We start from the raw sequence: 67,597 nt of genomic DNA on the forward strand, positions 1-67,597 counted from the left end.
GGGTGGCTAAGTCCAAAGAGTGTCTGCCTTTGGTTCAGGTCATGATCTCAGGGTCCTGGAATCAAGCCCCATGTCAGACTCAGCAGGGAGTCTGCTTCTCCCTCTCCCTCTCCCTCTCCCTCTGTGTTCTCTCTCTTTCTCTCAAATAAATAAATTTTTAAAAAGAAAGAAATCCTGGGACGCCTGGGTGGCTCAGTGGGTTAAAAAGAAAGAAATCCTGTCCACAGCAGGTCTCCACAGGCTCCAAAATGGAGGAAAGAAATCTTTATAAGGTTTTCCTTTTTAAACATATTAAAAGCACATTTGAGGAAATGTTTATATCTATTAAATTGTAGTACTGGTTGTGTTTTTGTCCTCTGTACTTTTCTGTGGAGTTAGAAATAATTCATGATTTTTTTTTTTTTTTTTTTTTTTAAGAGAAAGAGAGAATGAGTCTTAAGCAAGTTCTATGCCCAGTGCGGAGCCCATCTCGGGGGTCAATCTCACAACCTCCAGATCATGACCTGAGCCGAAATTACAAATCTAACACTTAACCAGCTGAACTACCCAGGCACCCCTCATGACAAATTTTTAAAATAAAAATTAGAGGGGCGCCTAGGTGGCTCAGTCCTTAAGTGTCTGCCTTTGGCTCAGGTCATTTTCTGGAGTCCTGGAATCAAGAGTGCTGCATTGAGCACCTCACATCTGGCTCCCTGATCAGTGGGGAATCTGCTTCTCCTTCTGTCCATCCCCCTGCTCATGCTGTCTCTCACTTTCAAATAAATAAATAAAATCTTTTTTTAAAATAAAATCTTTTTTTAAAAAAGATTTTATTTATTTATTTGAGGGAGAGGCAGAGAGCAGGAGCAGGGAGGAGGAGAAGCAGGCTCCCCATCGAACAGGGAGCCCAATGTGGGGCTCCATTCCAGGACCCAGGGATCATGACCTGAGCCAAAGGCAGATGCTTAACCAACTGAGCCACCCAGGCACTCCAATAAATAAAATCATTAAAAAATAAAAATGAGAAATGAGGAAGGAGAGATGAGAAAAGTATGAAACTCTTACTATGGAAATTACTTCACCTAGTAAAAAACACATCTCGAAGTCTGATGTTTGAATCAATTTCAAGATTTGTGAAGCATTAATCATATGAGTCATTTTAAAAAAAAGGTCTAGTGTGAAAATTAAGTCAAAATTGTACCAGTGTAAATGCATCCACGGTGAAGATTCTTTAAGGTGAAACTCAGTGAAGCTATTTGTTTGGTTATTTATTTATTTATGATTTTATTTATTTATTTGACAGACAGAGGTCATAGGCAGAGAGAAAGAGAAGCAGGCTCCCTGCGGAGCAGAGAGCCGGATGCAGGGCTCCATCTCAGGACCCTGGGATCATGACCTGAGCTAAAGGCAGAGGCTTTAACCCACTCAGCCACCCAGGCACCCCTAAATAAATAAAATATTTTTAAAAATGTCTATTTAGATCTTATGCCTATTTTATTTTATTTTATTTCATTTTATTTTATTTTATTTATGAGAGAGAGAGCATGCATGCATTTGCATGCCGGGGGTGGGAAGTAGGCAGAAAAAATAAATTTTTCTTTTTTTTTCTTAAGGTTTTTATTTATTCATTTGAGACAGAGAGAGCATGAGCAGGGGAGAGGGAAAAGCAAGCTCCGTGCTGAGGCAGGAGCCGTATGTGGGGCTCATTCCAAGGACCCTGGGATCATGGCCTGAGCATGAGGGAGACGCTTAATCATCTGAGCCACCCAGGCGCCCCAGCAAAGAGAATCTTTTTTTTTTTTTTCTTTTTTAGCAGAGAGAATCTTAAGCAGGCTCCATGCCCAGCAGAGAGCCTGATGTGGTGCTTCATCTCATGACCCTGAGTGACATCATGTCCTGAGCCGAAATCAAGATATAGATGCTTAACCAACTGAGCCACCCAGGTGTCCCAATCTTATGCCCATTTTAAAGTTTATTTTTTAGTAATCTCTATACCCAATGTGGGGCTCAAACTCACAATTCCAAGATGGAGAGTCACATGCTTTTCTGACCAAGTCACGAGGTGCCCTATTAAAATATTTTTAATTTGTTAGTACTTAGTTGCCTTTTTATTCTATATTTTGCTCATTTACATATTTTTCTATCACTCTTACAAGGTTTGTCTAGCTTATTAAGACTTTCAAACAGCTAATTTTTTTTTTGAAGTAGGTTCCATGCCCAGCCTGGGGTTGAACTCCCAGCCCTGAGATCAAGAGTCACATGCTCTACCAACTGAGCCAGCCAGGCACCCCTCCAAACAACTAAATTTTCTAAATTCTTTTTTAAATTTCTTTTTCACAGATTTCTGCCTTTTTCCTCCCTCTCTTATTTTGTTGAATCTCAACTTTGTAGCTCTTTCCCAAATTATTGGACAATGTATCAGGAATGTTTTCAGCTGCAGGTTAAAGAAAACATGAATAAAGATGGCTGAAACAAATAGGTGGGTTTTTGTTTTGCTTTGTTTTGTTTTGTATTTACACATGGAGCCTTGGTGGAGGTGGTTGCTGACTTTGATTCAACTGCTCACTCTCCAAGAACCCTCGGGCTCTTCTCTCCTACTTGGCTGCCCTGAGTGTGTTGGATTTTTGATCTCATGACTATCTACCTACCTCGTGATCACAAGGCAGCTGTCAGAACTCCAAAGGGAATATCCACATCCAAGGCAATAAAAAAGAGGATGATATGTTACCAGCAAACCATTGTCAATGTCATTTCATTCCCTCCTATTAGAAAAGAACATATCCTCCCCCTCTCTCTCTGACTGCCTCTCTGCCTACTTGTGTTCTGTCTGTAAATAAATAAATAAAATCTTAAAAAAAATAATAAAATAAAAGGAAACAACATATCCTGCCCAGAAGCCCCTAGAACATTCCTGCTTATATCTCATTGGCCAGAACCGTGTCACATGGCCCGCTCTCATTGCATGGGAATCTAAGAAAGCGAGTTATTTAGTTCTTCCAGGCCCTAATGGAGACATGAGTAAGGAGGCTGGGAATAGCTGTTGGGTTAGCCACCAACAGTGTGTGTGTGTCATAAACAACCGGGCTGGTTTGTTTTCAATCTTCCTTGTTTTCTTTATCATTTCCCAATGCCTTTGGGGTGAATCCTCACCCTGATGTTGTTGCTCATTGTCTTATTTGGGCTGTGACCATTCTGCTCTTCAGTCCATGTATGGATTTCAACTATTAAAACTTTCATAATTGGTATTTCCAACCAATTCTTCCTGTTTATTCCTGCCTTATATTAACAATGTCCTCTCTTTTTTTTTTTTTTAAAGACTTTATTTATTTATTTGACAGAGAGAGACCACAAGTAGGCAGAGAGACAGGCAGAGAGAGAGAGAAAGGAGGAAGCAGTCTCCCTGCAGAGCAGAGAGTCCAATGCTCAACTCGGTCCCAGGGCCCTGAGATCATGACCTGAGCCGAAGGCAGAGGCTTAACCCACTGAGCCACCCAGGCGCACCGTCCTCCCTTATTTTTTGAGGATATTTATGATGCTTACTTTAAACTCAGGTCCAGTAAGTCGGCCTCATTGAATATTAGTTTCTCAGTTTGCTTTTCTTTTCTTGCAAATGTGATCCCCTTTGAGTTCATATTACTTTGGGGATGTCAGCGAACTTGGCAGGAAAGGGTTAAAGTCCAGACCCTAAGATATGGAGAAGGAGGTAGAGAAGTAATGTTTAAGGTTACCTGGTTTAGCCCTACCTAGCCAGGATGGAATACTGGTCGGTGCTGCTGGCTTCCTACCTCCTGCATAGCAGTGGGGCATATGACTATCCACTCAGGGCCATGGGGAGTGGGGGTGGGGAAGGGAGGGGCAGGGCAGTGCGGAGCACAACTGAAAAATCTCCCTCAGCCTCACCCCCACCTCAGGCACCTGATCTTCTTCTCTCCTGGCTGCCATCACAGTCCCCACATCTGGCCTCAACCAGCCTCCTCATAGATTTCTCCATTTTTTACTTTAGTTTCTCAGATACTCAATGCCTTCTCACTCCTATTTTTCCTCCTCCTCCTTCTTCTTTGCTGCTGTTAAGCAGAAAATTTCAAGCAAACAAGAGTGCAAGAATGCCATTTCTAGGGCACCCTGGGTGGCTCAGTCGGTTAAGCATCTGCCTTCAGCTCAGGTCATGATCCTGGAGTCCTGGGATCGAATCCCACATTGGGCTCCCTGCTTCATGGGGAGTCTGCTCTCCCTCTGCCCCTCACTCCACTCATGTGCTCTCTCCTCTCTCGCTCTCAAATAAATAAAATTTGAAAAAGAAAAGGATGCCATTTCCATTACCCAGCACGCATGATCATCAATTCATGGTCACCATTATTTCCTACATCCCTACCCCACACTGCCGGCCCGCTGAATTATCGGATTTTTTTTAACAGATTTTATTTATTAATTTGAGAGAAGGAGTGCTAGAGAGAGCGCGAGCAGGAGGGAGGGGTAGAGAGAGAGGGAGAAGAAGACCCCCCCTCCAGGAGGGAGCCTCCTATAGGAGGACTTGATCCCAGGACCCTGGGATCATGACGTGAGCCAAAAGCAGATGCTTAACAACTGAGTCACCTAGGCGCCCCTACTCCCAATTTTTTTAAAACCACAACCCAATCAAGATTCATGATTTGTGGGGTGCCTGGGTGGCTCAATGGGTTAAACCCTCTGCCTTCCGCTCAGGTCATGGTCCCAAGGTGCCACATCAGGCTCTCTGCTCAGCAGGGAGCCTGCTTCCTCCTCTCTCTGCCTGCCTCTCTGCCTACTTGTGATCTCTCTCTCTGTCAAATAAATAAAATCTTTTAAAAAAGTTTAAAAAAAGATGGGGCGCCTGGGTGGCTCAGTGGGTTAAGCCGCTGCCTTCAACTCGGGTCATGATCCCGGGTCCTGGGTTCAAGCCCCACGTCGGGCTTTCTGCTCGGCAGGGAGCCTGCTTCCTCCTCTCTCTCTGCCTGCCTCTCTGCCTACTTGTGATTTCTCTCTGTCAAATAAATAAATAAAATTAAAGAAAAAAATTTAAAAAAAGATCCATGATTTGTGTTTGGTTATTGTTTGTATTATCTTCTTTTTTCTTTTTTGTATTATCTTTTAATCTAGAACAGTCTTTATACTTTTTTCTTGGTAGGAACTTTTTGAAGAGAACAGGCTAAATATCTTGTAAAGTGTCCTGCATTCTAAATTTGCCTCATTATCCCTCCTGGTGTTATTCAATTCGTTCCTCCATCCCTTCCATTTCCTGGAAGCAGGAAGTCAAGTCTAGGGGCTAGACTGGATTTAGATTATACATTTTTGGCATTGTTATCTCTTGGATGTTGCTGTGCAGTTCATATTATAGCCTATCAGGAGACACATAATGTCAGGTCGCCCATAACTGGTGATGCTAAGTTTGATCACTTGGTTGCAGAAGGGACTGCCGCATCATCCATATAAAGGTATGCTTTCCCTTTGTAAACTGTCAGCGCAAATTACTTATGGAGCAATACTCTGGCATCCTGCAAACATCCTGTACTCAGTAACCTTTCACCTACCACCCACTAAATCATTTATTTCATTGGGAGTTGTAGTATAGTTCCAGAGGTTTTCTTTTTTAATTTCAATGCCTTTATTTAAAAAGTTTTTGTTATTTTTGTCCAATTGTGTCTGTTACTTTTTATATATTGCTCTATATTTTCACAATGATTTTTTAAAGATTTTATTTTATTATTATTTTTTAAAGATTTTATTTATTTATTTGGCAGGCAGAGATCACAAGTAGGCAGAAAGGCAAGCAGAGAGAGAGGGGGAAGCAGGCTCCCCGCTGAGCAGAGAGCCCGATGCCCGATGCCCGATGCCCGATGCGGGGCTTGATCCCAGGAATCTGAGATCATGACTTGAGCCGAAGGCAGAGGCTTAACCCACTGAGCCACCCAGGCGCCCCTAAGATTTTATTTTTCAGTAATCTCAATACCCAATGTGGGGCTCAAATTCACAGCCCCGAGATCAAGAGTCATGTGTTCTACCAACTGAGCCAGCTGGCACCCCACAATGATTTATTTTTTAATTCTTTCTTTTCAATATTAAGCATAGCAATTTTATAGATTCTGATTGTTCTATTACCAGCTCAAGGAGCAGAGGGCCTTTTTTTTTTCTGTCATGGTAATGTGTCTGCAGTCATATCCTAGAGTTCCTGACATATGTATCCTTAATCTAATGGCTTTGTATTTTCTAAGGTCTTAAAGGTTTCATTATTCTCAGACCATGGGCCTCTCCAGGGTCAGCTTCCCTTGCTGCTCTGACTTCTGTCTTCCCTTTTAGCACAAAGGAATTCTCGACTTTGAGAACTGAGTTTCCTGTGGGTTTTACTGGTTTTGGACTGCTCTATGTTAAATAATTTTTTAAAACATTTTATTTATTTATTCGAGAGCAAGACAGAGTGCCTGAGCAGGGGGGACAGGCAGAAGGGGTAGCAGATTCCCCGCTAAACATGAACCCTTACGGGGGGCCTGGATCCCAAGACCCTGAGATCATGACCTGAGTCAAAGTCAGACACTTAACCAACTGAGCCACCTGGGTGCTCCTTTCCATGTTAATTTCTTGACTTTCGGTTCCTACAACGGGAGGCAAGGAGTGAATTTTTCCTGGCCCTACATTGGTAAGGAGGTTTATTACCAATGTAGGGCCAGGAAAAATTCACTGGATCTGGTCCCCAGGTTGAGGAACCAGAAATAAGGCCTGTGCAAAAACCCATGTGCCCTAAGGGTTCCACACAGGCCTTGGGAAACAGCATGGAAGTTTGCAACTGCCTGGACCCACAGGTAGAAAAAGCAAAAAAGGTAGGAATGGGTCCAAATTTACATAAGCTTCCTAACACAGGAGGTAGAGAAAATAACATAATGCACACTTATGTATAAGCATGATTCATGTAAAAAAATGAAAAGTTCTATTTTGCTGCAATACCCTCTCTAATCTCATCACCCTCTCTGCCAGAGGCAACTGCTCTCCCAAATCTTTAGTGTTTATCTTTTGCAAATATATCTTTATTCTTTCATTACATATGTATGTATCCTTAAGCAATATCCCACTTCTACTCTCTCTAGTTAGGCTCTTACCCTCAGTAGTTCACCAAGATTGTTCAAGGTCATCAATGACTTAAGTGCTAACAAAGGATATTTCTATGCCCTCATCTTACCTGTCCTTTCCACAGCGCTCCTGATTTCTTTCCTCCTTCCTCACTCCTTCCTAGGCTTCTACTCCCTGGTTTTCCTCAGCCTTCAAACCACCCTAATCTCATATCCTTTGCTGCTTCTCCTCTGCCCTACCTCAAAATGCTGGCCTGCTCCATGGCTCAGTTACGGATGTTCTTCTAGATCCCATTCAGTTCCATGACAGTTAAATACAACTACATAAAAAATGGCTACCAAATCTCTATCCCTGGCCTTGATCTCTCCCTGAGCTCTTAGCTTGTATATTCACTGCTCACTTGACACTTAAACTCTCAAGTCTTGCAGACATCTCATACTCAATATGACCATAATGAAACTTACACCCCATATACACACCTGTTTCCTTCACAACCCCACTCGCCCATTTCAGGAAATAGTTCATCATCTACCAACCCAGTTGCTCTAGCCAGAAACCAGTGATCAACCATGATTACTCCTTCTCCTTCACACCCATATCCAACCCGTCAACAAGACCCATCCATTCCGTCTCCTAAAATTTAAGCCATTCTCTTAGCTACATTTCCATTATCCCTTCCCCAGGCTAGGCCAGCATAATCTCTTGCCTACTAAATGATCTTATTTCCAACCTATCTTTTTCAAATCACTTGTCCACATATCAGAAAGCCTGACATACATAAAATCAAATGTTACTCAGATCTTGTCATTCCTCTATGTAAAATTCTTCAAAGACTTCTCATTTACTAAGAGAATTATTACCATGGGCTAGAAGATGCTGCATGCTTTTACTCCTCTCCCCCCTCCTCTTGCTTTCCAGCCTCAAGGGCTTCTTTCAGTTCTTCCAACAAGATTAAGTTCTTTCCTGCTTCAGGGCCTTTGCACACGCCATCCTCTGATCTTAGTCTGGGATGCTCTCCACCTTCCTGCCCTCCACTTTGACATAGTTTGTTCCTTCTTGTTCTCTAGACTCAGGTTAGATATCACTTCAAAGATTTCTTCCCTGGCCACTTTATCTAAAGTAAGTTCCTGGGCACCTCGGTGGCTCAGTCCTTAAGCATCTGCCTTTGGCTCAGGTAATGATCCCAGGGTTCTGGGACAGAGTCCCACATAGGGCTCCCTGCTCAGCAGAAGCCTGCTTTTCCCTCTCCCACTCCCCCTGCTTTTGTTCCCTGTGTCAAATAAATAAATAAAATCTTTTAAAAAAATAGTAATAAAGGAGGCTCGTCCATTATTTTCTCTCTCAGATCTCAGTTTCCTTCAGAGCACTTCCCACAGCTTGTAATTTACTTGTTACTTCGTTTTGTTCCCTGTTCACATTAGAAACGTTAGGTCAAAGGACGCCTGGGTGGCTCAGTTGGTTAAGCCGCTGCCTTCGGCTCGGGTCATGATCCCAGCGTCCTGGAATCGATTCCCACATCGGGCTCCTCGCTCGGCAGGGAGCCTGCTTCTCCCTCTGCCTCTGCCTGCCATTCTGTCTGCCTGTGCTCGCTCTCTCTCCCTCTCTCTCTGATAAATAAATAAAATCTTAAAAAAAAAAAAAAAAAGAAACGTTAGGTCAAGAAGGGCACAACTATGTCTTGTTCACTATTATTATCTTTAGCACCCAGCACCATGCCTAGCACGTAGTAGACAGTAAAAGACCAGGTAATGTGTCTCCCAGGCACTTTAAACATAGCTCCTCATTTAAATTTCGCAATAACTCCGTGAGGATGAAAGCACATCCAGGCTCCGGCCTTCGGCTTGGGTCATGATCCCAGGGTCCTAGGATCAAGCCCCATGTGGGTCTCCCTGCTCAGAGGGGAGCCTGCTTCTCTCTCTCCCGCTCCCCCTGATTGTGCTTTCTCTCTGTCAAATAAATTCTTAAAAGAGAGAGAAAAGAGAAAGAACGTTCCTCATTGCGCAAAGGAAAGCACGAGTCCAGTTTCTCAACTAGTAACTGAAGAAGTCGCGATTTAAACCCCTGTCTGAAAGACCCTCTGGTCTCGGTCTCAAACACCATACTGGAGTTTCTCAGTTTGGGGGAAACCAGTTGCACACATAGCTTCCCGCCTTACGCAGGGAACAGGAAATCTCCCGTCAGGACGCTTCCCAAGTTCCCATTAGGCCCCGCGCGCGGGGGTGTGGCTGGCGGGTGGGCGGTCCTAGGCGCCGGAAAACCGACCCGAGACTACATATCCCAAAAGGCTGTGGAGGGCGACGTGGTCTGGCGGAAGCGAGGCCAGTGGCAGCGTGATGACGTTGTGAGAGACGCCGGCGCGCGGGATTTAAACTGCGGCGGTTTGCTTAGCGTTAAGACTTGGTAGGGATACCAGAGCTGTGGGTTTGTTTTTGGGGTTTTGTTTTGTTTTTCTTTTTTTGCACTTCGTGTTTCTCTTCCCGGCGACTGCCCATGGACTCGTCCCTTCAGGCCCGCCTGTTTCCCGGTCTTACCATCAAGATCCAACGCAGTAATGGTGAGAGGCGGGGTCGCGAGATCAAGAGGACACTTGGGCTGTGAGACGGCTGAAATTACTGCTCCCCCCCAAACGGCAGGGTCGAGACACTGTTGGGAATTCCCCCGCCTCCACCTGGTCTGGGTGTCTGCACTGGCAGTCGGTCTTTTCTACCCGGGTCCAGGGCCTCCCCTGGCGGTGGGTCCCCTGCCTGTCCTCGGAAGTGGGCGGGGCTCCTCCAAGTCAGTGGTCCTCCTAGGGAAGTTAGGATTGCTAGATTGACTTCGCCTCCAGAGTTCTCCTCTGAAACTGCCTTGCTTTTGTAGGACCTCGACTTCCTGGCCCCTGTATTCCTCTCTAAATATTCTGCATTTGCAGTATGTCACGCACTGGGATTCAGGGTTAATCAGGCAGAAAAGATCTTTGCTCTTGAGGAGCGTGCAATTCTGTCCTCTTTTTTTGGTTAAGCAGCTACCGCATCTCTGGCAGGTCTAATATACCCTGTCATTAGAATGGTCAGATATAACCATCGGGAGTGAGGTAGGGAAACCTAAGGGCTCTAGAGCCTCAAGTCTCAGTGCATGTTGAGGAACAGTACCTAAGGACTAGAGTGACTCCTCTGCCCAAATATACCTTCACCTCACTGTACTCTCTCTTTTGAGTGGAGATGAATCCTTACTCCTGCAGCACAGTTTAAGTCCTGTTCCCTGCCTACCTCATAGTGGGATATTCTATGGGTGAGGTGCCAGGAGATTTGTCTTCTAGTGTGAAAAATAAAGAAAAAGGCAGCGGTCCCTTCCTTGGGTCAACTCCACATTAGAGTTTCTGTGGGATTCTATGAGTGAAAAAGATGTAAACTGGACTTTCATACCGTAGGCATAATCCACAGTGCCAATGTAAGGACTGTGAATTTGGAGAAATCCTGCGTTTCAGTGGAATGGACAGAAGGAGATGCCACAAAGGGCAAAGAGGTAAGTTCTATGAGAATGCCTCTACCACATTTAACACCTTCTTCCCTAAAAGATCTGTGTGAGGGGGCACCTGGCTAGCTCAGTCTGTAGAGCATGCGACTCTTGATCTCAGGGTCCTGAGTTCGAGCCCCATGTTGGGCAGATAGATTACGTAAACTAAAAAAACAAAAAGATCTATTTGGAAATGGAACTTGTGAGAGCCTTGTATCTGATGCTGCCTTGTCCTCCCAAATCTTAAAACATGGTCCTCTTTGGATGCGTTAGGAATTTATTTAGCCAGGCCTGGTCTAAATTGAAGCAATCAACAGTTTCTGGTGTGTCTGTAGAAGACAAACTGCACAGAATCCTAAAACCTTGCTTATGTACCCTAGCTTCTGAGTGCAAAATACCTATGGCATCAGAGAGCAAAATTGATAACCCGGTTGAGGAGACAAAATATTCCTGAAACGCCAAATAACAGAGGGCAACTTGTTGATAAATGGCAAGATGAATAGAGCTAGAGCATCTCAGGTGGTAACTTACTGAGGATATTACTTACTTACAGTAAGGTAACTTACTGGTGGGGGTGGGACGGGAAGGCTTAACCAAAACAGTGCGATGGCCCTCATAGGGACTAGTAAAGAAGCTTGCTCCAGGCAGTGGAAGGCGCGGGATGCTGAACAGTTGAAAAAGGGGACTAGAGGGTCTTTATCTCTGGCACTAAGATGTTTAAGGTTTTATTCTGTAGGCGCTGGGGAGCATTGGAAAGATTTTGAGAAGAGGAGAGGTATGACTAAGGCATTTATGTTTTAGAGGTGTTGTGGTGTGATAAAAAGTTCACTGGGCTAGAAGTATGAAAACCTGGATTCTAGTCTGCCTCTGCCTACTATTTTGTGTTCTCAGGCATGTTTCCAGTTCTCTTAGAAATCCAGTTTCCTGGGGCACCTGCGTGGCTCAGTGGGTTAAGCCTCTGCCTTCAGCTCAGGTCGTGATCTCAGGGTCCTGGGATCGAGCCCCACATTGGGCTCTCCGCTCAGGGGGGAGCCTGCTTCCCTGTCTCCCTCTGCCTGCCTCTCTGCCTGCCTCTCTGCCTACTTGTGATCTCTCTCGCTCTGTCAAATAAATAAACTAAATCTTTTTAAAAAAAAAAAAGAAAGAAAGAAAGAAATCCAGCTTCCTCACCAAAAAAATGAGGTTGATAATAATATCTACCTCATAAGGCTATTGTCAGGATTTATTCAACAGACACTTTTGTAGTGGTTCCAAAATGCCAGATGGGACATTGAGGTGCATAAGACAGACCTGGACCTTCTTTCATGGAGCATAATGTGGTAACACATGAAAAGGACTTGCCTAGCATAGTCCCCTCTGGAAGGTATGCAGATATTTAGGTGATATATTTGAGAAATTAAAGGATTGAATACTTTACACTATCTGCCCTTGAGTCAAGATAAAATTCTTTTCAACCAGCTATTAGTAATTCCTTGTGGTTTTGTTTGTTAGCCTTTTTTTGTTGTTTAGAAATATAGCTCTTGCCTGGGTTCACTCCAGCTCAGATACTGCCTTTGGAATAAGGTCTGAACATCTTAGGTGTTCAAAGCCTTTTCAGGATCTGACGTCAGTCATCCTTTTTCCTTATACCATACACTCTTCTTGCAAAGTATGCTGGCCCCGTGGGTAGATGTGTCCAGGCCCCACGCTGTGACCGTGCCTAGTGCCTTGCTGCCTTCACACTGTCACTCTTACTCCTTCCTGAGATGTTAACTGAGGCGTTCACTCTGAATCATCAATGTGAGAGTTGCTTAATGCCAGAACTAGGGTTAGATCATTGGTCTCCTATGTTGTTTGTTTCCTGTGGTTTAAGTGTCAGAAACAGGAGAGGTGTAAGGGTCTGTAGCTGTCCAAGAAACAGGGACAAAAGTTTGGTTACTGAAGTACTTGCCAGCTTTTGCATTTGGTGATTCTATCCTTGTCCTGTGCTGCCCTGGTTTCTAGCCCTCTGTCCACATGACTTCTCCATTAGAATATGAGCTAACTGAAGACAAGGGCAATGTTTGTCTTAATTCATCTTTGAATACTTTCCCCCCTAGTGCCTTAATCGTGCCTAATAAATGTTTAAATAAGCTAGTTAATAAACACAGGTTGCATATGTAGGAAGTAAAACTTGCACCCTGGAGTACATGCTTCAGCTCGGAACCATTTTGAGATGCAGATAAACACATTGGTACTGTGTTGTGAACTGCTGTGAATTATGCTGATGAAGTTTGAGTTGTTCCTAGAGGGTTGCAGGACTCTAGTGATGTAAACCTAGAATTGTGACCTCATTACAGGCACGAGCATGAAGTAGGGAAGGCATGAGCAGGAAGCCGTGACTAGGGAAGAAGTTTCTGGGCCCAGTAGAAAATGTAGGTAGACTTAGGGTTAGGTAGCCCCTCTCGGGAACTTTTCCCCGCCCGTAAGATCCAGGAGGGCCCTCCATTTTTACTATCTCCGAGACAGTTAGAACTTGTTTCCTCCTCCGTGTCAGCCAGCAAGAAGTATTCAGGGGACTGTGCCCAGCAGGACCCCACTGCCCAGCAGAACAGTAGGGGAGCCAGGTGGCCTAGATCTACTGTGGACTGCCTGTTTGCCTGTCTGCCTGCCCTCCTCTTTACCTCGTTCTCATCACCGACATCTACCATTGGCTTGGCATTCGGGAACCAATATCCATCTAGATGGTAAACCACGACTAACGACTATTTGTTTATAGTTATTGGTACTTGGTGGAACTTATAAAATTGGTAAATTCTGAATCTAGGGGTAGCCTTGGTTGCAGAGATGCGATTGGATTGAAGAAGCTATGTTGTTCCCACCAAAACTTTTTACTTGCTCTCTGCAGATTGATTTTGATGATGTGGCGGCAATAAACCCAGAGCTTTTACAACTTCTTCCCTTACACCCAAAGGACAATCTGCCCCTGCAGGAGAATGTAACAGTCCAGGTAGGTGCTTGTCATGTGGCCGAACCAGTGCTCCAGGTGATCTGCTTGGCTTGTTGGCTTTTGCTGATTTTCTGGGACTGCCTAGGACTTCAGCATGACACATGGACCCAAGATAGGTCCTTGAATGTTGATAGGAGCTATATATTGTGATGGTCTGTTCTGTTTTTCAGAAACAAAAACGCAGATCAGTCAACTCCAAAATTCCTGCTCCAAAGGAAGGTAAATGGATTTCTCTTGGCTTACCGTCATGGGGTTTGTGCCTGGAGTAATGTTGCTGGGGCACAGGAAGTGGTGACAGAATCATTGCTCCACTTTAGCAGGTGACTGTACGTGGGCTGAGTCCTGCACTGTCTTCCAAGCATCTTAGAAAGAATCCAACCTACAGGGAGGGAGAAATAGGGAGATTTTCGTCAAAGAGTATAAAGTTTCATGAGAAACTTCACTGATAGGAAATAAGTTCTGGAGATCTCACGTAAAAAATCTGGTCTGTGATTAGCAACAGTGTATTGTGTACTTAAAATTTTACTGTGAGGGTGGATTGTATATTAACAACGAAACAAAAATAAACAAACTACAAAACAGTAGGAACAAACCTTAGGAAGTGATGGGTTAGTTTATGGCATCGATTATTATAATGATAGTTTCATGGGTGTTTACTTTATCTCCAGACACATCGAGTTGAATAAATATCTTCTTTTTGTATTTCAATCATACTTCAATAAAGTGCTTTAAAAAAAAAAAAAATAGAATCCAGCCCTTAGGCCAACCTTCCAAGGACCTGATGCATTTGGGAAATTTGCCAGTTGGCCTCGAAGCCTTTCCTGTAGAATCCAGAGCAGTAATCAGCCACCCACGGGCCTGTTTTCTTTCCTCAAAGGAACAATGTGCCTTGGAGTGAGGTGGGGAGCAGGCTGAGAGAAAAGCTAGGTCCAGGCTGTTTAGAAATAGTCGATGTTGCTGTGAAGATCTGCAGGTAGGGTAGGATGGGAAGAGTAGGAGCATTGCCTTGAAGTCTAGAAGAAGCTTGGCCTTTCTCTGCAGAAGTAGTCCACATACACCAACTCTGACTGTAATAGTCTGTAGCTGTAGGGGGTGCGGTGGCTGTAGGTACAAACTGCCCAAGAAACCCCACTCATTACTTAGAGCCAGCTATCCCTAACAGCCTGCGTGGCCTGTCCCAGCCAGGGGCGATCCCTGCCAGACAGGGTCCACCTACCGCAGGGGCCCAGAAACTACTTTCCTGGAGCTTCAGGTTAGGGGAAGCCCAGGTGGAAGGTGGTGCAATTGCAAGCTTGGGCTGGGCCTGAGCGGTAGGGCGCTGGCCCTCTTGCTAGCTGTACCGTGGGGACCTGCGAGAGAAATGGGAATGGTTGCACTGCATATGCCTGTGCTCAGAGGACATTGCCCAGCCCCTGTCAATGGAAAACAGATCCTAGTACGGGTGCATGCTGTTCAGCAGTAGAAATGAAACACGAGATGACAACAAATCTTTTGGGAAATAGGAAAATGATGGCAATTTATGCTCTTAATGAAAGAAATGGTTGATACAGAGCCATCAGATCAGCCTAGACTTAGGAGACTCAGAAATTCCATCCAAGTTAATGTTTGCCTATGTTATACCATGTATTCTATTTCCAAGTTTCTGACTTACTTCGTAGGTGATAAATTGTTTCTCTCTTATGGAGGGAAACTATATAAGTGGGTAGAAATTAACAAGAATTCAAATACAACTCCGTTTTCTCTCAGTTAAGCATTCTTTTAAGATTCCAGAAAGTCAGTGTAGCTGACCCTGATGATGTAGTGATCTGATGATGTGGCCGGGCCCGGCTCCTGGAGCAGTGAGAAAAGCCCAGGGTTTGGAATCTTAAAAGTCTTGGGTTCACATCCTGGCTCCAACCTTTACTAATTGAGTGTGACTATGGGCAAATCGCTTAATTTCTCTGAGATGTCGTGCCCCACCCCCATCAGATGGGAATACTGATACTTACCTTACAGTGTTGTTTTAAAATATGGGAAGGTTGTACAGTGGTAGGGTAAGATGGTTAAGGTTTAATAATGCTTTTTTTCTGAGATTAGCTCTGCCTCTTCAGAAAGGATTTCAGATTGGCTGTAGGTCCCCCCATTTACTCGAGACAGATGCTCTTGTCAGAGATACCCTTGCTCTTGGGAGCTCTCAGATGGGCAGAATGAGCAGATTAGTTTTGGGGTCACTAGTACTTGGCCTTTCTAATTTTTCCTTTTCCTCTGGTGGAAGGAATGGGAAGTTGGTGGGCTCCTTTCCTGGGGGTCTGGACTCTGTGCAGAATCTTGGAGGGATGCCCCCTAGTGGCCCCCATTGGCCCTCCTGATCGTGCTGCACTGACTGGCCACTGCCCTTGGGTCTTCAGGTCTCCGCAGCCGCTCCGCTCGAATGTCTACTGTCTCAGAGGTTCGCATCACCACTCAGGAGAATGATATGGAGGTAGAGCTACCAGCGTCCTCAAATTCCCGCAAGCACTTTTCAGTTCCCAGTGAGTGATGAATCTGTTTTCCCTGTTTGAGGCTCTGGAACAGCTCCTCACACATTGTCCTATCCCTGTCCTAGAATATCCTGAGATTCCTTACTCCCCTGGCTTCAGTTCTGTTCTACCCCCACTCCACTGGTCCCTAATTAGGAAATCATTTAATTTTACTGTTTTAATTTAATTGAAACATAATATATATACAGAAAAGCAAACATATCCTTGAGTGTATGGTTCACAAACTGAACACACTCATGTAACTACACCCAGATCGAACAGAGGGTTACTAGCAACCCAGCAGTCCCTGTCAAGCTCCCGACAGTTCCTAAGCCCCTAAGGGTACCTATAATCTTGACTTCTGATAGCATAAATTAGCTTTTTCCCTTTTTGGACTTTGTATAAATGAAATTTTTAAAATATTTTTAAGGGCACCTGGGTGACTCAGTTGGTTAAGTGTCTGCCTTTGGCTCAGGTCATGATCCCAGCATCCTGGATTGAGCCCCATGTTGGGCTCCTATTCAGTGGGGAATCTGCTTCTCCCTCTCTGTCATTCTCTGCCCCTGCTCGTGCTCTCTGTCAACTAAATAAAAATCTTAAAAAGAAACTAAAAATATTTTTAGTTGTTAGCTTTTATTAGATAAAGCAGGTGTAGATTTTGTAAGATGTATAATCATTACATCTTACATGTATCAAATTGAGCTCTAATAAAATGAAGGTAAATAAAAGAGTCACAACCAGGTATGGAAAGTAATGAGTTATCATGGGATGTACCTTTCTGGGTTGAATTAGTATGTTTAGTTGTCACTCAGGTTCCTGGTTTTGTTTTTTGTTTTTTGTTTGTTTTTAAGATTTTATTTATTTGGCAGAGAGAGAGAGAGAAAGACAGGCAGAAGGAGAAGCAGGCTCCTGGCTGAACAAGGAGCTGATGCAGAACTCGATCCCAGGACCCTTGGATCATGACCTGAGCCAAAGGCAGATACTAACCAACAGCCACCCAGGTGTACTCAGGTTCCTGTTTCTCCTGGCTTTTCTGTCTGTTCCTGTTAGCTATCCAGGCTCCAAGGCTTTGGAGAAGTCAGAAAGTCCTAGCTTTTCTTCCAAATGAGTAGAAAGCCCTGGCCTAAGAACCCACACTTGGGTCAAGCCTGAAATCTTCAGGCCTTTAGAGGGTTTCATTTTGTGGTGAAGGCCATACTGAGCTATTTACATACCCTTTAAGATATATATATTTTTTTCAATTTAAAGATTATGTTTATTTTTTTAAAGATTTGTTTATTTTAGAGAACGAGAAAGAGAGAGTGGTGGGGTGGGGGCAGAAGGAGAGGGAGAGAGAATCCCAAGCAGACTCCCCTGATCTTGATCTCATCACCCTGAGACCACGACCTGAGCCAAAATCAAGAGTTGGACACTCAACAGACTGAGTCTCAGCCACCCAGGTGCCCCTAAAAGATTTTATCTTTACGTAATCTCTACACCCAGCACAGGGCTCAGACTTACAACCCTGAGATTAAGAGTTGCACTGTCTACTGCGTGAGCCAGCCAGGTGCCCCACCCTCCAAGAATTTTGGCGCCAGGATCCAGCCGCTGCAGGGAGACTGACTGGGCGTAGGTGCTGGCTGAGGTGGAGGGAAAGCCCAGGCTCTGCTCACACTGTGGGAGCCCCAGCCCTTGCTGGGCCGGCAGTGTGTTGCACTTGTCCTGGCCCGTGACCTGCTGGGGCTCAGAGGAGCACAGCTCTGGTTTGCCTGCCTGCTTCTCCAATGACTCTGCTTCCCCCACAGCTGGCCCCTCTAGGCCCTCTTGCCCTGCAGTGGCTGAAATACCATTGACGATGGTCAGCGAGGAGGTGGAAGAGCAGGTCCATTCCATCCGAGGCAGCTCTTCTGCAAACCCTGTGAACTCAGGTAGATACACTGAGCTATCTGCTTTGTTCCGTCCTGTCCCAAACCTGGCCTGCTTTGGCACCTGAATTCAAACCATGTTTGTCACATGGAAGCACGTTTTCCTGTGGCTGTGGCATCGGTCTTTCACTAGAAGTGACCCTGTTCCCACTAGCTGACAAGAGCCCTCTGATGTAGTCGAGATGTTGTCACAGCTCAAGTCTTGGCCAACACCAGAAGGATAACCCAGAATGACCATCAGACCAATCAGGGATGGCATCCCCTCTTCTGATTGTTTAGAAAATGCCACAGAGGCGTGGAGAGAGCTTGGGTTAGGCCTAGAGTGCTCTTGCAAGTCTTTGCTTTGCAGGTTGGCCCTCCCAACAGTCTCATCTGTTGCTGCCTCTCCTTGCATCTGGTCATTTAAAAGCAAGGGTCTGGGGAAGGCCTAGTCCTGGGAAAGGCCCAGGACTCAGGACAGCAGCTGAAGAGTAGGCTGGCTGGCTTAGACAGGTAATAGTGGGCTTCCTTCCCCCTCCTCCCACAGTTCGGAGGAAATCATGTATTGTGAAGGAAATGGAGAAAATGAAGAACAAGCGAGAAGAGAAGAGGGCCCAGAACTCCGAAATGAGAATAAAGCGAGCACAGGTACTTTTCTTAGGTCAAGGGTTTTTGGACAGATGTCCTTAACTGCACCCTCACCAGCGATGGAGATACAGTCGGGCCCCAGCATTTCCAGTTCTGATATCTAGAAAATTTAACTGCTTTCTCATTTGGACTCAGAGAACAAGTAAGTCAGATATTTTTCTGAAGACTTCGGGCAAGAAATATGTCCTGCTGATTGATATGTGCCATTGCAGGGACCTGCAGGGTGGAGTTGCCTGCTTTCCTGCTCCCCTGGCCCCAGCTGCATGTATGGGAGCGGGGGGCAGTGCTGCAAAGGAGTTCCAGTTTGGAGCACTTCCCCTCAATTGGGTTCGTGGCTCTCGGGAAACTCAACATGCTGGTCTCCTAAAAAGGCCACAGTGGGTCTGGCCCAAGTTCCTAGATTGGTTTGGTGCATGCATAGGTCCTCCCTGCCAACCTCCGTCCTCAGGGTTTTGTTCCTAAGTTCTCAACCTAGAGCCAGGGTGGGAGGAAGTAAGACTGGGGGGCTTTGTCAACTGGAGGGCTGCATGCATGTGAAGAGCTGAGCTCTGAGAGCCCTTACATGGCAGCATGTCCACAGTCCATCCTTTTTTGCCCTTGTCCCAAACAGGAGTATGACAACAGCTTTCCAAACTGGGAATTTGCCCGGATGATCAAAGAATTTCGGACTACTTTGGAATGCCATCCGCTTACTGTGACAGATCCTGTAAGTAAACCCTAAGGGCTTCTACCCCTCCTTCCTGAGTAAGTGTACAATTGAAAGGCAAATTTCCTCTTTAGGAGAGTGAGGGCCTGCAGGAATCTGCACTGGCCCTTGAGGTATTTTCAGTACCCTTTGCTGGACTGGAGCTACTAAGGCTGGATGAGAGAGTCTGATCTCCAAAACTGTCACCCTCACGTGCATAGGTTGGCTAGATCCTTACCGAGAATCATGGAAGTAGACCTGCACCCCATAGGCAGCAGCGTGAGAAAACTGGGGAGGAAATTCAGTGCTGCCTGCTGTGCTCTGAGTAACTATCAGCGGAGGCGCAGGGGTCCTGGTGTCGGGTCTTGGCCCCAGAGTGAGCCAGACACTGGATTGGAAGAGGAAGGGTTCTTTCAGTATTGCTCTGACCTTTCACTGGGTGGTTGTCTTCTCTCATCCTCTTGAAGATCGAAGAGCACAGGATCTGTGTCTGTGTGAGGAAACGGCCGCTAAATAAACAAGGTAAGCCCAGCTCGGTCAGAAGGAGGCTCTGGACTGACATCCTCCGTGTCCAGGAATCATCCCCTGAAATACTCTCCTTCTGCAGAATTGGCCAAGAAAGAAATTGATGTGATTTCCATTCCCAGCAAGTGTCTCCTCTTGGTCCACGAGCCCAAGTTAAAAGTAGACTTAACAAAGTATCTGGAGAACCAAGCCTTCTGCTTTGACTTTGCATTTGATGAAACAGTTTCAAATGAAGTTGTCTACAGGTTAGTCTCTTGCCCCTTTCCTACCCCCTTTTCCCAGCCTTCCTCTTTTCCATGCGGGATATTGTGGTAACACTACTCACAGCCACGGGACTCTGAGGCCCTTCCTGGCCTCATATTTTCCTTGGGTCAGCCATCACAGAGCTGGCTCTGACTCTGAGTCCGACTCAGACTACCAGGCAACAGGAAGGCCCCACTTGGGCTTGTCACATCCCATTTTGCATCTTCAGCAGCCCATCCTTGAGTGGCTCATGAATGAGGTATTACCCACTGCACTCTGCTGAGGCTGGGCTGAGCAGGCGGCAGGGAGCGGTTCTTCTAGTATCTTTTTTTTTTTTTTTTTTTTTTTTAAGAGAGAGGGAGAGAGAGCAAGCACAGGCAGACAGAATGGCAGGCAGAGACAGAGGGAGAAGCAGGCTCCCCGCCAAGCAAAGAGCCCGATGTGGGACTCGATCCCAGGACGCTGGGATCATGACCTGAGCCGAAGGCAGCTGCTCAACCAACTGAGCCACCCAGGCGTCCCTCTTCTAGTATCTTATGCAGCCACTCTGTTACCCACTGAGCTTAGCAGTGGGTAACACTAGTGCAAACACTAGCACTGCTTTGTCTAATGCAGCACCCACAAGCCTTACGTGGTTTTTAGTTTTTAGTTGGATTTTTAGATTTTTAAGTAGTCTCGACACCCAAGGTGGGGCTTGAACTCACAACCCCGAGATCAAGAGTCACACATTCCATTGACTGAGCCCACCAGGCACTCCATCATGTAGCTATTTGTTTATTTATTTTTTTAAAGATTTTATTTATTTATTTGACAGACAGAGACCACAAGTAGGCAGAGAGAGAGGCAGGCAGAGAGAGGGGGAAGCAGGCTCCCCCCGAACAGAGAGCTCGACTCGGGGCTTGATCCCAGGACCCCAAGATCACGACCTGAGCCAAGGCAGAGGCTTAACCCACTGAGCCACCCAGGTGCCCCACCATCCTGTAGCTATTTCAGTAAAAAATAAGATTAAGAATTCGGTTCTCTCTCTCTCTCTCTCTTTTTTTTTTTTTTTTTTGCTTAAACACGTGACCCTGAGATTGAGTTGCTCTACCAACTGAGCCAGCCAGGTGTCCCAGAATTCAATTCTTGAGTCCTATTAGCCACATTTTAAGTGCGTTCTAGCCACACGGGGCTAGGGCTGCTACTAGCACAGTAGAGAGCATTTCTGTCATCATAGAAAGTTCTTTCATTTTTTTTTTTAAGATATTTAGGTATTTAGGGAGAGTGAAAGAGCTCACACACACACGGGCAAAGGGAGAGAATCTTTCAAGCAGACTCCCTGCCGAGCTCAGAGCCCAACTCGGCTTCGATCTCCTGATCCTGAGATCATGATCTGAACTGAAACCAAGAGTCAGATGCCTAACCGATTGAGCCACCCAGGCTCTCTAGCACAAAGTTCTATTGTCAGGACTGCTCCAGACCAGAAGATAACAAACTACAGCCCATGGACCAAATTTGGCTCACGGTCCCTTTTTTATAAAAAGGGCTCTCTAACTAAGAATGAATGGTTTCTATGTTTTTAAAGATTTCTTTTTTTTTTTTTTTTTAAAGATTTTATTTATTTATTTGACAGAGATCACAAGGCAGCGAGCCCGACGTGGGGCTCGATCCCAGGACCCTCATATGATCACCACCGCCGCAGAAGGCGGCGTCTCACCCTACGGGCCCCCCAGGCGCCCCTCTTTTTTTTTTTTTTTTTTTTAATGTGACAGCAGGACACCTGTCTGGCTCAGTCAGTGGAGCATGCAACTCTGAATCTCAGGGTTGTGAGTTCAAGCTCCTGTTGGGTATAGAGAGCAATTAAAAATAAAATCTAGGGGCGCCTGGGTGGCTTGGTGGGTTAAGGCCTCTGCCTTCGGCTCCGGTCTTGATTCCAGGCTCCTGGGATCAGGCCCCATGTCGGGCTCCCTGCTCAGTGGGGAGCCTGCTTCCCTTCCTCTCTCTCTCTGCCTGCCTCTCTGCCTGCCTATGATCTCTGTCTGTCAAATAAATAAATAAAATATTTTTTTAAATTAAATTTTTAAAAAATCTTTAAAAAAACGTGAGAGACCTACGTGGCTCACAAAGCATAAATTATTTTAAGCTCCTACTTTAGAGGGTTTCCTCTAATCTTTGTAGTGTTTCTTATGCTAGCAGTCAGCGGCTAAGCTCAGGGTTTCACTTTGGGTCTTCACGGTTAGAGGGAGGGCTGGTGGCTCGGTCAGAGTGAAGGCCACCATCTTCTTCTCGGCAGGTCAGCCCAGCCCTCCCCAGCTGGCTGGGAGAATTTCAGTTTATAAGTGGGGGGTGGGGTCCAGTGGAACCACTTTGCAGGAGAGAAGTGCGAGTGCTTGGAAGGAGGAATTGAAGACCCCAGAAGTTCTGCAGTGAAGGAGCAATAGGGTCACATTCTAGGAAGCACGTTTTAGGGAGGATATTTTCCCCTATCCTTTCTCCTAGGTTCACAGCAAGGCCACTGGTCCAGACCATCTTTGAAGGGGGAAAAGCAACCTGTTTTGCATATGGCCAGACGGGAAGTGGCAAGACACATGTGAGTTTTCAGGCCTAGCGGGGAGCACACCTGCCCATGGTGTCACAGTGGGTCCCTGAAAGGGATGCCCCGATGCCCCGTCACCAGAGACTCTTGTGCCGGATGCCTTGGCCAGTGCAGCTTCTCAGCTTCGGTACGGGGGCCTGCTGCAGTGATGCAGCCTGTAGTGCTCGGGCCTAGGCTCAGGGCCCTTCACCATAGTCTCCTGCCCCTTCCCTTGCAGACCATGGGCGGAGACCTCTCTGGGAAAGCCCAGAATGCATCCAAAGGGATCTACGCCATGGCCTGTAAGTATGTGTTCTGCCACACTGGGGTCGGGCACACGAAGCCAGGCTGCTTGCTTACCCAGCTGTCTCCCGCAGCCCGCGACGTCTTCCTCCTGAAGAATCAGTCCCGCTACCGGAACCTGGGCCTGGAAGTCTACGTGACATTCTTCGAGATCTATAATGGGAAGGTAGCTAGCTGGCAAGGAGCCCCTATTTATACTGTCGGGGCCCCTGAAATATCTAAGTCCTTGAGATTGGCTAAAAATGGTAGAAATCAAACAACCTGTGGACCATCAAGGCTTTGATGGGCTTCTCTGCCCTGATGTGTGTGATGGGGAGATGGGGCCCAGGCTCAGCAAGTAGATCAGTAACGCTCCTCAGGGCTCAGTCTTGTGGGGGAGGTTTGCCTTGTGTATGCCCTGTCTTCCCTTGACCCACCTCCTTTATGACCGTTCTAGTCTTCCCCTGATCGTGTACGTTTGTTCTCTGTTCATCTCTTTTACTCTCCCCTCCGCCCCTTATGCTCTGTACCCTCTATCTCTACTGTCCGTGCTTATACAGAGCTGCCTTCCTCAGAGCAGGATCTCCATGCTAATAATAATAATTATAGCTAATGTGGATTATTGATATGGTATCGTGTGCTAAGCACATGTCTCAACTCATTCGATCACTGTAGTAACCTCTGAGGAAGCATTACGGTCATTATTCTGCAGATGAGGAATAAGGCTGGAACCGTTAGGCATGGACGGGTCCAGGCTCCCATAGCTGGCAAAGTAGCAGAGTCCTAGCACACCGAGGCCGCCCGACTCAGATACTGCCCTCCACCCGGCTTAACCTCTCTCTGCCTTCCCTGCTACCAGCCCTTATCTGAGCTGGGACAGGCCCTGAAGGATGGACTGTTGGGTGGGGTGCCGGGCCCTGATGGCCTTAGCCTTGTTCCCCTATGTGCTCCCCTGCCCGGCACAGCTGTTCGACCTGCTCAACAAGAAAGCCAAGCTGCGTGTGCTGGAGGACGGCAAGCAGCAGGTGCAGGTGGTCGGGCTGCAGGAGCGCCTGGTTAGCTGTGCTGATGACGTCATCAAGATGATCGACATGGGCAGTGCCTGCAGGTCAGAATTATGGTGACGGGAAGGGGCCCCCAGTCCCTGGTTCAAGTGACAGACCCTCGCTCCGAGCCCACTGCTCTTCCTGCAGAGTGCTGCTCTCTGCAGCTTGCTGAGGGTTGTGAGGGCCCCTGTCTTGAGGACTCTCAATAGGGCAGATGACCCAGGGCCAGAGGCTCATCAGGAGCAAGTCAGAGTGTTATAGATGTAACTAAAGCAGACTTTTTTTTTTTTTTAAGATTTTATTTATTTATTTGACAGAATACAAGCAGGAGGAACGCCAGAGAGAGAGGGAGAAGCAGGATCCCTGCTAAGCAGGGAGCCCAATGAGGGGCTTGATCCCAGGACCCCAGGATCATGACCTGAACTAAAGGCGGGCGCCTAACCAACTAAGCCACTCAGGCGCCCCCCACCAAGGCAGACTTTATTTCCAGGCTCTTACCCTAAAGCATGCTTCCTGACTTCTCTAGGCTTTTCCTTGCTCTTCTCTCCCTCTGTGGTGGGAGGCGCTCTGGGTCTGTTGTGGCTGGAAGTGATGGTGTCATCGCTCCTCTGCAGAGTTAGGGAAGTGCTCTGCCTCCAGGCATGGTGCAGTGGAGCGCTGGGTGGCTTATGGACGCCCAGGGAGGGGGCTGCCCTCCTCAGGGCCCTCAAGCTTTGACAAGTGGTTGGTGACAACCCCTCTTCCTCCCCCACTGCCCTGCCACACAGGCCACTCCTTCCCCACGTGCAGCTGGGCGGTCTTGCTAAGGCCGTAGCACAGAATCCAGTACTTTCACTGCCAGGAAAACTTGTTAGGTCTGGAGCTGGAGGGAGAGCTGCTGCCCACAGAGGACAAAACGGAAGTCTGGGACAAGAAGACACAGGACTGCTCAGAGTCCTGACCTGTGCCCCTTGTACAGAGAACTTAGTGCAGTGGAGTGGGGTGGCTTGAACTCTGGGGAGTCACAGCGGCCGGAAACTTTCAGAGGCTTATAGCCTTTCTTCATTCTCTTTTGACACAGGACCTCTGGGCAGACGTTTGCCAACTCCAACTCTTCCCGCTCCCATGCCTGCTTCCAGATTCTTCTTCGAGCCAAAGGGAGAGTGCATGGCAAGTTCTCTTTGGTGGATCTGGCAGGGAACGAGAGAGGTGCGGACACTTCCAGCGCTGACCGGCAGACCCGCATGGAGGGTGCAGAGATCAACAAGAGCCTCCTGGCTCTGAAGGTGGAGGCGCAGGCGGCCAGCCTGGGGGGCTCCTGCGGGGGGTGGGTGGTTCAAAGGGAAGGAAGGGACCCCAGTGCCCCCTGCTGCCCCACAGGAGTGCATCAGGGCCCTGGGACAGAACAAGGCTCACACCCCGTTTCGAGAGAGCAAGCTGACCCAGGTGCTGAGGGACTCCTTTATCGGGGAGAACTCGAGGACCTGCATGGTGAGTAGGGTCACTCTGGAAGTGGCGTGGGAATACCCTGAGTCCTGTTTCTGGGCGGGTTTGGTACCTGTGGCCACCTGGGTTTCCAGGCTTCATCTTGAGTGGGCAAACCCTGCTGCCTTTTATTTATCCACTTCTTTATTTCATTTTATTTTTTTAAAGATTTTATTTATTTATTTGACAGAGACACAGCGAGAGAGGGAACACAAGCTGGGGGAGTGGGAGAAGGAGAAGCAGGCTTCCTGCTGAGCAGGGAGCCCAACACAGGGCTCAATCTCCAGACCCCGGGATCATGACCTGAGCCAAAGGCAAATGCTTAACGACTGAGCCACCCAGGCGCCCCTCACTTATTTATTTTAAAGATTTATTTATTGGGGCGCCTGGGTGGCTCAGTGGGTTAAGCCGCTGCCTTCAGCTCAGGTCATGATCTCAGGGTCCTGGGATCGAGCCCCGCATCGGGCTCTCTGCTCAGCGGGGAGCCTGCTTCCTCCTCTCTCTCTGCCTGCCTCTCTGCCTGCTTGTGATCTCTGTCTGTCAAATAAATAAATAAAATCTTTAAAAAAAAAAAAGATTTATTTATTTATTAGAGAACATGCATGTGTACACAAGTAGGGGGAGGGGCACAACGAGAGAGAGAGAATCCTTGTACAGACTCCTCGCCAAGTGCAGAGCCCAACGTGGGGCTCAATACCAGCACCTGAGATCATGACCTGAGCCCATATCAAGGATCAGACGCTCAACCAACTGCAGCCCAGCCGTGCTGCCCCCTAAACTTACCCTCCCCCTGCCACCCTGCCATGGCCTTTTAGTACCAATTTCCTCTTGGCCTGTTCAAGAGAGAAGGAAAGGATCTGCTCTCTTTACTGTATGTCTGGGAAGCTTTTGGTTTTGGGATGGTCATTGCTCCCTTACCCCATGACGTGGGGCCCCACAACTCAGAAGGAGAGCTGTGGGAATCAGAAGAGGGAAATTCTCGTCTCCTCTATGGCTTCCCTTAGGTTCGTTGGCTCACAGCTTCAGAAATAGGAAAGGGCTGTGGCTGTAAATGATTTTTGTCCCCTTCCTTATTATATCTACAAGCTTGCCAGCTAGGATCTGCCCTCCTTCCCCTCCATGAAATCTCTTTCTGGCCTACTAGGGAAGGCGGGAATTTCGGACTAAGCTCTAACCCATCATTCCTGAGCCTGGGTGAATAGAAGGTTCCAGCAGGAGCCACTGCTCCTTAAGATGTGACCTTGGAGAGTGGGTCAATAAAGTAATAAAGCAATGGGTTGGGGGGGATGGTAACCAGCTACACCTTTAAAGGCGGATATCCAATTTCCAAGGTGCCTTAATTTTCGGGGGCCATGGGGCAAGTCGCCTGGCGCAGAGCGGGTGCTTAATTAGCTCCCTGCTCCAATACTCTGTGGGAGTCCGGAGTGCACACAGACAGTTCCTGGCAGTCTCCAGCAGCAGGTGGTCTGGTTCCCTTACCTTGTGATCTTGTTAAGGGTTGAACTTAACTGCCTGTTTCCCCCTTTTGCAGATTGCCATGATCTCACCAGGCATAAGCTCCTGTGAATATACTTTAAACACACTAAGATATGCAGACAGGTACTCGTACCCATGGCCAGTGGGATGGGGAGAGGGTTGCAGGAGGGAGGAGAGAAGAGAGAAGAAGCTCTGGAGTCTCAGTGCCTCAGGATATTCTTCTGTGCCTCAGTGAAGCTGAGACTTGGGAGTTCAGACATGATGCTAGATGGTCTGCCCCAGTCCCCTTCAGGCCTTGGTTGGGAGCCAGCATGGGTCCTCTAGGCCAAAGTCAAAGCTGCTTCTCCCTTTGAGCCTCATGGTCTGAGTAATGCTGCAGTCTCGTGAGTGCCAAGGAGGCTCCTGTGGGCTCTGAGACCTTCTTGTTTCCTCAGGGTCAAGGAGCTGAGCCCCCACAGTGGGTCCAGTGGGGAGCAGCCAACTCAAATGGAAACAGAAGAGATGGAAGCCAGCTCTCATGGGTCCCTGATCCCAGGCAATGTAAGGTGTGGGGTGGGGCCAGGCAGAACGGAAGTGTGGCCTGCTGAGACCAGAACTAGGCCATACTGTTTGTACCTCTCCTTTGGGCCCCTGCAGTTCTCCAAGGAAGAGGAGGAACTATCTTCCCAGATGTCCAGCTTTAACGAAGCCATGTCTCAGATCAGGGAGTTGGAGGAAAGGGCCATGGAGGAGCTCAAGGAGATTATACAGGTGGGGAGCTGGCCCTGACTAGTGGGGGATTGGATATGTATCATAGCAGAGGCCCTCAGTGGTGCTCAGCACTGTTCTTTGAACATGACCTGGGCTTTGCTCCCATAGGTCTTCAGATAGGGATGGCAAGAGGCAGGCCTCTACTTAGCATTCCTTCATTCTCCACCTATTCATTTAGATGTTCTAGAACAACTAATTAACATACCCCCTTCTCCAGCCTGGCCCACACAGCCTTTCTCCTCCACCCTCCTAGCCAGAGCTAGTGTCTCTCCTCTGTGCTCCTGACTGAGGCTTTGGAGGGAGATTTATATGCAGAGACCTTGGCTTGTTTATTCAGAGAGTGTTTGGTGAGAGCTTTCTATATGTTAACCGCTGTGCTGAAACCAAAGACCAAAAACTCGAGGTATGGATAGCACGCCATAAAATAAGACTAGATCAATTCTGATTCTCCTGTTTATAAGCTGATTTCCTTATGAAAGTCGTTTATCATCACTAGGCCTCGGTTTTTTCATCTCTAAAGTGGGCAAGACAGGGTGGTTGCGCCTGAGGGTTAAGTGATCTGCTTCTAAAGCAGCGCCCAGCATGTAGTTTGCGTGTAGGAGGCGGTAGATTCTGGTGCTGCTGTGACCCCTGCTGTGGGAGAGCGGAGGGGGGCCGAGGGTGCACTGCCAGTGGGGCACTCAGGGGGCAGCACGGAAAGGAGCTTGGGCCACTTAGAACTGAGGAGGGGACATGAAGAGCAAGCGCTTAAGCCTGTCATCCCTCCCTGGAGTGCTCAGGGGTACAAATGTGTGAAAGGCCATGGTACTTTCGGGAAGAATGAGATGCTCACTCTGGTCAAAGCAAAAGGAGTGAGCAGATGATGGAGCTTAAGGCCATGGCCAGGTCAGTGGGGACCTGATGCTGGAGGACCAATGGTTCACTCCCAAGGCCTGGACTTGGTCATGAGGGCAGTGGATGCCTTAGAAGGGAATAAAGCAGAGTGTGGTTGGATCGAAGGACACGGTCTCATCAGAGCTTTAGGTCAGTGTGGAGCCTGGTTGGGGAACGTGGGAGAGCATGAGTAGAGGCATTTTGGAGCTAAGAGCAGTTAGGAGATTGTTGTTAAGAGTTCAAGAGAGGTGTTGGTGCCCAGATGGAGGGTGGCCGTGGCCACTTCAGGACTGGAGTGAGGACGCGAGACTCAAGTACCATTTAAGGGGCAAAATTGGTAGGATCCGGGCACAAACAGGGTGAAAGAATAAAGTTGCTGCTCCCGTTTCTGACGTGGTGTCAAGACAGATTGTGACATTCATTTGGCCTGGGGAGAGGGACAAGTTGGAGGCAGGAAAGAGGATGGATTCAAGCTGAGGATTTCTGCCAGAGGAGGTCAGCAGGCAGAGGGCGGGCTGTGGCTGGAGGAACGGGCATCTCGCACATGTCGTCTGCATTACAGGTAGTGGGGGGCACAGGAAGGATTTGCTAGGTTGGTTTGACCATTTTTGCACTGACGCGCTTCCCCCATGTCACCGCAGCAAGGGCCAGGCTGGCTTGAGCTCTCTGAGATGACCGAGCAGCCAGACTATGACCTGGAGACCTTCGTGAACAAGGCAGAGTCTGCCCTGATCCAGCAAGCCAAGCACTTCTCAGCGCTGCAAGGTGGGTGTGGCTGGAGGGTGGGGCCTCGGCCCTGAGGGAAAGGGGCCTCTGTGACCCCCCTGACCCGCAGTGCACCACCACCCCTTCCTTCCAGATGTCATCAAGGCCTTGCGCTTGGCCATGCAGCTGGAAGAGCAGGCCAGCAAACAAATAAGCAACAAGAAACGGCCCCAGTGACGACTGCAAATAAAAGATCTGTTTGGTTTCATGCCCAGCCTCTTCCACTCTCCATCCCTCCCCAGCAAACTTTGGGCACATGCGGGTCTGGTCAGGGTCTGAACTGGGACAGGCTTTGGTAAATGCCAAATATGGGGGTAGCTGGGGAGGGGGTCAGAGTGCCATGGGACACTGCTTCCCCTCTCCTCAGTTGTAGCCCTCAAGGCAGCAAGGATGGGAAGGGTGTTGCCCTTCTTTCCAGGAGCGGAAGACTTTCTGGTATAGAGTTTTCCCTTGGGTGGCCTTCTGCCTGTGTGGACTGGCTACCGGTGAGGGGCTCTGTGGGGTTATCCTGGCTCTGGGGAAAGGGAAGGAACCTTTAGTCCAGCTCTCTGCTGGCTCTGGCCTGCCTTCCATGCCTTTGGTTCAGGCACTATGTCTTGTACTTTTAAAAAAAGTCTCTGGGATCTCTTCCTTCCTTGATGGTGTTTGAGGTCCAATATGATCCCTGCTGTTTACTGTTTTATGTGTTTATACATTGTGTCTAACAATAAAGAGGGGGAAAAAAATCAATCTGTTGAGTGGTGTGTGAGAAGGGCCTGGACATGTCTACACCTTCTCGGACTAAGGACAGACACTTCTGCCACTCTCCGTAGTGCAGATTACATACTCTTCCTAAGGAGCCCAGATCCAGACCTGCAGTTTCAGTGACGTGGTAAAGCCTCACCCCTGCCTTGTTCGCTGCCTCTTTGTCCTGGGGCCAAGAGCTAGCAGCAGAAAGCAGATGGTGCTGTCGGTTATGGTCTGCTTAAGGCACACTAAAAGGTTCTGTGGCAACACTGACAAGGAGGCATTTGGCTTGCTGCTTGGGAGGGATCTGATGAGCAACACCAGTTTGGTCTCGAAAAATTAGACGTTTGCCCGGTGGGCTGAGGAACTGAGCATAGGACACGGACAGTTTGGGAGCTGGAGGATTCCAGATTGCTTGTCATGGAACATGAATTATCTACATAGTAATATGCCACTACAACATTTTTAGTCTGAGTGCCACACAACCAAATGTGTGTTCTAGAAAGGCCTCAGGAAGACAGGTGGGGAGCATGGGGCACATGGGCTACTACAGAAGCTCTAGGGCAGAGTTGGCTCAAACAGACCAAACCCTGGTCTCTCAGCCGCAGTTACTTCATTTGAAAAACAGGCGCAGGGCATCTGGGTGGCTCAGTGGATTAAAGCCTCTGCCTTCGGCTCAGGTCATGATCTCAGGGTCCTGGGATCGAGCCCCACGTCGGGCTCTCTGCTCAGCAGGGAGCCTGCTTCCCCCTCTCTCTCTGCCTGCCTCTCTGCCTACCTGTGATCTCTCTGTCAAATAAATAAAATTTAAAAAAAAATTGAAAAACAGGAGCATTCTCTACCTCATTGCATGAGCTGATGGTGCCATTCAATACCCAACCGTAGGACCTGGCTTCAGAAGTTCAGCTGAATCAAGTTCACAGAGCTGGCACTAGCTCTGAGGCCTGAAAAGCTTCCAGATACCTAACTTTCCCCCTCATCTAAGATGAGGCCACCAACACCCACCCTCACAGAACTGGAAAGATTAAATGAAGACCTCACCAGACCTGACCCATCTTCTCACCTGGAATACCGTATGTGTCCCTGACGGGACCAGCCAGGGGAATCCTTATAAGTCGTCCCCTGCTTGGAACCCTCTAATAGCATCCCTTCACCCAGAGGATAAATTCCGAACACCCTACCGTGGCCTGGTCAGCTCCTTCCTCTGTTGGTCCAGTTGGAATGCAGTTTGGGCAGAACAGTTTGGAGGTTAAAAGCCCAGCTGCTGAAGCCGCACAGCCTGGTTCTGTGACTGCAGAACCTCATGTGGGTTTAACATCTTTGTGCTGCGACATGGGGGTAATACTGGCATAGCAGTGTTAGGAAAATTGAGTTCGTATATACACAGTAGTAAGTACAATGTCTCACATCTCATAAATGCTATATAGGTGCTGGTTAGCCATTTTAAGCACATAAGGACGAAGATTTTTAATACTGTATCTACAATGTCTATCTAGAACATACAGTGAGCATACAATATATATTTTTGAATGAATGAATGAACTATCTCCTACCACTCACTTCTCCAACTACACTGACCTTTATTTCTTGAATATGCCAGACCTTTTTTTGTAGTAACTGCTTTATTGAGATATAATTCACATACTATAAAATTCACCCTTTTAAAAGTCACATACTATATAGGGGCACCTGGGTGGCTCAGTCAGTTAAGAGTCTGTCATGATCTCAGGGTCCAGGGATCGAGCCTTGTGTCGGGCTTCCTGCTCGGTGGGGAGTCTGCTTCTCCCTCTCCTCTTGCTTGTGCTCTCTCTCTCAAATAAATAAAATCTTAAAAATAAAATTCACAGGGCGCCTGGGTGGCTCAGTGGGTTAAGCCTCTGCCTTCGGCTCAGGTCATGATCTCAGGATCCTGGGATCAAGCCCCACATCAGGCTCTTTGCTCGGCAGGGAGCTTGCTTCCCCCTCTGTCTCTGCCTGCCTCTGTGCCTACTTGTGATTTCTCTCTGTCAAATAAAATCTTTAAAAATAAAATAAAATTCACATACTATAAATGCAGTGGTTTTGGCATACTCATTTAGTTAGGCAACCATCATCAGTAATTCCAGAATATTTTCGCCCAAAAAGAAACCCCACACCTGTTAGCAGTCACCTCCGAATTCAACTCTTCCCCCAGCCCCAGGCAACCACTACTCTACTCTCTACGGACTTACTATTCTGGACATTTCATATAAATGGAATTATACAATATGTAGTCTTATTATCTGTCTTCTTTCACTGAGTTTTGTTTTTTTTTTTTTTCTTTTTTTAAGTAGGCTTGGTGCCCAACATGGAGTCCAGTGCAGGGCTTGAACTCAGGACCCTGAGATCAAGACATGAGCCAAAACCAAGAGTTGGGACACTCAACTCAATGAGCCACCCACATACCCCCAAAATGGATGAATCTAAAAAACACACTAAGTGAGGGGTGCCTGGGTAGCTCAGTCAGTTGAGTGTCCAACTCTGGATTTCAGCTCTGGTTATGAGTTGTGTGATCAAGCCCTGCACTAGGCAGAGCTGGGAGTCTGCTTGGGATTCTCTTCCTTTCCCTCTCCCTCTGCCCCTCCCCTGCTCATGAATACACACCCTCAAATAAATCTTAAAAAAAAAAAAAAAGATTCATCCATTTTGGGGTGCCTGGCTGGCTCAGTCAGTAGAGCATGTGACTCTTGATCTCAGGGTCCTGAGTTTGAACCCCATGTTGGGTGCAGAGATTACTTGGAAAAGTTAAATAAGTAAGATTCATCCATGTTGATCCAGTACTTCATTAATTTTTATGGCCAAATATTCCATCCTATGGTTATACCCCATTTTTTATATCCATGAGTTGATGGACATTTGGGTGGCTTCCACTTTTTGACACCAGGAGTAATGCTTCTCTGAACATCAGTATACAAGTTCCTGTCTGGGCCTGTTTTCAGTTTTTTTGGTGTATTCAAGTCCTTTGCCAATTTTTTTTTTAAGATTTTATTTATTTATTTGACAGACAGAGATCACAAGTAGGCAGAGAAGCAGGCAGAGAGAGAGAGGAAGGGAAGCAGGCTCCCCGCTGAGCAGAGAGCCCGATGCGGGGCTGGATCCCAGGACCCTGAGACCATGACCTGAGCCAAAGGCAGAGGCTTAACCCACTGAGCCACCCAGGCGCCCCTCCTTTGCCAATTTTTAAGTTGGGTTGCCTTTTATTGTTGACTCATAAGAGTTCTTTACTCTGGATTCTACACCCTTATCAAATATATAATTTGCAAATACTTGCCCTTTCTGTGCGTTATCTTTTCATTTTCTTGCTAATGTCCTTGAAAGCACAAAAGTTTTCCATTTTGATGAAGTCTTTTTTTTTTAAGATTTTTTAAATTTTTTTATTTATCCATTTGACGGACAGAGATCACAAGTAGGCTGAGAGGCAGGCAGAGAGAGAGGAGGAAGCAGGCTCCCTGCTGAGCAGAGAGCCCAATATGGGGCTCTATCCCAGTACCCTGGGATCATGACCCGAGCTGAAGGCAGAGGCTTTAACCCACTGAGCCACCACTGAGCCACCCAGGCGCCCCCCATTTTGATGAAGTCTAACTTATCTTTCTTCTTTTGCTCCTTATGCCTCTGGTGTCGTATCTAAGAATCCACTGCTAAATCCAAAGCCATGAAGATTTACATTTTCTTTCGAAGAATTTTACAGTTTTAGCTCTTACATTTAGGTCATTGATCCAATTTGAGTTAATTTTTGTAGATGGTGTGAGGGGTCTGAATTCACTTTTTGGCTTGTGGCTATTCAGTTTTTCTAGCACCATTTACTGAAAAGACTGTTGTTTTCCCATTGAATTAACTTGGCACCTTTGTTGAAAATCATTTGACAAGGGGTGTGTGGGTGGCTCAGTCAGTTAAGCGTCTGCCTTTGGCTCAGGTCATGATCCCAGGGTCCTGGGATCGAGCCCCATACGTTCCCTGCTCAGCAGGGAGCCTGCTTCTTTGCCCCTCCCCCTGCTTGTGCTCCCTCCCCTCAAATAAATAAATAAAATCTTAAAAAAAAATAATCAACTGGGGGCGCTGGGTGGCTCAGTGGGTTAAAGCCTCTGCCTTCGGCTCGGGTCATAGTCCCAGAGTCCTGGGATGGAGCCCCACATCGGGCTCTCTGCTCAGCGGGGAGCCTGCTTCCTCCTCTCTCTCTCTCTGCCTGCCTCTATGCCTACTTGTGATCTCTGTCTGTCAAATAAATAAATAAATAAAATCTTAAAAAAAAATCAACTGAGCATATAGATATGGGCTAATTCCTGGACTTTTTTCTTTTTGATACATTATCTTTTTTTTTTTTTTTTAAGATTTTATTTAGGGGTACCTGGGTGGCTCAGTGGGTTAAAGCCTCTGCCTTCAGCTCAGGTCATGATCCCAGGGTCCTGGGATCGAGCCCCGCATCGGGCTTTCTGCTCACCAGGGAGCCCGCTTCCCCCCCAACTCTCTCTGCCTGCCTCTCTGCCTACTTGTGATCTCTGTCTGTCAAGTATTTATTCAGTCAGTTTAGCGACTGCCTTCCTCGCAGGTCATGATCCAGGGTCCTGGGATTGAGCAGCCACATCAGGTCCCTGCTCAGTGGGGAGTCTGTTTTTCCCTCTCCTTCTGCCCCTCCCCCAGCTCCTGCTCCCTCCTTCCCTCTCTCTCTCTCTCTCAAATAAATACATAAAATCTTTTAAAAAGATTAACGCTGTACAAAGTTTTTTCTTTCAGGTCTCACTTTACCCCAGATCTCTGTCACCCTAGAGAAGGCATCTCACACCATCCTATCTCCTTTGCCCCTCTGCCCCATGAGAGCATATTATCTCCTTCACAGTGTTTATTACAATCTATTTAAAATGTCTGCTCCAGTAAAGTTTATTCTTCAGGTAAGCCTTTCATTGTAAAGATTTTCCAATTGCTCTTAATTTCTAGTGTTACTAGTCTGCGGAGCTAAGTGACCTTATCCTGGTATCAGGGACAAGAGGTTGGATTGATCCCAGGTTTAAGGACTTACTGGGTGAGGAGGTGGTGAAAGGTTAAAGTTGAGGGAGATAAAGATATCCTGTGGAGGCATCCAAAATATGACAGTAATATTAGAGAGTTACAGAGGGTCGGGATCTCAAATCTTCTAGGCACAAATCAGTGAGAAGCAGAATTTATAGGTAAGTACAGAGAGAGGAGTATTGAGTTACGGTTTTAGAGCACAAAATTCAAAGTCTGTGGTTTTATTTATTTATTTTTATTTTTAAAAATATTTTATTTATTTATTTGACATAGAGAAGCAAGAGCGAGCACAGGCAGACAGAGTGGCAGGTAGAGGCAGAGGGAGAAGCAGGCTTCCTGCCAAGCAAGGAGCCCGATGTGGGACTCGATTCCAGGACGCTGGGATCATGACCTGAGCCCAAGGCAGCCGCTTAACCAACTGAGCCACCCAGGCGTCCCCAAAGTCTGTGGTTTTAAAGAGAGAGTAAGAATGGTCTGAAATGGGACAACACCTGTCCCCCATCCAGAGGACTGCAGTTCTCTTCCACTTGAGAAGGCTGACAAGGAAGAAAACTCCTCTGAGAGAACCAGATTTCTGTTAAGAGAACCAGATTTCTGTTAGAAGGCTATGGAAAAGGAAACATTATGAAAGCAAAGGAAACATTTCCACAAGAGGTTAAAGATACAGAAGATTTTTCTGATGAATGACATAGGACATAGAGAGATTTTAAAAGATATTATAAATAACCAGTTTTAAAAAGATATTATAATAACCTATGTCAGGATTAGAATGTGGGTGATAGATTTAATTTGGGAGATGATTTTTTTTTTAAGGTGACTAATGAAAAAAGGGACAAGGGCATAGTATGATTAATGCCAATAGTCTCAAAGCAAATGGAGTCGTGGCCAGGCTAAGGTGTTGAAGGGGAGCAGGAGAAAAGATCTTTTCAGGGTGTCAGGGAATTAGAAAACTTCTATTTGACTTCTGCTAAAGCCAGAGTAGAGACTAGGAGGGCATGATATGGGACACGGAGAATTGTCAGTCTGATTTCAAGAGCTAGAGATACTTCTACAATACTGCCCCCAAGAGATGCATGCATTTATAATAAGTCTACTACACGAGAACATTAAGAAAACAACACACTTGGGGCGCCTGGGTGGTTCAGTGGGTTAAAGCTTCCGCCTTCTGCTCAGGTCGTGATCCCAGAGTCCTGGGATCGAGCCCCATTGGGCTTCCTGCTCGGCAGGGAGCCTGCTTCCTCCTCTCTCTCTGCCTGCCTCTCTGACTACTTGTGATCTCGGTCTGTCAAATAAATAAATAAAATCTTAAAAAGAAAAAACTACACGCTCATGTGATGCAGATTGGCTGACGGGGTGGAGCCCCAGGTTAGATGGCCAGGGGAGCCAGACCATGAAGGATGATGAGTGGGGGGTGGGAAAGAGCAGCCCCATTCCCTTCCAAGCTTCACACTCATCTTTCCAGAGAGCTGGAATACAAAGAATAGCCACCTATGTCCCACAGGCAAGTCAAAGTCATCCTGAGATTGAACTTTTTAGAAACCTCCTCTCTCTGTTCTCTATTAATTGGTGTCATCCCACCATTCCGTCGTTTCTCAGGTCACTTTTCTCTCATCCCCCTAATCCAGTCTATTTAATCCCATCACCTACCAAGTGTCTCTAGAAGCCATCTCCTTTTTATGTCCAGTGCAATTACCTGTTCCTTTTCTTGTGCCAAAGAGCTGGAGATGGAGAGTTGATTAGGATCCCTGCACTGGGGGACTTCTGGGGGGCTCAGTGGGTTAAGACTCTGCCTTCAGCTTGGGTCATGATCTCAGGGTCTTGGGATCGAGCCTTGTGTCCAGCTCTCTGCACAGCGGGGAGCCCGCTTCCCTCCCCCCACCTCTCCCCCACCCCCCACCCCCCGTCTCTCTGCCTACTTGTGATCTCTCTCTGTTGAATAAATAAATACAAATCTGGAAAAAAAGAAAAAAAAAAAAGATCCCTGCACTGCACTGGGACGTCTGCCTGGGTGGCTCAGTTGGTTAAGCCTCTGCCTTGGGCTCAGGTCAACCTGTCCCACATCAGGCTCCTTGCTCAGCAGGGAGCCTGCTTCTCCCTCTGCCTGCCACTCTTCCCCTGCTGTGCGCGCTGACAAATAAATAAAATCTAAAAAGAAAAAAAAATTCCCTGCACTATACTCAAAAATCTCACAGTCTACTGGGAAAACCCACTGAATAAAATTTGGTAAGTAGAACAATAATTTGTTCAAAATAATTGAGTGCCATTTATTGAGTGCTTACTAAATGCCAGGCCTTATTCTAGGTGTTGGAAACACAGTAGTAAGCAACAGAGTTTCTACTCTCATGTTTATTATATTTTAGTGGGGAAGGCAGATAATGAGTATGTAAAAACAATGTTAATATTAAGTGAGGAAAGGTAAGTATTGCTACTTTAGAGAGTTTTGTTTGTTTTTTAAGTAAACTCTACCTCCTGTGTGGGGCTTGAACTCACAGCCTGGAGATCAAGAGTCACAAGCTCTACAGACTGAGCCTGCCAGGCACCCGAAGTGTTGCCACTTTAGGAAGCAGGCTCAGAAAAGGCCTCCCAGGGTGTGTATGTATGTACAGGTGAGATTTTGAGCAGAAACGAAGTGAAAGCAGGAGCCAAGCTAAGACTTAGAGAACAGCATTTTCTTGCAAAGCACCTGGGCCTGAGGCAAGAACTTCAAGGTCAAAGTGCCCGGGAGCTGAGGGAGGGAGATAGATAGTAGGAGTCAAATTGACAAAGCAAGAGATAAGCAGAAGTCTGATACTCCTCGGCCCAGCAAGGAATTTAGACTTTATTCCGAATGTGGTAGGAAGCCAGTGGAAGGTTGAAGATACAGAAGAAAGGCTAATGTTGAGAGTCCCTTCAAAGGGAGGAGATAGGATTTGGAGCAGACTGTGAAAGGGCTTAGGCAGTTTACTCCTTTCAATACTACCCTATGATCTGTTTCCCTCCAGCAGCCTAATTGTCTCCCCCCCCCCTTTTTTTTCTTCTTTAAAGATTTTTAAGTAATCTCTCCCCCCTCCATGGGGCTTGAATTTATAACCCCCAAGATCAAGATCTGCATGTTCTACTGACAGAGCCAGCCAGACGCCCCTATTTTATTTTTTAAAATGTTTAAGTAATCTCTGCACTCAACTCAAAGTAATCTCTGAACTGAGGACTCCCAAAATGAAAAGCCACAGTCTCCTTCAGCTGAACCAGCCAGGCATCCTTCTCTCCTTCCCTTTAAAATACTTCTTGAGAGTATTATCTACATATACTGTCCTTTAAAAACAAAAACAAAAACAAAAACAAAACTTCCCAGGGTGCCTGGTGCACAGTTGGTTGAGTGACTGGGTGCCTGGGTGGCTCAGCTGGTTGAGCCTTTGGCTTGGGTCATGGTCCTGGGGTCTAAGGATCGAGCCCCACATCGGGCTCCCTGTTTAGTGGGGAGCCTGCTTCTCCCTCGCCCTCTGCTGCTCTGCCGGCTTGTGTTCTCTCGCTCTATCAAATAAAAAAAAAAATCTTTAAAATTTTTAAATTAATTAATGAATTAAAAAACTTCCCATTCCAGGGGCGCCTGGGTGGTTCAGTTGGTTAAGCATCTGCCTTCAGCTCAGATCATGATCTCAGGGTCCTGGGACCGAGGCCAGCATCCAGCTCCCCGGTCAGCGGGGAGTCTTCTTCTCCCTTTCCCTCTGCTTCACCCCGCTACTTATGCCAACAGATAAATAAGATCTTTTCAAAAAAATAAATAAAACTTCCCATTCCATTTTAAGTTTTGCCCACTCCCCCCGCACAGAAACTGCTTTTGCCAATATCACCAAAGATTTTCGAGTTACTAAATCCGAAAGTCACTTTTTAGTCGTTTTTTTTTTTTTAAGATTTTTATTTATTTATTTGACAGAGAGAGATCACAAGCAGGCAGAGAGGCAGGCAGAGAGAGAGGAAGGGAAGCAGGCTCCCTGCTGAACAGAGAGCCCGATGTGGGGCTCGATCCCAGGACCCTGGGATCATGACCTGAGCCAAAGGCAGAGGCTTAAACCACTGAGCCACCCAGGTGCCCCTTAGTCCTCGTTTTAACTAGCCTTCAGAGTAGCATCAGACCATGCCATTCTGTGCTGGCTTCCCTCCTGTCACTCAATTGCTCCTCCTCCCCTCTGCCAGTTTATCTCTACGTGGCCTTCAATGTTCACATTCCTCAAGCCTTGGACCTAGAACATCTTACTGTATTTATGGTTGGGGATGGCACACCACTGTATGCTGATTGGGCCCATGCGCCAAGAATGGTTATATTTTTAAACGTCTGGAAAAAATCAAAAGCATAATACCACATGAAAGGTGAATACCTGTACCCCAAGTTTTAAGGGAACACTGCCACACACAATCATTAACTATATTGTCCAGGGCTGCTCTCACACTACAACAGCAAAGTTGAGCAGTTGTGACAGACTCTATATCCCACAAAACCTAAAACAGTTACTTAGTACATTTTACAAGAAATTTGCTTTATGCTCTCTCCCTAGGTTCCTTCATTCTGGTGACGTTAATTACCATTTGTATAGAGACAAGTCCCAAAGTAACATCTTCTGTCCAAGATCTTCTATAAGGGTGACCAAACATGACCAGTCGCCTGTCATTCCAAACGATCTAGTGAGGAATGAGGAATCCTTGACACGCCTCCCTTTTCCTAACCCCCCACGTCCAATCTATCATCAAACTCTTCAAAACAAAACCCAAGTCCACCGCTCCCTTCCATCCCTACTTCTTTCCACCCTTTCCCAAAGCAGCGGCGCCCAGCTCGAGTCTTTTCAAATCAAAACAAGCAGGCGACTGCCCCCTCGGGTGTACCCTAAAGCCCTCAAGCTCTAGCACAGCCATTCCCACCGCCGGTCGCCCTCCCTCGGGATTCAGAGCGTGAACCTCCCGGGACGCGGTCGCAGAAACATAAGGAACGTCGTGCTCCGTCGCCAGGCTCCTCGCCGCGGCGCCCGGAAACACGTTAAAGGGGCGGGACAGCGTTTTACAAACCGGACCGTGAGGCTTTGCGTTTTCTCTTTCGCAGCCAGCGCCGGGAGTGATGGGTGAGTGTCGTTCTGCGTTGGGGCCTGGGAAGAGGGATGAGCTCTATCCAGTGCCATCCTGCCTCGCAGCCAAGTCGGGAGTTCGGGCGCCCCAATCCCTGACCCTGAGCATCCCCGAGGAAGGTGGTGCTCGGATTCTAGCCGCCGAGGCTCGCTGCGGTGGCTGCAGTGGCTGCAGGGGCTTGGTGCTGCGGGCGCCGCCAACATGGCTGCCGCGGGAAAGAGCCCGGTCTGGGCCGCATGTGGATGATGACACCTTGGTAATGCTGCAAACTCCCGAGTGCGCGGTGGGGAAGCCAACCTTGGAGAGCTGAGCGTGCGGCCCGCCCGGCGCGGGGGTCTGGGCCTCGCGAGGTGCCGGCCCGAGCCCCCGTGGCTAAAGCTTCCGCCCCCTGCTCCCACATGTAGGCATCTCTCGGGACAACTGGCACAAGCGCCGCAAGACTGGGGGCAAGAGAAAGCCCTACCACAAGAAGCGGAAGTATGAGCTGGGACGCCCCGCTGCCAACACCAAGGTGCGTGCGGGGGCCCTCGCCTCTCCCCCCACCTGGTTTCCAGCGTGGTCTGGTCCTGCGTGTGGTGGTGGAGTCTTAGGGCTCTCTGATTTGTCCGGGGGACTGGGCGGCCTCCGTCTGGACGCGTTGGTTTAAGACTAAAGAGGTGGTATGGAGTCAGATGTTGGGTATCAGGCCTTCAGGGGCGCCTGGAGGGAGTGGGCTTCTCGAAAGATAGTCAGAAACCTGGTATTTTTTTTGTTGCATAGAGACTTAATTTTCCCTTTTGGAATCAGGTTTTTCTTCTTGGAGGTAACTGGAGTGATGAAAAAGTATCCTTAGGTGTGGTTGTGGCCGTCTTGGCCGCTTGCGTGCCACTTGCCAATGTTAGGACTTGTCATAGTTACACTGACTGTGTTGCCTCCGTCCAGCCCAGGTTCTGTACCTTCTCCTGTCTTGCTCTCCTGGATAACCTAGTTCCCGCCTCTGTGTTTTCCAGATCGGCCCCCGCCGCATACACACAGTCCGAGTCCGGGGAGGCAATAAGAAGTACCGTGCCTTGAGGCTAGACGTGGGGAACTTCTCCTGGGGCTCTGAGTGTGAGTGAGGCTCTCCAAGAGGGGGTGGGAACTCCACACCTAAATCTTTCTAAGCTTCTGTAAGTGCCTTTAACAGGAAGTCTATGGCCTCCACCAAGATACCGAAGTTTCTCTTTGAAAGCTGTTAAGGTTGTGGTAGATGGAGAATTCTCTCCATCCTGTTTTGTCTCACTCCTTTCCTATAGCTTCAGGGATTGGGGCTGAGTCTGATGAGTGGTTGCCAGTCATCTCTGGAAAGGTGGCTTTGTGGAAGTTGAGCTGACACCCCGTAGCTGGGTAACAGCCTAGAGTTCCCTTGCTTCTCCTTGGGCACTTGGGGGAGGGTGTGCTGGTAGGGGACAGCAGGGACAGTTGGCTTCTGGTTTACAGGACTTGATTCTGAAATTCTTCTGTGAGCAGGTTGTACGCGCAAAACGAGGATTATTGACGTTGTCTACAATGCATCCAACAACGAACTGGTCCGCACCAAGACCCTGGTGAAGAACTGTATTGTGCTCATTGACAGCACACCGTACCGACAGTGGTACGAGTCCCACTATGCACTGCCCCTGGGCCGCAAGAAGGGGGCCAAGCTGGTGCGTGTTTTAGGGGAGCCAATGTTCCTGTGGGGGGAGCGAGGCCAGCCTTATTCCAGCCTTCTTATGATGAAAACTGTGTCCAGTTCTGCTACTGAAGGGAAATAGATGAAAGCCTTAAGTGCTGAGGAAGGCAGCAGGGAGTGGGATGTACGGGGCCCAAGGCTGTGGGGACATTTCTTCCCTGAGCCAGGGCCAGGGGAGCCCCAGCTAACCCATGTATTTGCTTTATTCAGACGCCCGAGGAGGAAGAGATTTTAAACAAAAAACGATCAAAGAAAATTCAGAAGAAGTATGATGAAAGGAAAAAGAATGCCAAAATCAGCAGTCTTCTGGAGGAGCAATTCCAGCAGGGCAAGCTTCTTGGTAAGATGGCTCTTTGCATTGGGAGATTGGGTCACAAGATACAGTGTGCCCTCTGCATTTTATTCTTGCCTCTTGTTCTCTTAACTGCCAGCTGTGTGGTAAGGGTTCACTAGGAGAGTTGAATGATAACAGTGTACAAGCACAAATCAGAACATGGGGTCATCCCATGTGTGAGGCTGGAGTGGGAAGTAGTGGGCAGGAGCCCATAGGCCTGAGGTTGGCCTCTGCCTCTAACTTCCAGAAGTATTTTGAGAAGTCTGTGTGTGGGCTGAGGGGGCTCTCTCAGTGATGAAAACTTTGTCCAGTTCTGCTACTGACTTTAAGTGACGATAAAGTGTATCTGAGGAGACACTGGGCTTCAAGCCTGCCCCCACCATAACTGAACCAACATGGACTTTTAAGGAGACACCTAGGTTTGGGTAGGGACCCACTGTCATTTTGCTGATGAACACATACTCTCTTGCAGCATGCATCGCTTCACGACCAGGCCAGTGTGGCCGAGCAGATGGCTACGTCCTAGAGGGCAAGGAGCTAGAGTTCTATCTGAGGAAAATCAAAGCCCGGAAAGGCAAATAAATCTTCCATCTTCGGTCATGTAATAAAGGTGTTTATTGTCCTGTCCAGAGTTATGTGTGACTATCCAGTTGCTCAGCACGCTCTCCCTGAAGGCCAGTCCTAGATGTGGGGCTATGCCTTTATATAGCCGGGGGAACGTTTCTCACCCCAGAGGCTAGTGTTCAGTGGGAACAGGGATGTGGTGCTCAGACGACCAGAGACCATATTCGGGAGGTATCCCAGCCCTGGGCTCCCAGTATTACTGGGATGTTGATTGGACCATGATTGGAACCTGAAGCCATGCTGCCTCTCTGAACTTGGCTCTTTGAGGGACCTTCTACTGTTTTCCTTTGTGAACCTTGGTTTTAAGGTTTTAGCTTGAAGTTTTCAGCCTGGGTTCATGGATGGCCTAGAGACCTTGAAATTGTGTTCCAAAATTTTTTGGTATTGTAGAGAGCAAGTTGTATACATTTCCATGTCTATCCTGTCAGCTTTTGAATGTCTTTCTGAAGTTAATTTTCTCTTGAACCCTAATCCCCCCCCCACTTCACAACTCAGGTGTGCAAGATAACCAGTGATTTCTGCATTGCTAAATCTGTAAGGGTCAACTCTTTGTCTTCAGCTTGGCTACATTGTCTGCTGTTGGTATTAAATGTAGTTTGTGCTGCATTTTCTTAACTTTAAAACCCAAACCTACGTAAAACCTGCATTTGAATATCCTGATTGGACTCAAAGGTGAACATTTGAAAAACTGGTAACATTCCTCTGCCTTCCCTTTTCAAATAGTTTCTCAGCTATTTAATAATAGCAAATCGTTGCCTTTATGCAGCTGCTTAAATCAAAATCTTGGATCATTCTGACCACTATACTCCTAACATCCTATGTCACCAAATCTTGTTGGTTTAACCTTTTAACACCCTGGCTCTGTCTTCTGGTCACTCTTTAGCAAGTAGCACTGAATACTTCTGTTGTCCCAACATAGTCCTAGAAATCGGAATCAATAGGTTTCTGACAGCTTCCCATCTCAGAAGCCTTCCCAAATGCTATGGAACCCACCGTGACCTGGTCCCTTTTTCTACCCTGCTAATCATCCTGGCCTTAGAGCACATGTTTGCTTCTTAGTCCATTTGTTGGGAACATTTTCCTTCACATAGCACGTGCCTTATTTTCCAGGTCTTAGCCTTAGTGAGTTCCTCCCTGATAATTTTAGATTTTAGTTCCTTCCATGCTATTAATCTGTTGTCCCTGCTTTTTCTCCTTATCCCTTAGTTGGGCATAAATTTTGCTCATTTTCTTTGTTGTCCAATTAGAATAGAATGCCAGAGGAACAAGTACGTTTGTTTTCTGCTGTCTCCAGTACCTGGAAGTGCATGGCAACATATGAGGTACTCAAATGTGCTAAATTAATTTAAAAAAAAAAAACAAAAAAAAACTTAAGATTTTATCCGAAGTTAAAGTTGATGGGAAGTGCAAGTATAACTTAAGAGCCAAAGGAGTGAAAATCCAAATTGGTTCATTAGCTTGGCTGAATCACAGTTCTGTGGATAGATAGTAGGGAAAGACGAACTAGGAGATGACCCTCCCCCCACTTAGTACAAAAACTTAAGAACACACCAAAAGCAACCCAACCTTCTAAAACCTTACCATGGGCTCTGGGAGGCTTGTGCCCCACCTTTCCATCCAGTGGTTATTGATGGCAGCACCATCATTTTAGTTAACTGTTTACAGTATTGGTCAGGAGTAGCAAAGTCAGATTAGACACTTTGCCTTTATTTTCCCATTTGAGCTCTACAAGATTATACCTCCCCTTCAATCCTACCTCTAATCTGTGACTAGAAGCAGTGTGTTTAAAGAGTCTTGGAGTCATTTGGGGCACTTGGATGGCCCAGTTGGTTGGGCGCCTGCCTTCAGCTCAGGTCATGATCCTGGAGTCCTGGGATTGAGTCCCAGGTTGAGCTCCCTGCTGAGCAGGGAGTCTGCGTCTTCCTCTGACCGATCCTTCTCGTGCTCTCTATCACACTCTCAAATAAAAAGAGAGTCCTGGATTCATCCCCTCTTCGTTCCTGAAGCCTTCAGCTGACCGTTCTTTCCCTGAAGCAAGGCAAACTCCCATTAACCCTGTGAGAAAAACCTCTATGGAAATGGCTATCTTGGGGTGCTTTTGTCTCCACAAGCACTTGGAGACCTATGTGGGTGCCTGGGTGGCTCAGTGGGTTAAGCCTCTGCCTTCAGCTCAGGTCATGGTCTCAGGGTCCTAGGATAGAGCCTCACATCAGGCTCTCTGCTGAGCAGGGAGCCTGCCCACCACCCCCCCCCCCCCCCCCCCCGCCACCTGCCGCTCTGCCTGCTTGTGCTCTTTCTGTCAAATAAAAAAGCATTTAAGGGGCACCTGGGTGGCTCAATGGGTTAAAGCCTCTGCCTTCAGCTCAGGTCAATCCCAGAGTCCTGGGATCGAGCCCCGCATCAGGCTCTCTGCTCAGCAGGGAGCCTGCTTCCCCTCCTCTCTCTCTGCCTGCCTCTCTGCCTACTTGTGACCCCTCTCTCTCTGTCAAATAAATTAAAAAAAAAAAAAAAAAGCATTTAAAAAACAAAACTTGGGAGACCTATGTTTAGGTACTCTGTAACCCATGGTTGCCCAGTAGGAAAGTAGCAAAGCCAGCCCCAGATGTCAGAGGCTGCACTCAACCTTACTACACCTCTTGTTTCTTCTGAGTTCTGTCATCCTTTGACCCAAAGATTCGGTTCTGGCAGTCACCAGTTTCTTTAGCGGAGGCTGAACTTGCAGAGTGGAGCTCAGTTCAGTCAACTCCAATCTATGCTCCCATTAGGATGGTCTCTGCCGCCCCCCCCCCAGCACTGCAAGCCCACCACAGAAGAACCCGCAGCTTTCACCCCTTAAATCACGCTTCCTCCTGTTGGGCTGGTGGGAACAGAAGGGAGTGGCGCTCTGAAGTCCAACCACCCATGCGCTGGGCTGGGTCTGGGTCCAGCTGCCTCCGTGTCTGGGTTTGATCATATTCCCAAGCCCTTACCATGTTACCTTTATCCCATCTTCCAGCAAGCCAATTTAAACAACTGTAATTGCACAAGTAATAACTGATTATATTCTCATTGTAAATAAAAAGAATATTACAGGTAAAGCAAAAGTCCCCCAGCACACATACTCTGATGCCTCTTCAGAGTAAGATCACGATAAGGTATATCCTCAACGTCTTTTCATATGGGACTCAAATTGTGATGCCTGGACCATCAGCAGCACCATCACCTGGGAACTTACTAGAAATGCAAATTCTTGAGTTACATCCCAGATCTAATCAAATTCTGGGAGTGGCACACGGAAATATACTGAGCAGGCCCTTCGGTGCCACTGATACTCCCTCAGGTTTGAGAACGGGCCCCACAACCTATTGAGCAGGAAATTAACAGTGCATCTGGGTTCTTGTCCTCTAGGCCTTGCCCATGTATCCTAGCCTCACCTTCCCCAAGCAAACCATCCTACATTCTCCCACCAAAATGGACACATTCCCAACCCTGGTGCTGGCACCACCCATCTTCCCCTTTCAGGGTCTGTCCCTAAATTCCCCAGCTCAGGACACACAGCAAGTGCTCTAATAGCGCTGGAGGTCAGCAGGGTGTTGGGAAGTGAGGGGAGGCAGGCCTTGGGGAGGTGGGCAGAACGGCACTGGGCCAGGCAGCCTCTGATCAGGGCTCCCTGGTCTCGTCCTCTGATCCCACCGATGCCTCCTCAATGCGGTCTGCGGCCTCGGGTTCGCCACTCTCCTCTGCTCGAAAGCGCAGCAGATGCGGGGTCCTGGGGGCTCCTCGCATGCGGCCAAATGTCCTGAGGCTGATGGCAGGGGAGGGTGCTCCTGCACCCAGAAAGTGGCCGAGTAGTGGGGTCTGGGCGGGCAGTGGTCGAGCAGCTGCTGGGGATGCTTCCACCTTCATGTTCTGCTCGGGGTCATCGCTCATGCTGCGGGCAGGAGGATGGGCTGAGTGAGCCTGGCGCGGGGCCGCCCTGGGACTGGATCTCCCAAGAAGGCTGGGAGCAGGGTGGTGAGGACCTGGGGGCCCACCACCCAGGTCAAGTCCTACATCCACCACCAGCGTGGGCCACTTACCGAAGGTTAAAGGTGGAGCCCAGGAAAGAAGGCCTCAGAGCCTCGGCCGCGGTGGCCACCGTGTAGGGTGGCTGCGCGGAGTCTTCGTCCCAGTACAGGTCTTTCTCGGCAGGAGGCAGGTTCTGGTACATGTCGTCCACGGATAACAGAGACACCTGGGGCAGGCATCAAGTCGTAAGGATCCCCTGTCCTCTGCACACCCAGGCGGAGAGCTGGCAGGGAGGGGAGCACAGGCAGCTGCCCCCAGCCCTTGCGTACCTGCAAGTTGCGGTCTATGAGCTGGTTGGTCTCAAAGTCGTCATCATCCTCACCGAAGGGGTTGATAATCTGTTCGGCCACCTACAAGTCGTAAGACAGTGTTTTCTGGGCTCAGAGCCCCATTCTCTGTCCCCAAAGGTGAGGTGGGGTTCCTGGGCTTATGTCGCTACAGAGCAAGCCAGTCGAGCGAGCCTCCATGCCCACCTTGAGCCAGCCGGCATAGAAGAAGAACTGCAGCAGCGTGGTGAGAGGCACGTACATGTCCAGGTCCCCCAGGGTGGACGCTGCCTCTAAAGGCTCCCGAGGTTTGGCCGGCCCCGCCTCGGGCTCCACGAACTGGCGGCCAACCAGGGAGAGGCCGAAGAAGGAGTATACTGCTATGGTCACCACCTGGAGAAGGAAGCCTGGCTGAGTCAAGGAGAAACGCCCTCCCCGAACCTAAGGCCCAGTAGGAAATCTGACGAGGAAATGTAGCATGGTGTGGCAGCCTCCGAGGGGATGGGAGCGTCTTAGCAGGGCCTGGCGATGCTTGGAAGATGAGCCCTTGGTTGCTCAGTGTCTCGCTGGGCTGAACTGCCCCAGAGCAGGTACGGTCTCTAATCGTCAGTGTCACACACAGCACTGGACATGCAGTAGGCACTGGGACTGGGGAGGGGAGGCAGTTACTTGGGTGTAGACGAGAGGGATGCTGATCCAGTCATAGTGGAAGAGCATGCTGCACTTGGCCCGGTACTTGTTCAGCTCCTACGGGAAAGGCAGGAAGCCGACGTCAGCGGAGGAAAGGAGGGAAGAATGGGGAAAGAACAGGGAAGGCCGGCACAAACGGAGGCCTATTCTGCTCTCAGGGGTCTTATCATGTGGGGGAGGGGGGCCGTGATGGGAAGCAGTTTAGCAAAGTAGTTGCAAGCACAGACTGGGGAAGCAGCATGTCTGAGTCCCAGCTCCGCTAACTAGTGACTTGGGCAAGTTTCTTGCCACTCACTCTGTGACTCAGTTTTCTCACCCGTGAAAGAGGGATGGTTATGATGTCCCAAGGACTGTTGTGAAGGCCGAATGAGTTAATGTATGTACAGTGCTTCCCACCGTGTGCCATGGGCAGTTGGCACCATCTATATTATTCCAGTTTGCAAAGCCAGGGAGGATAGACAGGCCTGGTCTGGAGCCGACTCACTTCCAGGAGCAGACAGAGAGCAATGTCATCACGGATTCGCCCATCCCTCCGGGCCTGGGCCGCCAGGTTGGTAAACCAGACGCAAGGGATCCAGTACTTGTTGAAATCGGATTTCAGGCTCTCAAACTTCTTCCTCTCTTCCTGGGACATGAAACCTGAGGCGATACAGTGAGGGAGGGCGGGGCACAGACACCTCCCCCGCCCCTAGGACTCGCCCCCTGGGGCTCAGACCCACCCCCCCCCCTCCTAGGAGGCCGGTGTTCAGGTCCTGGCCCCCGGAGCCGCCCCCCCAACCCCCCAAACCCTCCCAACCCGAAAGCCCCCGAGGACACCTGTCCGCACCAGCGTCCACCACGTGCTCCATGGTGGGGAAGCGTTTGAGAACGCGCGTGCTGACCGAGCGCAGCACCAGCACGGACGCCAGGTTGGCGTAGCGAATGAGGGTGCGGCGCAGCAGGCGGCCGCGCTGGTCTACGCCGTGCACGCTGGCCGAGATGACGCACATCAGCTGGTCCGGCAGCGGGATGCTCGTGTACTGGGCCCACCAGCGGTTCACCACCAGGGTCACGTAGAAACCTGATTGGCCGCCATGCGAGTGCAGACGGGAAGGGAGGATGGAGGGCCGGGGAGTCAGCGTGCCCTGCCCCCAACCTCCCCAGCCAGAGCACCTGGCCCAGGCCAGGCTGAACCAAAGCAAGGAGAAGGACACATTGGGCTTCAGTGCCCTGCCTCGCTGTCAAGGGGAACGCCTCTTCCTAAAGCCTCTACCTTGCTAAGCCAGGTTTGGAGGAGGGAGGAGGGCAAACCTCCTTCTGCGGAGAAGCGGTCAAGGAACGGTTAACTCTGAGCCCTGCTTCCCATGAAGGTGGGAAGGGGGTGTCCCCTCTAGTACCCAGAGTGGGATTTTGAAGCCACCCCATGTCTTGTCCCAGGTGGAGTGAGGGTCCCGCAGGTGACAGGCAGGGTGTAGCCCTCTGGAAATCCTGGACCCAGAATGCAACTCCCTTGCCTGCTGACCTCCAGGCTGTGCTGCTGGGGGTAATTCTGATCCTCTGAACTATCAACTGAACCTGAAGTTCAGGAAGATGGTCAGAAGGATACCCGGGAGAATTCGAGGGAAACTTACCCAGTACAAAGGATAAGGGAATGAGATCTGCAGAACGATTACAGTATCGGGCCACCTGAGCATACACGTGCCTCTGCTCCTGGGTCAGCAGCAGCCTGGAGAAGGTCAAGTGTAAGCCTGGGTTAGAGGGGCGTGGGCAGATGAGTACTCCCCCCCTGCCAGCCCTGAGACCTCCCCCTCACCGGTAGGTGATGCTGAGCAGACTGTAGAGGGCGATGAAGAGGAGGAACTCTTTGTAAAGGAGCTTGTAGATGCTTCCCCTCCAGCGGAGAAGCAAGCTGGAGAAGCCTCCGAAGCGAGCCTCTGCCACTTTGAGGGTGTATGAGACCGTCATGGTGCTGGGGGCCTGGGTAGGAGGTCACAAGAGCTGCCCCTAGAGCTGTCCCTCTTTCCCGGCAAACGTCCGTAGCTTGCCTTCTTCTCAACAAGCTTAGTTCCCCAGGCACCCTCCCTTCAGCTCGGGTCACGCACACCCAGTCTTCATCCTATGTCAGTAGACAAGGGGAAGAAGCTTCAGAGCGGACAAAAGCACCCCCATCCCCTCCAGAGCTCAGGGGTACATGGGTCAAGCCAGGATGGAACGGGCCCAGGGGAGCTGAGATCTATAATTTCTCTTGCAAGAAGCTTCCCCGAGTTCCTCTTCCACTCGAAGGGCCGGAAGGAACCAGGTCACAAACTCCTGAGGACAGGAGATCCATCTCCAGCCCAAACCCACAACTATCCTTGGGGGTCTTCCTGACAGCTGGTCTCCCAAGGCCCCGGGAAATGCCACTTCCCACTCCACACTGGCCTACCTGCTCTGGGCAGTGACCTGTGTCGGGCACGGAGAACTGGGATGGCCACACACCACCCATATTTAAATATCTGCTGGGCCCATAAAGCTTAGCCGGACTGAGGTTATCATTGATGGATTGAGGCTGTCACCCAGCTTCCCCGGGCCCTGGGAACTAGATGTGTCTCCCTACCCTCTGCAGGGCTGGGCTGGCCTTGGGGTGGCAAAGGGCCATCTGCACTGGCCCTACGTCTCACACAGATGACACCATGTCCTTGAAACCAAGATGACAGGGATTACTGTCCCACGCTCCAGGTGAGAAGGCAGATAGATGCATGATGATAAATTGTTATAATCATCACAGCCGCTGATCACAGAGCACTGACCGACGGGCGCGGTGCCAAAGGCCCTGCTAGATCAGCGTCTCCTGCAATCCTCACCCCAACCCCATTTACACATGAGGCTCCAAGAGGTAAATGACTTGTTCAGGGTCATTGGAGGCAGGATTCAAAACCTGAGTTGATGGACTTGGTTGAGACTGAAAACAAAATAACCAGTTATTTTACCAGCAAAATGGACTTGTTCAAAAACAGAAGAATTGCAATTCAAGATATGCAAGATACAGCAAACCATAGGCGAATCCTGAGAACAAAAGAGAGGAGAGTTATTATATAGAGAAAAAAGGGAAGTTGAGAGGGGCTACTTTGGGCAAAAGTCCACAAGAGGTTGGTGATGTTTTCTCATTAGCTGAGTTGTGGCAACTTCTCATTGGCTGGGCTCTTGCTATGCAAGGAAAAAGTCTTTCTCCCTCTTGCAGGGGTAGTGAAGTAGGTCCTTTCCAGGTGGAAAATGCAAGATATGCTTCTTGCTGTTGGGGTCTGCAATTGAGGACAAATTGGTGGGGTGTGAGACTCCCCCCACTCTGGTGACCAGACTCTATTTTTTTTTTAAGATTTTATTTATTTATTTGACAGAGATCACAAGTAGGCAGAGAGGCGGAGGGAAGGGGGGGTGAAGCAGTCTCCCCGCTGAGCAGAGAGCCTGATGCGGGGCTCAATCCCAGGACCCTGAGATCATGACCCAAGCTGAAGGCAGAGGCTTAACCCACTGAGCCACCCAGGTGCCCCATGGACTCTATTTTTTTAAATGAGGTTTCCTTTATTCAGTTTCACAACTCCAAAGGCTGGACGTGGCGCAATTGGGCCTAAACAAGGGCTTGAGCCCTGGGACCAGGGTCCTGTGCACTGGCCACCCTGCTAGGCTTCTGGCCCAGGCTCTGGGGAGCTCGGCCTGACAGTTCCCCATCCGTATTCCACAGGGTTGACAAGGCCACAGGTCTGGGACTTGGGCCTAAGGATGCAGACCTCCCTCAGCCCTGTGTCCAGCATCTTGACTCCTAAGGGTATCTGGCATCCTGAGTGGCCATTTCTACTTCTAGGCCTCAATTTCCTCCTCAGTCTAACAGAGGAAATAATAGTTGAGGCACCAGCTCAATTACCCACCTGATACTGAGATCACCCACGAACCCCCAGGAGGGCTGGTCCCAATTCTGACCTATTTGGGTCCTTCCCCCACACTGTGATCTGATTTCTCCCCTCCAAGTGTTTCCTAGAGAGAGGAAACATGGAGAGGTGGTAGGAGCACAAGCTTGGGAATCAGACAAACCTGGGTTTGACTTCTAGCTCTCTCTGCAGCCTTGTATGAGTTACTTTGTCTCTCTGAACCTCAGTTTTCCTCCTCTACAAAGCAAGATCAATAATACCTGCCACCCAGGCAGTTGGGATTATTCAAAGAAACAGTCTCCTGAGCCTGGAGCCCTGTGGGCATTTAGCCCTCACTGCTCTTACCATGAAGAGCCAAGTCTGTTCCCTCTGGTTTCCACCTCCTAGTCCTCTGCTGTGTCCCTGAACCAGGTAATCCTTCAGAGATAAAGAGGCAGAGACCTCTCCCCTGAAGCCTTGCCGGCCTATCCCCAAGCCAAACAGTGCCAGGTCCAGGCTTTTCAGCAGGGTAAGGCCTTCTGAGATGTTCCCACCCCTGCTGCCATCACCTGCCTCTGGCTTAGCTCTTTCTCACTGCTCCTGCAAGGTCCAGCTCAGAGTGCCCTCAGGGAAGCTTTCCATGCTCTTCCCCCTGGTCCCTCCCCGAAGCCCTCCAGGTTTCCTCTCTCACAACAAATCACAGTGCTCAGTGACAAGTCTGCAGGGCTCAGCTCCCTTCCAGCCCATGCGGCCCTTGAGGACAGGATGGTATCTGACTCATGTCAACAGAGCCGGGGAGGACTTGTGCCCAGGCAGGCTTTACTTTACTTTTCTTTTCCTTTCTTTTCTTTTTTATTTTTTCCCCTTTCCACCTGAAAGACAGCTGGCCCTCCCCCCACCCCTTTTTTTTTCTGAGAAACCTCCTAGATGAGCAAGTTCTGGAAAACTGCTCATGGCCAGAAGAGTCATATTCTTTCTGGGCCCCAGATGAGCCAGCGGAGATGTCAATATGAGGAAAAAATTGGAGTGTGTGTGTGTGTGTGTGTGTGTGTGTGTATGCGTGTGCATGTGTCCCAGAGGTCTGGAAGACCAGGACCTCTCTTCTGGGGAGGGCAAGATACAAGCTCTGGGGGCTTGACCAGCATGGCCATGCAACCCTTCCCAAGCTCTGATCTGCGGCTTTTCTAGAGCTCTCTGGGCTGCATACCACTTAAAGAGTCTTGTACCAGGAGGCCCAGGCCTGGGGCTGAGTGGAGCTCAAGCCCTGAGATCCTGGGAGCTTCCTTGAGGACAACCCAGGCTGCTGCCTTTCAATCATCGTCCCCTCCCCCATCTGCTTCTGTGGCCCTCACCCTTCTGCCTGTTACCCACACTCTGGATCACTGGGCTGAGTTTCCCACAGAGCCATGGATAAAGGTACAGGACTTGAAGCCTCACTCCAGGAAGGGGAGTCCCCAGTCCTCAGTCCCCTCCCTGCCCTTCCCTCCTGAGTCACCTTATCTCCCTTCTCAGAGGCTGACAGTTCCCTTTGGTTTATGGTCCAGGAGAGGGAACCACTCCACCTGTAAATCATTTACTCCACCCTTTACCTGTCCTCTAGTTCTTGCGTCTCCCTCTCTCCAGGTCCTAATGGCCCATACCCCTCTCCCCTCCTCACAGCCCAGAGTGGGATATATGGCTTAGCACCTCACAGCATGGAGTCTGGAGCCAGGCTGCCCAGATTTTCCAAGCTGAACACTGTGAACTACCTTAGTGACCTTGGGTAAGACGTTTAACATTTCTGTGTTTAATTTCTCCATGGAGAAATAGGGAGGATAATACCTTTCTCATAGAGTTGCTGGGAATATTAAATGCATTAATATTTATCAAGTGCTCAGAATAGCACATGGTGAGTATGAAATCCTGCTGTAGCTATTAGCCTCTCTCTGGTTTGGCTTTAGGACTTCGGCCTCTGCACCCACCGAAGAAACCCAAGATCTTTTTTTTTTTTTTTAATTTTATTTATTTGACAGACAGAGATCACAAGTAGGCAGAGAGGCAGGCAGAGAAAGAGAGGGAAGCAGGCTATCCGCCGAGCAGAGAGCCCGATGCAGGGCTTGATCCCAGGACCCTGGGATCATGACCTGAGCCGAAGGCAGAGGCTTTAACCCCCTGAGCCACCCAGGCGCCCTAGAAACCCAAGATCTTACTGCTGATTCCAACAGCCCCCTCCCAAGTTCTACCCTTAGTCGCTGTCATTCTTTTTTTTTTTTTTTTTTTTTTTTAATGTGGGGCTCAAACTCATAACCCTGAGATTAAGAGTCACATGCTCTACTGACTGAGCCAGCCAGACGCCCCAAGGCATCTCTCATTCTTGAAAGACACCCTTGACCTCAGTGACCTGAAACGGACAAGAGATTCTGAGGGGCACCTGGGTAGCTCAGTGGGTTAAGCATCTGACTTTTTTTTTTTTTTTAAGATTTTATTTATTTAATTCAGAGGGGGAAGGGCGGAGGGAAAGAGAGAGAGAGAATCTCCTTCAGAACCCCCACTGAGGCAGGAGCCCGACATGGGAGCTCAATCCCAGGACCCTGAGATCACGACCTGAGCCAAAATCAAGAGTCCGATGCTTAATCGACTGAGCCCCCCAGGCACTCTGCATTGGGCTCTGTGCTCAGCGCAGAATCTGTTGGAGTTTCTCTCTCCTTCTCCGTCTTCCCCTCGCCTTGCTTGTGCATACACTCTCTCTCTCTCTCTGAAAGAAAGGAAGAAAGAAAGAAAGACTTAAAAAGAGAGAGAGAGAGAGAAATTCTGATTCTGAGCTGCCAAGGGGGCAGGGAATGTGGGACACGTGCACAACTAGGGGCAGCAGAGCCTCACAGAATCTTCTAGGGGCTGGAGACCCAGAGAACTCTGAAAAACCTCAGCTTGGGCACAGACTGTGAGATTCTTAGGGCAGGGGAGGAGAAAGAGCATTAATAAGAGGGACATAGAGACATGGAGCAGTGTAGAAGGAGGACAGGTGCAAGGAAGAGAAACAGTGACCCCCAGAAAAGTCAGGCAGTAGTGAATAGTGGAGTCAGACATCTTGGGTTCAGAATTTAACTCTACCCCTTTGTAGCTGTATGTGACCTTGCGCAAACAGCTTAACCCCTTGAGCCTCAGTTTCTTCATCTGTGAAGTGGGAATAATAATCACATCCATGTAATAAGGCTACTGTGAGCAGTCAACAACATAAATGCTTAGTCCAATGCCTGGTGTGTGGCAGGGTCTAAGATCCACTCATGGTCGCATATGTTTCACTGAGGGAGGAGGCAGAGGAGACTTCCCACCCTTTAGCTACAACATTCAAGAGGAGCTCCTCCTAGTGTCCTAGTTTCTGGAGGAGGACTCAAAAATCTTGTTAACCTCCCAAGGGGAGAAGACAGTGAAGGGTAACAGAATATGGCACCCAACTTGCCACTTTGGCATAGTGACTATTTTGAACTGTAGGTACTTGAAAAACAGGAAATGCCGGGAGAGGCCTTCTCTGAACTCCCCTTACCTGCCTAAAGGCAGATCTCTAAAAGGATTCAATGGGCATAAAGGCCCTTCCTGGGAATGTCTTCTCATATCACAGGAGAGAAAACTAGAAGTCTATGCCACACCCAGACAAACTTGGTCCCAAATTATCCTATCTCCTATCCATTCTTCTAAAGGTCCATTCATCTTTTCTAGAAATCATTTACTTTTCCCTGAGAGTATTTCTCTTCCCTTTTCCCTATTAAGATGGTATTTAATTGGGGCTCCTGGGTGGCTCCGGTCATGATCTCAGGGTATATAGAGCCCCACATTGGGCTCTCTGCTCAGTGGGGAGCCTGCTTCCCTCTCTCTCTCTGCCTGCCTCTCTGCCTACTTGTGATCTCTCTCTCTCTCTCTCTCTGTGTCAAATACATAAATAAATAAAGGGTTTTTTTTAAAGATGGTATTATAAAGATTATAAAGACACAAGGAAATGGAAAAACGTTCCATGCTCATGGATTGGAAGAACAAATATCGTGAAAATGTCTATACTACCTAAAGCAACCTATACATTTAATGCAATCTCTATCAAAATACCATCAGTTTTTTCAAAGAAATAGAACAAATAATCTTAAAATTTATATGGAACCAGAAAAGACCCCAAATAGCCAGAGGAATATTGAAAAAGAAAACAAAGTTGGTGGCATCACAATTCCAGACTTCAAGCTCCATTACAAAGCTGTAATTATCAAGACTGTATGGTACTGGCAGAAAAACAGACACATAGATCAATGGAACAGAATGGAGGGCCCAGAAATGGACCCTCAACTCTATGGTCAACTAATCTTTGACAAAGCAGGAAAGAATGTCCAATGGAAAAAATACAGTCTCTTCAACAAATAGTGTTGGGAAAATTGGACAGCCACATGCAGAAAAATGAAACTGGACCATTTCCTTACACCACACACAAAAATAGACCCAAATGGATGAAAGACCTCAATGTAAGACAGGAACCCTTCAAAATCCTTGAGGAGAACACAGGCAGCAACCTCTTCGATCTCAGCTGCAGCAACTTCTTCCTAGGAACATCGCCAAAAGCAAGGGAAGCAAGGGCAAAAATGAATTATTGGGACTTCATCAAGATCAAAAGCTCTTGCACAGCAAAGGAAACAGTCAACAAAACCAAAAGACAACTGACATAATGGAAGAAAATATTTGCAAATGACATATCAGATAAAGGGCTAGTGTCCAAAACCTATAAAGAACTTATCAGACTCAACACCCAAAGAACAAATAATCCAATCAAGAAATGGGCAGAAGACATGAACAGACATTTCTGCAAAGAAGACATCCAGATGGCCAACAGACACTTGAAAAAGTGCTCCACATCAGTCGGCATCAGGGAAATACAAATCAAAACCACAGTGAGATACCACCTCACACCAGTCAGAATGGCTAAAATTAACAAGTCAGGAAACGACAGATGTTGGCAAGGATGCAGAGAAAGGGAAACCCTCCTACACTATTGGTGGGAATACAAGCCGGTACAGCCACTCTGGGAAACAGCATGGAGGTTCCTCAAAAAGTTGAAAATAGAGCTACCTTACACCCAGCAATCGCACTACTGGGTACTTACCCTAAAGATACAAATGCAGTGATCCAAAGGGTCACGTGCACCCAAATGTTTATAGCAGCAATGTTCACAATATCCAAATTATGGAAGGAACCTAGGTATCCATCAACAGAAGAATGGATAAAGAAGATGCGGTATACACACACACACACACACACACACACACACACACACAATGGAATATTATGCAGCCATCAAAAGAAATGAAATCTTACTATTTGCAACAATGTGAAAGGAACTAGAGGGTATTATGCTGAGGGAAATAGGTCAATCAGAGCAAGACAATTATCATATGATCTCTCTGATATGAGGAATTTGAGAGGCAGGGTGGGGGGTCATGGGGGGTAGGGAAGGAAAAAATAAAACAAGATGGGATTGGGAGGGAGATGAACCATAAGAAACTCTTAATCTCAGGAAACAAACTGAGGGTTGTTGGGTGGTGGGAAGGTAGGGATAGGGTGGCTGGATTATGGACATTGGGAAGGGTATGTGCTATGGTGAGTGTTGTGAAATGTGTAAGCCTGATGATTCACAGACCTGTACCCCTGGGGCAAATAATACGTTATATGTTAATTTTTTTTAAAGATGGTATTTAAGCTTGAATTCTAAGCTAGATGAGACAGTTACTCATTTTTCCCGGGTATCTCCCATTTTTCCATGCATAAGTATTACATGTTAATAAACTTGTGTTTGTTTTCCTTTTGTTAATGCTTTTATTGAAGAGTTTCATCTGAAGACCTAAGATGGACAGAGGTAAGATCTTGATTTCTGCACAAAGTCCTAACACCCAATACTTTAGAACGTGACTGTATTTAGAGACTGACCCTTTAAAGAGGTAAGTAAGTTAAAATGAGGCTGTTAGGTGGACCCTAGTCTGATTAGACTGGATTTTTTTTTTTTAGATTTTATTTATTTATTTGAGAGAGCGTGTGCACAAGAGAGCGAGAGAGAGCAAGTGCATAAGGGGGTGGCAGAAGGAGAGGGAGATGCTCAGGCTCCTCACTGAGCAGGGAGCCTAACACACAGGCCTCGATCCCAGGACCCTGAGATCATGATCTGAACCAAAGGCAGACACTCAACTGGTGTTTTTATGAGAAGAAGAGATTAGGACAGACAGAGGAAAAGCTCACGTAGATAAAGAGGATTAAGAGGTACAAATTTTGGGGTGCCTGGGTGGCTCAGTCTGTTAAGTGCCTGTCTTTGGCTCAGGTCATGATCCCAGGGTCCTGGGATCAAGTCCCACATCGGGCTCCTTGCTCAGCGGGGAGCCTGCTTCTCCCTCTGCCTGCCGCTCCCCCTGCTTGTGCTGTCTCCCCCTCTCTGACAAATAAATAAATAAAATATTTTTTAAAAAGTTACAAATTTCCAGCTATAAAATAAGTAAGTCACACAGATGGAGAATAAAATTATACCATAAGGCATGCAGTCAATATTACAATAATGGTGTATGGTGACACATGATGACTACACTTCGGGTAGTGAACACTGAGTAATGTGTAAAATTGTCAAATCTGTGTTGTATATCTGAAACTAAAATAAAATAGATACCAATTTACTTAAGTTTAAAAAAAGAAAGATCATGTGAACTCAAAGGGAGAAGACCACCTATAAACCAAGAGAGAGGGGCACCTGGGTGGCTCAGTAGCTTAAGCCTCTGCCTTCGGCTCAGGTCATGATCTCAGGGTCCGGGATTGAGCCCCACATCGGGATCTCTGCTCTGCAGGGAGCCTGCTTCCCCCTCTCTCTACCTGCCTCTCTGCCTACTTGTGATCTCTGTCAAATAAATAAATAAAAATATTTTTTAAAAAATTTATTTATTTAACAGACAGAGATCACAAGTAGGCAGAGAGGCAGGCAGAGAGAGAGAGGAAGGGAAGCAGGCCCCCTGCTGAGCAGAGAGCCCGATGCGGGGCTCGGACCCAGGACCCTGAGATCATGACCCAAGCTGAAGGCAGAGGCTTCAACCCACTGAGCCACCCAGGCGCCCCAAATAAATAAAAATCTTAAACAACAACAACAACAACAACAACAGGAGAGAGCCCTCAGAAGAAACTGTTAAAAAACTAAATTCAGGGGCACCTGGGTTGTTCAGTCTGTTGAGCCTTTGACTCTTGATTTTGGCTCTGGTCCTGGTTTCAATGTCATGGGATTGAGTCCCTTTCCTTCCCTTTGCCCCTTCCCCTGCTCCTACTGAAGCACTCTCTTTCTCTCTCTCTAAAAGAAACCTTTAAGATTTTATATATTTGAGAGAGAGAGAGAGAGAGAGAGAATGAGCGCATAAGCAGGGGGGGGTATCAGAGGGAGAGGGAGAAGCAGGCGCCCTGTTGAGCAGGGAGCCTGAGAAGGGCTCAATCCCATCCTGGGATCATGACGGGCCCTGAAGCCTGACACTTAACTGACTGAGCCACCCAGATGTTCCTAAAATAAATAAAATCTTGGGGTGCCTGGGTGGCTCAGTGGTTTAAGCCTCTGCCTTCGGCTCAGGTCATGATCCCAGGGTCCTGGGATCGAGCCCCACATTGGGCTCTCTGCTCAGCGGGGACCCTGCTTCCTTTTCTCGCTCTCTGCCTGCCTCTCTGCCTACTTGTGATCTCTGTCAAATAAATAAATAAAATATTTTTTAAAAAATTAAAATAAAATAAATAAATAAAATCTTAAAAAGGCAAATTCAACTACGTAAACTTGAAGACCTACTTGGCTTTATTAAATGAGTCATGAATCCCATCTAGCAAGTTGAGGAGGGATCTGAGGAGTTTGTACAAAATGGAAAGTTTTTTTTTTTTTTTTTTTTTTTAATAGGAAGGAACTTGGGGCAGGAAAGTTAGAAGGAAAGTAAAGGAAAGGATTGTTTCAGGCAAGGTCATTTTCCCTTAGGAAGAAGAATAGGGGGTCTTATCATGCTGATCACCTCCGCTTTCTTCCGGGGGTGAAAGTGTCCTATGAAAAGCTTACTAGCACCTACCAGAAAATTCCTGACAGGTTAAGATTTATATTTTCTGGGGGAGGTGGAAACTGCAGTTACATCAGGTATTAAGCCCTGGCTGGGTGACATGGCCTGGCCCATGGTCCAGGTTTTCTTTTTAACAGAATCAACCTTGTCAATACCTTGAGCTTGGACTTCCAGCCTTCAGAACTATGAGAAAATACATTTCTGTTGTCTAAGCCACGTAGTGCACAGTATTTTGTTATGGCACCCCTCCTGAACTAATACAAAGACATTTTGCTTTATTTTCCAAATGTAAAATTGCAACCTCGAATATGACTTTTCAAACTACACATGCTTCAGCCTCATTTTCTCTGTAGATCTGTCCTTTCTGGTCCCACCACTACCATCTCCCCACTGGAAAACTGTTGACTGGTAGGATAAAGACCAAACTCCTGACTAAGGAGCTTAAAGCCACCCCCTCCTCACCTCCCAGTCTCCCTCCCCCATCTGAGCTATTAGTTATTATCCCCATTTCAGGTTTCTCCCATCTGTGGCCCTGAAGGGCAAGGTCAGAGGGCTTGATGGGGGGTGGGGGGGGGGGGAAATATGGACGGAGGTTACAACAGAGACTACAGGAAAGGCGGGGAGAGCAGCAAGTTGCTGGGGCAATGATCAGTAATCTCAGTAATCCCAATGGGAGGGACTACAACTCAGATTAAGCTGGGAGGGGAAGATGGAGGGAAGTGGGTACTGTGCAGAGATTTTTAGCTTTTGGGGGATACGACTGACAGGAATTAGGTTCAACTCAATATCTGTTGACTCACCTGGCTACTCTTTTTTTTTTTTTTTTTTAAAATTTTTTTTTATTTAATTGACAGAGATCACAAGTAGGCAGAGAGGCAGGCAGAGAGAGAGGAGGGGAAGCAGGCTCCCTGCTGAGCAGAGAGCCCGATGCGGGGCTCGATCCCAGGACCCTGGGATCATGACCTGAGCCGAAGGCAGAGGCTTTAACCCACTGAGCCACCCAGGCGCCCCACTGAGCCACCCAGGCGCCCCCTGGCTACTCTTTCTAAAGCAAGCTCTTTGGTTAGTTAGTCTTCTGTTGACTTCCTTCATAGCATTTTTCAAAACCTGCAAAGACTTTTTTTTTTTTAAAGATTTTATTTATTTATTTGACAGAGAGAGAGATCGCAAACAGAGAGAGAGATCACAAGTAGGCAGAGAGGCAGGCAGAGAGAGAGAGAGAGAGAGACACACACACACACACACACACACACACACGGGGAAGCAGGCTCCCCGCTGAGCAGAGAGTCCCAGGCGGGTCTCCATCCCAGGACCCTGAGATCATGACCTGAGCCAAAGGCAGAGGCTTAACCAACTGAGCCACCCAGGCGCCTAAAGCCTGCAATGACTTTGTTCTTTTTTTTTTTTTTTTTTAAAGGTTTTACTTATTTATTTGACAGAGAGAGAGAGTGATCACAAGTAGGCAGAGAGGCAGGCAGAGAGAGAGGGGGAAGCAGGCTCCCTGCTTAGCAGAGATCCCGATGTAGGGCTCAATCCCAGGACCCTGAGATCATGACCTGAGCTGAAGGCAGAGGCTTAACCCACTGAGCCACCCAGGTGCCCCAATGACTTTGTTCTTAAACTTGCCTCTTGTCTGTTTCCAAAGAGCAGAGTGTGGACTAAATGAGGGCTGCAACCTTGAGCGGCCTTGTTCAGCCAGTGCTTGGCACTTGGCGGGTACTCTTAATAGGTCTTTGAGGCCTGAATGGCTTAATAATTGATTGAGTGGAACAGAGTGAGGGCAGAGAGGTGAGAAGGACGAAGCCAGGGGGAGGCCTGTCTGGGACAAACACTCCGGAGGGCTTAAGACCCCACCTCTCTCTCTGTTTCTGGCCCTGGGAAGGGTGGGCACGAACTAGGAGTCTAGCGGTCCACATGGCCCCAGGACCACCTGCCCAACTGTCCATCACTAGATTTGAGAAAATCCTAATTCCCATTCTTCACTTTCTGGCCTTCAGACCGCCGACTCAAGGCAGTAGGTGTTTTCAAGGAAAGGGAATAGGGGACCCCGCCAGAACCCGAGATCTAACTCTCAAGGTTGTGGAGGAGGGTAACAGAGGATGCGACGAGGCACATGGCAAAAATCTTGAATGCTGGGGTGTTTGACACCAAAATTCAGCGTGGCAGCCTCCCTCTCCTCCACCCGCTCCGGCCGGTCCCAAGCCAGGCTCAGGAGGGTGCAATTCTTCCTAAACCCTAAAGGGGGTAGTACCGGGCTGGGCCCAGGGGCTCTGGCCTAGGGCGTGGGACCGCGGAAGGTCTAGGGCACTTAAAAGGGCGTGTGGGCGACGCCCTCTGGCGAAAGCGAGCACCGCCCCTGCCTCTCCCTTCCCGCCAGGATCTCTGGTCTATCTAGTTGCCTGGGGAGACTCCCGATACCCAGCCCCACTCAGACTTCAGAAAAAGACCCGAAAGATGGGGAAAGAAAGAGACCCCCCCCCCGCCATGAACGGACTCTTGTTCACCAGGGCGTAGGGAGAGGGGTACAGAGAAACGGCTGACCCCTACATTTTGGTCCCAGCCGCATGGTGACTATCAGAACGGTTGCATCTTTAAGGCGTGGGGAGGAAGCTGGGCCTGGACTTGCGTTGGGCGGGAGGAGGAGCTTATCGGTGACGCAAAGCTTGAGGAGGGGCGTGGCTTCTAGGTGACTCGCTGCCTGGAAGGGGGCGGGCTCTTAGTGACGAGCCGCCGGGGAGGAGACAGGCGTTCATTGATAAAAACGCCGGGCTCCCTCGGGCGCTAGCGCAGCGTAGCAAATCCCGGCAGCTCCACACGCGGCCCGGGCCGGGCGGAACCGAAACAAGCCGGGCCCGCGCTGCGACGCACCGCCTGCATGGAGCCCGCCGCCGGCTTCCTATCCCCGCGCCCCTTCCCGCGTGCGGCCGCCCCGCCCGCGCCCCCTGCCGGGCCCGGGCCGCCTGGAAGTGCAGTGCCGGGACCTGAAGTGGAGATGGTGGCTGGGCCACCCGCGACGGATCCAGGGCGCCTTATCACAGACCCGCGCAACGGTCGCACCTACTTCAAAGGCCGCCTGTTGGGCAAGGTGAACTGGTGGGGTGGTGTGCTAGCGAGGGGAGTGGGGGGGGTCCCGCTGACCTCCTTGACCGCGCCGGGTGGGGCGGGGGCGCTTGCCCTCGGCGCGGGGACGCAGGGACGCTTGCCCTCGGCGCGGGGACGCTTGTCCTCGGCTCGGGGACGTCTGCGGGCCAAACTTGGCTGTCCTGGAGTTCTCTGCCTGATGGCCCCTCCCCATAGGGGGGCTTTGCCCGCTGCTATGAGGCCACGGACACAGAGACGGGCAACGCCTACGCGGTCAAAGTCATCTCGCAGAGCCGCATCACCAAGCCGCATCAGCGCGAGAAGGTGGGCCCGGACCCAGCGGACCCGGGGTGGGGTGGGGACAGTGGTGAGGGAGCCCTTGAAGGATGACCACCCCGCGCCCGCTTTGCAGATCCTAAACGAGATTGAGCTGCACCGCGGCCTGCAGCACCGCCACATCGTGCGTTTCTCGCACCACTTTGAGGATGCGGACAACATATACATTTTCCTGGAGCTCTGCAGCCGAAAGGTGAGAGATGACTGAGAGTGGGAGAGGGAAAGGGCGCGGGGTGGGGGGCGCTTAAGACCCAAAGCTGGAGCCCTTTCTCCTCTTCAGTGAGCGCGAACGGAGGGGGAGGGTCAGAGAGGGCGGATCAGGGGCTAAAGCTCTGGTGGCTCTCTGCAGTCCCTGGCACACATCTGGAAGGCCCGGCACACTCTCTTGGAACCAGAGGTGCGCTATTACTTGCGCCAGATCCTTTCCGGACTCAAGTACTTGCACCAGCGGGGCATCCTGCATCGAGACCTCAAACTGGGTGAGCCTCCTGGGCCGGCAGGATTGGGGTTTGGGAGGCGGAGAGAAAGGACTCTGACACACCTTTCTTACCCCATTCAGGGAATTTTTTTATCACCGAGAACATGGAACTGAAGATGGGGGACTTTGGGCTGGCAACCCGGTTGGAACCCCCGGAACATAGGAAGAAGTGAGTGTTTGAGGAGAGGGGTGGCCACAGTCTGTGTGACACAGATGACGTGTGTGACAGTGAGTATGTATGTGGGAGGCATGATGACTGCCTGATGTGTGTGTGTGATAGATGGGAAAGGGATGATGGGTTGTTTGTGTGTGTTGCGGGGGGAATGTGGAGGTGGCAGCTGGAGTTACTGGGACTGGTGGGAAGGCTGTTTGAGTCCCTGAGACAGATGAGGGGTATAAGGATTCTCGGAGATGTTTGACCAGATCCTCTGTATGGATGGGGGAAGGTGACATAAGTGATGTGTGTGTGAGACAGACTGAGTGTGGGAATGGCAGGACGTGATACCCTGTGTAAGAAGACCCTGCTGTGGCCACGGTGACTGGGTGTGAGTGACAACAGATAGCATGTGTGGCTGATGAGTGTTTTGGGGAATATGACAGCTGGTGTTGGTTTGTGTGTGCACAGACCAGAGGAGGTGACAGCCTGTGTGGGTGTCTGACAGACGGGAGTGGGGGACTGAGGATAGGATGCTAACCTCAGAGGAGGGGGCTGGGGTGGGGGTTAAGGCCTCCCCTGTCCTGCAGAGCAGCTGAGCAGCTGGGCCAGGCGGGTGGGCGGGGACTCAGCTGCCATCCCCAGCATCCATTGTCCCAGGACAAGCAGGAGTTCTCTTGCCTTTGGTGACAGGCAGCTGCTTTGTCTGGACTCAAAGTGGGGGCAGGGAAGGGGGGAGCTAGCCAGGCCGGGTCTGAACCTTCTTCTCTCCTCCTCCCTATCCCTTTCCAGAACCATCTGTGGCACCCCCAACTATGTGGCTCCAGAAGTGTTGCAGAGACAGGGCCATGGCCCTGAGGCAGACGTGTGGTCCCTGGGCTGTGTCATGTGAGTCCCAGGGTCATCTGTACCCTGGTGGGGGCCCAGGTGAGGTGTCCCTTCCGCTGCACTCCTGACCGCCTCGCCTCTGCCTTTCAGGTACACACTGCTGTGTGGGACTCCCCCCTTTGAGACAGTTGACTTGAAGGAGACGTATCGCTGCATCAAACAGGTTCACTACACACTGCCCGCCTGCCTCTCACTGCCTGCCCGACAGCTCCTGGCTGCCATCCTTCGAGCCTCGCCCCAAGACCGCCCCTCAATCGATCAGATCCTGCGCCATGACTTCTTTACCAAGGTTTGTGGCTCCCTAGACATCTAAGTCAAGTCTGCATATTCCAAGGGGATTCAGTGGGGGTAGATGACCCTACTCCTGGGGCTTCTCTTCTTTGCTCACATGACTTCCCTCCTCAGGGCTACACCCCCGACCGCCTCCCTGTCAGCAGCTGCGTGACAGTCCCAGACCTGACACCCCTTAACCCAGCTAGGATCCTATTTGTCAAAGTTACCAAGAGCCTCTTTGGCAGGAAGAAGAAGAGTAAGTCTGGAATGTCAGTGGTGTGGAGGATATAGCATGGCGGTGCGGGCTTGGCACATTCATTGTGGGGGCATGAATGTGAATGCCTTTGAACCGCTGGGGAGAGCATGTGCCCATCTGTATCCCTGCAGGAACCCTGGGGATGGGCAGGATATGAAGGTTATATCTTCCCCCACCCAGGTAAAAACCATCCTGAGGAGCGGGACGAGGTCTCCTGTTTGGTGAATGGCCTCATGCGGACGTCCATTGGCCATCAAGGTGCCAGGCCAGAGGTGAGGTGCTCACATGGGTAGTGTGCCCTGACTCACTCTCATCCTAGCAGCTGCAGGAAGCCTGGGATAAAAGAAGCTACTGAAGCATTTAACCTCGTGCTGGCCTAATTGGATGTGTCTCATTAGCCAGGCGGGGCTGACCTGGGGTGCCCCGGCTGCCAGGGCAAGGCTAGGCCAAGGACTCTCGAGGATCCGGACCTTGAGACCTATCTCATTCCTTTCCCCTCTCCAACTCTCCAGGCTCCAGCAGCTTCTGGCCCTGCCCCCCTCAGCTTGGTAGAGACAGCGCCTGAAGACAGCTCACCCCGTGGGACCCTGGCGAGCAGTGGAGATGGTGAGCAGCTGGGAAGAAGAGAGGGGCTATAGAGGTTGGTGGGGCTAAACCCAGGGAAGGAGTGCCAGTGTCAGAGAAACATGGCCTGTGTCCTGGCGAACTGATGCCTAATTCCAGGTTCCCTGTTCCCTGCAGGGTTTGAAGAAGGTCTGACTGTGGCCACAGTCGTGGAGTCAGCCCTCTGTGCTCTGAGAAACTGCCTGGCCTTCATGCCGCCGGGTAAGGGTGGGGTCCGGTAGGGGTGAATGGTGTCAGGAGTTCTTTGGCGGAAAGGTGGGAAACAGGTCCTCACTCCTTCTTCTTCCATGACAGCGGAACAGAACCCAGCTCCGCTTGCACAGCCAGAGCCTCTGGTATGGGTCAGCAAGTGGGTGGACTACTCCAATAAATTTGGCTTTGGGTATCAGCTGTCCAGCCGCCGTGTGGCTGTGCTTTTCAACAATGGCACACACATGGCCCTTTCAGCCAACAAAAAGTAAGTGCTCTTCTGGTTTGCCTGGTATCTGGGCCACTGTGCCCAGCAGGTGTGTGCTCCTGCACTGGGGTGTCCTGGGGTCTCCAGGGGACGGGCATCGGCGACGGGCTCCCTCTGACCTCGTGTCTCCTCTCCTCCAGGACCGTGCACTACAACCCCACAAGCACAAAGCACTTCTCCTTCTCTGTGGGTGCTGTGCCTCGGGCCCTGCAGCCTCAGCTGGGTGTCCTCCGGTATTTTGCCTCCTACATGGAGCAGCGTCTCATGAAGGTGTGTGATTGGAGTGGGGCACATTGATGAGTAACGCATCCTAACCTCTTCCTGGTCCCCTCGGCAGGAGGGGTGGAGGGCTCAGAGCTGGAGGCTGAACCTCTGTGGGAGACATCAAGGGGGCGGGGCATGACTCCTGTCAGGCAAGTGACCTGCTCCCGCTCCCAGGGTGGAGATCTGCCCAGTGTGGAAGAGCTGGAGGTGCCGGTGCCCCCACTCCTACTGCAGTGGGTCAAGACGGATCAGGCCCTCCTCATGCTGTTCAGTGACGGCACTGTCCAGGTGAGAACCCCTCCTGGAGCTGGGGGGAAGGTCAGGGAGGCCCCTGGTGCAGTGGGGAGGAAACTGGACCTGGGGCCTAGGCTCTGATCAGGGTGACCCTTCTGCGCACAGGTGAACTTCTATGGAGACCACACCAAGCTGATCCTCAGTGGCTGGGAGCCCCTGCTTGTGACTTTTGTGGCGCGCAATCGCAGTGCTTGTACTTACCTCGCTTCCCACCTCCGGCAGCTGGGCTGCTCCCCAGACCTGCGGCAGCGGCTCCGCTATGCTCTGCAGCTGCTCCGGGACCGCTGCCCAACCTAGGCCCTAACCCTCAGGGCTGGCCATGACCCAAAGTGTCAGGTCTGAGGCCTGTGCCTGTAAGGCTCTGGCCCTTGCCTTTGCGGGCCTCCCTGTCCCTTTGGTGCCTCACTGGGGACTCTGGGCCGAATCCCCCAGGGAATCAGGGACCAGCTTTACTGGGGTTGGAGTCTGCCTGTCCCAGCAGCCTCCTACCCCTTCTCCAAGAAAAGCCTGAGCCTTAGTCCCCAGCTTGGGGGCGTTATTTATGGACCACTTTTATTTATTAACAGACATTTATTTATTGGGATCGAGCCCCAGGGAGGGCCTCCTCCTGGGAGAATAAATCGTTTTTGCAGAACTTGGAGGCCTCCTCACTCACAGTAGAGCCCGTGCACTACAGCCACGGCGAAGAGGGAGGCATTGGTGAAGGTCGCGGAGGCCAGCCCGTCATGCTCGGTGTCCCAGAGCGCACGGCTAACGACGTACACGCCTTGGCCGGCGCGCGGCCCTAGCACCACATTGCACACGAGCTTGTAGCGCGGGGGACAGAGTTCGCGCAGGCGCACACGCACCAGCTCGCACAGCT

General features: G+C 49.2%; 5 protein-coding genes across 6 annotated transcripts in view; 3 read left to right on the top strand and 2 right to left on the bottom strand.

Moving 5' to 3' along the window:
• The first annotated feature begins 9,489 nt into the window (after positions 1-9,489).
• Positions 9,490-29,922, top strand: LOC111143424 (kinesin family member 2C). 2 transcript variants are annotated; one of them, XM_022497156.1, is made up of 21 exons: positions 9,490-9,610; positions 10,466-10,560; positions 13,418-13,519; positions 13,690-13,738; positions 15,907-16,029; positions 17,802-17,924; positions 18,448-18,548; positions 19,159-19,254; positions 19,701-19,755; positions 19,841-20,003; positions 22,480-22,570; positions 22,794-22,857; positions 22,933-23,024; positions 23,803-23,945; positions 24,944-25,148; positions 25,243-25,353; positions 26,879-26,946; positions 27,258-27,363; positions 27,460-27,573; positions 29,088-29,211; positions 29,306-29,922. In XM_022497156.1, exons 1-21 carry the CDS (start codon positions 9,547-9,549, stop codon positions 29,386-29,388), a joined length of 2,172 nt encoding a protein of 723 aa, XP_022352864.1. In that variant the 5' UTR covers positions 9,490-9,546; the 3' UTR covers positions 29,389-29,922. The 2 variants fall into 2 exon arrangements, with proteins under 2 accessions (XP_022352864.1, XP_022352865.1); XM_022497157.1 differs by lacking the exon at positions 17,802-17,924 and having other exon boundaries at positions 9,527-9,610; positions 29,306-29,418.
• A 10,056-nt stretch (positions 29,923-39,978) lies between these two features.
• On the top strand, positions 39,979-42,708 carry LOC111142843 (ribosomal protein S8). Its single transcript, XM_022496173.1, has 6 exons — positions 39,979-40,049; positions 40,458-40,564; positions 41,043-41,142; positions 41,542-41,717; positions 41,954-42,083; positions 42,550-42,708. Exons 1-6 carry the CDS (start codon positions 40,046-40,048, stop codon positions 42,657-42,659), a joined length of 627 nt encoding a protein of 208 aa, XP_022351881.1. The 5' UTR covers positions 39,979-40,045; the 3' UTR covers positions 42,660-42,708.
• A 3,632-nt stretch (positions 42,709-46,340) lies between these two features.
• On the bottom strand, positions 46,341-49,648 carry LOC111143479 (bestrophin 4). The gene is made up of 9 exons (XM_022497258.1): positions 49,497-49,648; positions 49,315-49,409; positions 48,531-48,764; positions 48,189-48,343; positions 47,684-47,761; positions 47,222-47,407; positions 47,018-47,098; positions 46,760-46,914; positions 46,341-46,611 (listed from the first exon to the last, which is right to left on the bottom strand). The coding sequence occupies exons 1-9, from the start codon at positions 49,646-49,648 to the stop codon at positions 46,341-46,343; spliced, it is 1,407 nt and encodes a 468-aa protein (XP_022352966.1).
• A 12,857-nt stretch (positions 49,649-62,505) lies between these two features.
• Positions 62,506-67,369, top strand: LOC111143112 (polo like kinase 3). Its single transcript, XM_022496596.1, has 15 exons — positions 62,506-62,715; positions 62,928-63,035; positions 63,124-63,240; positions 63,397-63,526; positions 63,607-63,694; positions 64,472-64,567; positions 64,658-64,856; positions 64,973-65,096; positions 65,277-65,368; positions 65,609-65,702; positions 65,838-65,921; positions 66,015-66,177; positions 66,318-66,447; positions 66,616-66,729; positions 66,841-67,369. Exons 1-15 carry the CDS (start codon positions 62,506-62,508, stop codon positions 67,030-67,032), a joined length of 1,941 nt encoding a protein of 646 aa, XP_022352304.1. The 3' UTR covers positions 67,033-67,369.
• A 13-nt stretch (positions 67,370-67,382) lies between these two features.
• LOC111143113 (Tctex1 domain containing 4) overlaps positions 67,383-67,597 on the bottom strand; it is a 717-nt gene continuing 502 nt past the window's right edge. Inside the window, exon 1 of the mRNA XM_022496597.1 lies at positions 67,383-67,597. This exon is cut by the window's right edge and continues 502 nt beyond it. Coding sequence (XP_022352305.1) covers positions 67,383-67,597 — 215 coding nt within the window.

Source organism: Enhydra lutris, unplaced genomic scaffold (genome assembly GCF_002288905.1).
Source record: "Enhydra lutris kenyoni isolate GAN:26980312 unplaced genomic scaffold, ASM228890v2 scaffoldscaffold9, whole genome shotgun sequence".
NCBI lineage: Eukaryota > Metazoa > Chordata > Mammalia > Carnivora > Mustelidae > Enhydra > Enhydra lutris.

Excerpts from the sequence above, each read along its gene's own strand:
- LOC111143112 (XM_022496596.1), top strand. The coding sequence starts at position 62,506 with ATGGAGCCCGCCGCCGGCTTCCTATCCCCGCGCCCCTTCCCGCGTGCG. Across the intron at positions 65,369-65,608 it reads ATCAAGGTGCCAGGCCAGAG|GCTCCAGCAGCTTCTGGCCC; the intron begins GTGAGGTGCTCA and ends CCAACTCTCCAG. Across the intron at positions 66,448-66,615 it reads TGGAGCAGCGTCTCATGAAG|GGTGGAGATCTGCCCAGTGT; the intron begins GTGTGTGATTGG and ends TCCCGCTCCCAG.
- LOC111143479 (XM_022497258.1), bottom strand. The coding sequence starts at position 49,648 with ATGACGGTCTCATACACCCTCAAAGTGGCAGAGGCTCGCTTCGGAGGC. Across the intron at positions 49,410-49,496 it reads CTGCTCAGCATCACCTACCG|GCTGCTGCTGACCCAGGAGC; the intron begins GTGAGGGGGAGG and ends GACCTTCTCCAG. Across the intron at positions 47,408-47,683 it reads TCCCTCTCGTCTACACCCAA|GTGGTGACCATAGCAGTATA; the intron begins GTAACTGCCTCC and ends TTCCTTCTCCAG.
- LOC111142843 (XM_022496173.1), top strand. Across the intron at positions 40,565-41,042 it reads GCCCCGCTGCCAACACCAAG|ATCGGCCCCCGCCGCATACA; the intron begins GTGCGTGCGGGG and ends TGTGTTTTCCAG. Across the intron at positions 41,718-41,953 it reads GCAAGAAGGGGGCCAAGCTG|ACGCCCGAGGAGGAAGAGAT; the intron begins GTGCGTGTTTTA and ends TGCTTTATTCAG.
- LOC111143424 (XM_022497156.1), top strand. The coding sequence starts at position 9,547 with ATGGACTCGTCCCTTCAGGCCCGCCTGTTTCCCGGTCTTACCATCAAG. Across the intron at positions 19,756-19,840 it reads ACGGCCGCTAAATAAACAAG|AATTGGCCAAGAAAGAAATT; the intron begins GTAAGCCCAGCT and ends CTCCTTCTGCAG. Across the intron at positions 25,149-25,242 it reads AGAGCCTCCTGGCTCTGAAG|GAGTGCATCAGGGCCCTGGG; the intron begins GTGGAGGCGCAG and ends GCTGCCCCACAG.